Below are 57,493 nucleotides of genomic sequence, written 5' to 3'. Positions count from 1 at the left end.
CGTAGAAGAGGTCCACAGGTATATCAGGGTTGGTATGTCCATAAATGAAAAAGGAGATAGGCATTTGGCACTTTCACATTCAAGCTACAGTAAACTGGCCTGAGCAGGAAGGCAAGGTCAGTTCTTAAAAGATAGACAAATTTTTCTCTCTTCTGTGTGTTTACTTAAGTATCTGATTTTCAGTTGAAGTTCAAAATATTGTGGTTGTGAACCATTATCTCTTGGAAAAAGCTTACCTGTTTCATAGGTGAGTAAGAGTCCATAACCTACTATGCCATCATCTCTGTTGTTGGAAATAGTGAGAATCAGCTCTGGATGGAGACCTTTTTCTTTTTCTGTTTCTCTTATCAATTCACTTAAGACAAAATTATGAAAAATATTTTCATTTGAAAAGAATTTTTTTCCTAACTTTTCTCCTTTTCAGCACACTAATAATTTTTTTTATTGAATTTTAAAAACATTATTTACCTTTTCTTAAATTTTTAGTTGTCAATAGAATTTATTTATATGCAGTGCTGAGAATCAAACCCAGCTAGGCAAGCGCTCTACTACTGAGCCAAATCCCAGCCTTTTACCTTTTAAAACTCCCATTTTTTTAAAAAATATTTTTTAAGTTGTTGATGGACCTTTATTTTATTGATTTATATGTGGTGCTGAGAATGGAACTCAGTGCTTCACTCATAGGCAAGCATTCTACCACTGAGCTACAACCCTGTACCCTAAAGCTCCCAATTTTATATTTGTTATTCTAATATATGTGGGCCAGGAGAAATACTTTGAAATTTATTGACTGATGTTCTTGTAAATTCAAGACCGGCCTATCTCCTCAGCCATATAAACATCAGTCTGTGGCCACCTATGTCATTAAGTGCATTGTCCTTGTTAATGCAAGCTTCTAACATTTCTTATTTAGAGGTAACAATAAGTAATGATATTTGAAAAACAATGTTTTTTTTAAATGTTTTTGTTTTTTTTGCTACCAGGGATAGAACCCAGGGCACTTAACAACAGAGCCACATCCCCAACCCTTTTTTGATATTATTTAGACATAGGGACAGGGTCTTGCCAAGTTGCTGAGGCTGGCTTTGAACTCATGATCCCCCTGCCTCAGCTTCCCAAGCCTCTGGGATTACAGGAATCCATCACCAAGGCCAGCTGAAAAACAATACTTTTTAGAACAGTGGTGATAGGTGAAATAGAAGAAGACTTATCATGTAAAAATTTAAAACCTTAAAAATCATGAAATTTTTAAAAACTGATCAACAAAGTAGCAAGATTTAGAGCAAGGTTGAAATTGTTTATTTTATGGAGATCTTTGTGTGTGTTTTGTGCTGGGGATTGAATCTAGGGCCTTGTGAGGCAAGGCCTCTACCAACTGAGCTATATCCCCAACCCCTTATGGAGAGCTTTTAAAAATAAATTTAGGGGACAAAGTATATGGCCTAATGGTAAAACGGTTACCGGAGTTCCATCCCCAGCACCACAGAACTAGAATGTCCTTCCCCCACTTCTCCACTTGATAGATTTCTAGTACTTTTAGACTTTGCTCACCCACTCTGTCCTCATGAAAAGCCTCAACTCGTGCAGAGTAATTGCTAGGCTTTCCACCTATGTCTCTACTACATCGTACATCTGTCATTATTTGGGCAAACATATATGGAACACTTGTTTTTTAGATTTAATACTCATAACAAAAAGCTGAAAAAAATCTTACACCACTCACATTTCCCATGGACTTGGTAGGTTATAGCTTCTCGGCCTTTTGGTTAAGATCAAGTGTAGTATCTTGGTAGGGTTTTTTGTTAGTGATGTTGTTTTTGCAGAACTGGGGATTACGCTCAGAACCTCCCATAGGCTATGTACTCTAATACTGAGCTAACTACCCCAGACTTTTTTGCAATCCTCCTAAGTCTCCTGAGTCGTTGAGATTACAGGCACCCACCTTGCCAGGCAAAACTATCTTGACTTTTAAAAAACCAACTTTCTTTCTCCAACTTGTTCTCAGGCCCATGAGTTCATACACAAAGTTTCAGAAAGAAAAAATTCAAACTTTGAAGGAAACACAAATATTTCCCTTCAGAAAAATCATAGCTAAAATGTTTAGCTATCCATGTTCACTACTGGCCTCAAGCTGAGAGATTTCACTGCAGTGGTTCAGGAAGGCTCGTAATCTTTCCATTCGAATCAACCCTGGCCTGTTAAGTAGCAAGGGAGAGGTATGGAATGGATGCTCCCTAAAAGAAAAAAGACTTCAGAGAGTTCAGACCTTCAAGTCATATATATGAAAGATTACTTTTGCTGTACTGGGATAGAATCCAGGGACTTTCACATGTAGGTGAGCGCTCTACCATTGAGCTACATCCTTATCCCCCAGTTTCTCTTGAGACAAGGTCTTGGTACATTGCCAAGTGACTGGAAATACAAGTGTGTGTCACAGTGCCCAAATGAAGAAAAAATCTTAATTGGGTGACAAAATGAGTTCTGTGGGGCTGCTACAAATCCATGTTCTGCAACACCACCCAAAGAAAAATAGGCAAAATGCCTGTCTACCTCCATGCTAAAGGGCACAGTGATACTCAAGCAGGTGTAACTGCATCCCACGACATGCTTCCTTCCTGTTTCCTGGGTTATGTACAAGGATGCCAAGGCTCTCACAGTTATTAGCATTTCCTCTTTTTTTTTTTTTTAAACGGGGGTGGGGGGTGGGGGGTTGTACCAGGGATTGAGCTCAGGAGCCCTCAACCACTAAGCCACATCCCCAGCCCTATTTTGTATTTTATTTAGAGACAAGGTCTCACTGAGTTCCTTAGTGCCTCACCATTGCTGAGGCTGGCTTTGAACTTGCGATCCTTCTGGTGTGCACCACCACACCCAGCTTCTCTCACCCTTTCTTTAATAATTTGAAACGTTGACATTGGTCTGGCTTAATTCTTTCTTTTGCACCTAAGTAAGACTATTCTTTCCCTATAAAAGTTTTCTATGTTCTACTTTAGTCAAAAACTACAAACACTTTGAAATTAAAATATGAAATGTTATGAATAAAAAATACATGTGGGGTCCAAAATCCACAGTATGAGATAGTCAACAGCATGGCTTATATAATACCCCACCTCACCCTTCTCAGCAGCATGTTTAGGCAGTCACTGCAAGACTGCTCTAAAATTTTACGGTCATTATGGTCTAACAGTCACATTGGAAACAGCAACCTAAACCCACACCAAGATGGACTGTCTTCTTCAAGAATTCCAAATGTCTTTTGCAATAGCTTCTGCAAGGCAGGCCCAGCCCCAGCCCCTGAGAGGGTGGTGGTGTGCTGGGGACATGAGTCCCCCAAGAAGCTGAGTGAAATTTGGAGATTAATACTGGAAACTACGCTTTGTCTGGATATCATCAAGAATCTGCTGCAGTTCCTCATCTTCAAATCGCCCCTCCAGGCTGCAAGAGAAGGAAAAGATAATGAGTGCGTCAGCAATTAACAATTTCCCCACTCTTATTTTATTGTTTAAAATATTTTTAGTTGTAGATGGACACAATACCTTTATTTATTTATCTTTATGCAATACTTAAGAATAAACCCAGGGCCTCACACATGCTAGGCAAGCCCTCTACCACTGAGCCACAACCCCAGCCTTCCCACTGTTATTTGGGCATGTTCATCTCCCAAAATTGCTTACCCATATCTCCTGTACCTTTACCTTTCTATTGTATTTCTTTTTTGCTTTTTCTTGTACGAACATTACAAAATATTTCAAATCCATAAAAAGATATTTTTAAAAGCCTTAACAATTAGACATACTTGATTTACCTTTCATAACTATAATAGAAAAATTGAGGGCCCATCCCAATACTTCTCCCCTTCCTTCCCCAGAAAAAAAATCACGGTCCTAAATTTGGCATTTATCATTTCCACACATATTTTTTACTATACATATACTATATGTATCCCTAAGAGATATACAGCTTAGGTTTTCAAAGTTTATGTTTTTAAACTTTATTTTATTACCTAAAATTATTATTTTTTCTGGTCCTGGGAATTGAGCTCCTACTCTGCCAGTGAGCTACACAGTCTTGTTTTTAAACTTTGTAAGAAATGGCCCTGGGCCAGCATGGTGGTACATGCTGTAATCTAAGCAAGTTGGGAGGTTGAGGTAGGAGGATTGCAAATTCAGCAACTTAGTGAAACCCTAAGGATACTCAGCAAGAACCTGTCTGAAAGCATAAAAAAATGGGATATATTTTGTGTTTTGTTGCATTGTGCACTGCAACTAATAAGCCAGGATATCAACATATATTAGGTGTGTGTCCTGTTTCTAAAAACCACAAACTAAATATACTGAATTATCAATATAGTTTAGTATTTGCTAACTTTACTACATTCTTGTTATGTATTTTTAGGGGAGTCATAGGATTATAAATGCAATTTGAATAACGTTTAAAACCACATTTTATGACAAAGGGCCTTATATTAAAGTTAATAAAGAGGGCTGGGGTTGTGGCTAAGTGGTAGAAAACTCGCCCATAACAAGCAAGGCCCTGGGCTCAATCCTCAGCACCACATAAGAAAAATAAATAAAAAGGTATTGTGTCCAACTATAACTTAATGGCATTATACTATACATATTCTTTTGCAATTTCTTCTTCCAAATTCATTCTGGCATGTGTTGATGTTATTTCATGATGTTCTAGTTCATTTTTTTCATTGCTGCATAATAAACATTATATGACCACTAAAATGATTAATTTACCCACACTCTTGTTGATTGATCTGTTGTTGTCCAATCTGTGCTATCAGCAGCAATAAACACTGGAATACATGTCTCCTAAACGTGTATGGTATGTCTTTAGGACATGTACTCAGGAATGGCCTTTTGGGTCAGAAGATACAATCATCTTTAACTTTACTAGATGCAGTCAAATTGCTTTCCACAGTAATTTTACTAATTTGCAACACTAGTATTAATATATAAGAGTTTCAGCTATTCCATATTCTTACTAGCAACCTACAGAACCATCATTCTCTCATATACTGTTAAAAGGTACTCCTGTGCAATGGCACATGACTATAATCCCAGCAGCTCAAGAGGCTGAAGCAGGATAGGATGATTGTGAGTTCAAAGCCAGCCTCAGCAACTGTGAGGTGCTAAGCAACTCAGCGAACTCTGTTCTTAAATAAAATTACAAAATAGGAATAAGGATATGGTTGAGTGCCCCGGAGTTCAATCATACACCTTTTATTTTTTTTAAATTAATTTTTAGTTATAGGTGGACACAATGTCTTTATTTTATATTTATGTGGTGCTAAGGATCGAACCCAGTGCGTCACGCATGTTAGGCGAGCGCTCTACCTCTGAGCCACAATCCCAGCCCCAATCATACACCTTTTAGACACAGTAATTCTATTTGTGGGAATTTATCCAAAACACACATATTTTATCTCAACTAGTACTAACCTTGGAATCAGAGCCTTGGACTCCTCAGCAGTCTCTGGGCAAAGGTTGGCCAAACAAGCCAACTCAAACTTATGTAGCTTTTTCTGGAGCAGCAAACTAATCACAGGAAAGGAAATTAAAAAAAAAAAAAAAAAAAAAAAAAGAATGATCAACAGAAAAAAGGAAGATCATACATGGCTTTATGTGTGCAAAGCTCAACTACTGCCCTTTATCTCCAAACCCCATTTTTTTCTGTTTTAGAATATAAACAGTATTCTAGTAAGGCAAATATCGGTGGGCTCCATGGGACCCAAGGAGTCAACCATGTGATTAAAGGGTTAGAATTTTCAGGCCCTCCTACCCTCCTCACTGTTTAAGGGAGAGGGGCTGAAAGTTGAGCTGATCACCAATGCATAATGTTGTGACCAATCATGCCTACGTAATGAAGCCTCCATAAAAACCAGAAAGAACAGGGTTCAGAGTTTCCATGTTGGTGAATAAAAACATAGCCATGTGCCAGGAGGATATCACATCTCAACTCCAAGGAGATAGAAGATCCTGTGCTCAGAACCTTTCAGAACCTTGTCCTATGATTTTCTTCACCTGATTGTTGAAGCTGTCTGCCTGAGTTCAACAGGCTGTTTTTAACAAATAAATCTAATTTAAGGAAGGGGTCATTAGAACCACCAAGGAAAAGGAAGTGGGTAAGAAGTTCAAGTCACAATCTGAGATTTGTAATTTACATCTCAAATAGGGGGCAGTCTTGAGGCACCAAGTTCTTAACCTGTGAGGTCTGACACTCTCCAAGAAGAATGTCAGAATAGAACTGAATAACAGTTGGTATTGAACTGCTTGGTATGAGGGGGAAAACTCCTCATATATCAGGTGTCAGATGTGTTGTGCCAAGTGACTATGTCAATAGGAAAAAAGGATTTGTTTTTTTCTTTCTCAGAAACATCCTCAAATCATACTTCTTTGTGCATCTGATTGATTTCTGTGTGGGTATCCTTTTGTTCTTTGTTCTATTTATTTATTATTGGTACTGGAGATCCAACCCAATGGCACTTAACCACTGAAGTACATCTCTAGCTGAGGTTTGACTGGAATTTGCAATCCTCCTGCCTTAGTCTCCCAAACTGCTGGGATTATAGGCGTATGTCATATGCCCAATAAAATATACTACCAGTCCTTAGTGGTTTTTTGCAGTACTGGGAATTCAACCCACCTCACCTATGTTAGGCAAGCACTCTACCCCTAGGCCACACCCCAGCCCTCAAATTATGTCTTAAGTTTTTTCACCATTTTCTGTATACTGAACGTGTGAATGTTTGCTAGTTTCATTTTTAACTACATTTTTAATTATAAGCCTCTTCCAAATGGAATTACCACAGTATATTTAATTACTGCTGAATCTTTAGGTTGTTATCTTTGGTCATTAAAGATAGTTCTAAAGGGTCTGGGGTTCTGGCTCCATGGTAAGGCACCTGCCTAGCACGTGTGTAGCACTAGGTGGTTCAATCCTCAGCACCACATTGGAAAAAAAAAAAAAAACAAACAAACCTAAACAAAGTTCAAAAACATAGTTCTAAGGGTGGACAGTGTCGTTCAGTGGTAGACCTCAATGTTATACCATGTGTTTAACATGCTACAGGCCCTGGGTTCAACCCCCAGCATCCAAAACAAAGCAAAACAAAAGTGGCCAAAGGGACCAGGCACGGTGGGACATGCCTGTAATCCCAATGACAGGAAGCCGAGGAAGGTGTATCCCAAGTTTACAGCCAGCATCAGCAACTTAGGAAGGCCCTAAGCAACTTAGCGAGACCCTGTCTCAAAACACAAAATAAAAAAGGCTAGGGAGGTGGTTCCATGGTTAAACGCCCCTGGGTCCAATCCCTGGAACAAAAACAAGTAAATAAATAAATAAATAAAAAGTGGCCAAAGGGAATTTTGGTCTTATAAACAACTTAATTTTTTTTTTTTTTTTGTCTGGATGCAGTGGCTTGGGAACCTGAAGCAGGAGGATCACCAAGTTCGAGTGTAACCTCAGCAACTTAGTAAGACCTTATTTCAAAATGAAAAACAAAAAAGGGCTGGGTGCAGTGGCTCACACCTATAATCCAAGCAGATCAGGAGGCAAAGGCAGGAGGATTATGAGTTCAAAGCCAGCCTCAGAAAAAGTGAGGCACTAAGCAACTCAGTGAGATCCTATTTCTTAATAAAATACAAAATAGGGCTGGGGATGTGGCTCAGTGGCTGAGCATCCCTGAGTTCAATCCCTAGAATCAAATATAAAGAAAGAAAAAAGAAAAACTGCGGGGAGTGCTGTGGATCAAACCTAGGGCTCCAACATGCTAGTCAAATGCTCTGTCTCTGACCTAGATTCCCAGCTTAATTTATAATTTTTTTTTCAGACATTATTTTATTTACATTAAACTCACAAGTGTCTGGGAAAGGGAGGAAGAGGCCATGAGGTGGTATACAGCTGTAATCTCAGCAAGCCAGGAGGCTCAGACAGGAGGATCAAGTTGGAGGCCAACCTCAGCAATTTAGCAAGTCCCTAAGCAACTTAGAAAGATCCCTGTTTTAAAAAAATAAAAAGGGATGCAGATAGAGGAGGTAGAGCTCAGTGGTGAAGCATTCATGGGTTCAATCCCCAGTACCAATAAAAAGAGGTGGGGATGGCATTCTACCTGCAGATGTCCAGTAGTCTGAATTAACAAACTTTCTTTTAGCACTCACCTACGGACACTTGCAATGGTCTCTCTATTTTTGAAATGACTGAAACGGGAAGTGTAGTTTAAAGTTTTCATGAAGACTCCTGAGAGTTCCTGCTCATCCTCTGCACTCTCATTTTGTTGCTTTCGATGCTCCAGAAGCATATGAACTTCTGAATTTAGAAGAGTCTCTGCTGTTTCAAACTCTATTTGTGAAAAGCATAAATGTCAGCTGAAAATATTCCTTCAAAGCCAGCTTATAAATGTTCATTTTGCATTTGAACATTCCCCTGTCCTGCAGAAATCCAGGGGCTTTTCTACTCCACATCTTTATTTTCATTCACACTTATGTACCACAGGAACAGTAGAATTCATGTGATATCAAAATTTAGCTCATTTGGGGCTAAACATTTTCTGACACCAAAGAATCTGACCTGGACATGCTATTAAACAGCAATATATCCTTACTCTAACTGGGCAAGTTACTGATTTAAAATCAGGGATCATTAAGAATTATTTCTTGCTGGGCATGGTGTCTCATGCCTATATTCCCAGCAACTCAGGAGGCTGAGACAGGAGGATCACAAATTCAAGACCAGCCTCAGCAATTTAGTGAGAACCTGAGCAACTTAGCAAAACCCTGTCTCAAAATAAAACATTTAAAAAAATTATTTCTCTCTAGCCTGTAAAAAGTCATAGTCTTTTTTTTTATTTCTTTTTTTTTTTTTTGAGAGAGAGAGAGAGAGAGAGAGAGAGCGAATTTTTTAATATTTATTTTTTAGTTTTTTCGGCGGACACAACATCTTTGTTTGTGTGTAGTGCTGAGGATCGAACCCGGGCCGCACGCATGCCAGGCGAGCGCGCTACCGCTTGAGCCACATCCTAGCCCAAAAGTCATAGTCTTTACAGTTCTACAATGCTAACACTGTACTCTCAATTTTAAGAAATGTTACATGTTAAGAAATGACAAGGTGGGCTGGGCGCAGTGGCACACACCTGTAATTTCAGTGGCTTGAAAGGCAGAAGCAGATGGATCATGAGTTCAAAGCCAGCCTCAGCAAAAAGCTAGGCACTAGGCAACTCAGTGAGACCCTGTCTCTAAATGAAATACAAAATAGGACTGGGGATTTGACTCATTGGTCAAATACCCCTGAATTCAATCCCTGATACCTGCCCCCACCCCCCAAAAAAACAGGGCTGAAAAAGAAACCTATGACTACGTTCTATAATACATAGCAACCATGCGGGTCACAGTGGCACATGTCTGTAACACCAGCAACTCAGGAGGCTAAGGCAGTAGGCTAGTTTAAGGCTATTCTTGGCAACTTAAGATAGACCATTAGCAACTTAGCAAGACCCTGTCTCAAAAATAAAAATTGTGGTTGGGCACAGTTGCCCTTGCCTGTAATCCCAGCAGCTGGGGAGGCTGAAACAGGAGGATCTAGAGTTCAAAGTCAGCCTCAGCAATGGTGAGGCACTAAGCAACTCAGGGAGATCCTGTGACTAAATAAAATACAAAATAGGGATGGGGATGTAGCTCAGTGGTTGAGTGTCACTGAATTCAATCCCCAGTTCCAAAATAAATAAATAAATATTGTGCCTTGCATGCACAAGGCCCTGGGTTCAATCACCAGCACCATCCATTCATCCATACATACTGTGGATGTACTCAGTGGTAAAGCACCTCTGGGTTCAATCCCCAGTACCAAACACACACACACAGCAAGCTATATTTTTAGAATAACATGATTAAAAATGCTACTATCCCCTTGGGAAAATCATTTCTGTGACAATGTTCCTCATACTTATCTCAAAGTATTAGAGCTGGGTTTTGTCTGCCTTTCTTTCCCTTTCTAGTGATTTCTTCCAACGTAGGAACCATTTGCAAACATGAATTCATGTTTATAATCCTACACTAAGAGGATGCAACAGCAAGAAAAATCTATGGAATTTAAAGGTGATATGGGTGTGCTTACTAAGAGAGAAATCACTAATATCTCCATCAGAGTTAAGCCTTCCCATTTTTTGAGTCAGATGAAAAGGAGGAAACAACATTTTTATTAAAAAGGCACTTAGTGCTGCCAAATATAATAAGTAAAAAGATATTTCCCACCTGACGGCAGCAAAGTTTGGAAAAAAAAACAAAAAAAACTTCAGTACATCATAATTTTTTCCAGTCCCTTAGCCTATTACAGGAAATATCCCCACACTACCTATTATGAAAATTTACTTCTTAGCTTCAACCATCTGAGGTATAAGTTCAGATGAAGAAACTAATGCTTCAGGCAATTAGGGGAGAAGATATCAAATCAGGACTCTAAGACCTCAAAACTGAAGTGAGAGGGACAACTGACATAACACTGCCACAACCTGCTCCCCAAAAACAAGACAAGGCAGCATATTTTATTTTTTATTTTTAGTTGAAGATGGACACAATATCTTTATTTAGTTTTATGTGGTGCTGAGATTCAAATCCAGAGCCTCACACATGCAAGGCAAGTGATCTACTACTGAGCTACAAGCCAAGCCCCAGCAAATTTTATTTTTATTTTGAGACAGGGTCTCACTAGATTGTCGTAGCTTGGCCCCAAACTTCTGATTCTCCTGCCCAAGGATGGTCTTACGTGTGTGTGTGTGTGTGTGTGTGTGTGTGTGTGTGTGTGTCTCTCTCCAGGGATTGAACCCATTTTATATTTTATTTAGAGACAGGGTCTCACTGAGTCGCTTAGGGTCTCACTAAATTGCTGAGGCTGGCTTTGAACTTCTGATCCTCCTGCCTAAGCCTTCTGAGCCACTGTAATTACAGGCATATGTCACTGCACCCAGCCATAAATGGTCTTCTTATACTGCATATTTTTCACTCTGGTACAAAATGGTTTAGAGGATTTCTTTAGATGGGGGAGGGAGAGACTAGGGTCATATAATTCTTTTTTTTGAAAAAAAAAAAAAAGGCTAATTTCCTAATTTCAACACAGTTATTGCTAATTGTATACAGATAAAGGAAGATTTTATTTGGAGGCAAATATATTTGAAAGCTACTACTGACAGTATTCACCTTTGTGATCTTATCTACTCTTACAATCCCACAATAAAATATCACACACTTATTTACATTCTACAGTAAAGGTTTCCTTATCTTCTTTAGTACTTACTGTTATTCCTATTTCTCTATGTATATTCTAAAATACGTAGTAAACATTTTATATGCCTATATCAGCTGAGAAGATTAACAATTAGTGAGAACTCTGAAACTGTTAACTGGTGGAACTAAGATGTAATTATATCCAACTCAATAAATTATGTGTATCAGATGTTATTTAAGTTAATCAAAAACATATATCTTCAGGGGCTGGGGATGTGGCTCAAGAGGTAGTGCGATAGCCTGGCATGCGTGTGCCCCGGGTTCAATCCTCAGCACCACATACAAACAAAGATGTTGTGTCCGCCGAAAATTAAAAAAAATAAGAAAAAAAAAGTTGGGGCTGGGGATGTGGCTCAAGTGGTAGCGCGCTCGCCTGGCATGTGTGCAGCCCGGGTTCGATTCTCAGCACCACGTACAAACAACGATGTTGTGTCCGCCGATAACTAAAAAATAAATATTAAAAAAATTCTCTCTCTCTCTCCCCTCTCTCACTCTCTCTTTAAAAAAAAAAAAAAAAAAAGTTAAAAAAAATCTTCAGAATGTAAAAAAAAAAATTAAAAAACTAAGTTTATGTATATATATATACATATAAATTATATTAAAAAAAACTTTACCATAAAATTAGGAAAACCATCTTCTTTTTAGTTATTATACCTTAAAAACTAAGCATCTATTTCCACCTCACCAAAAATGTCTATGATTTTGTCCCATGGAAGAACTGAACCTCCATTCTATAAAATAGAAAACTGGAAGCAATCTGCAAGCCTAACTATTGAGAGATAGTATCCTGGTACTACCAGAAAGAACTGTTTGCCCTTTAAAATAAGTAGATAGATCTGGGTGTTATAGTACACACGTGTAATCCCAGCTACTCAGAAGGCTGAGGCAGGAGGACTTACATGTTTGAGGTCTTTGACCCTATCTCAAAATAAAAAATGATAAGGGAAGGGAATGTAACATAGTGGTAGAGCATCCCTGGATTCAATCCCAGGTACCACAAAAATAAATAAATTTAAAAAAATAAAATTTCTCTACAGTATATAGTCAAATTTTGTAGAACTTCTATAGCAATTTTTTTGCGGGGGGGGTTGCAATGCTTTGGATTGAACCCAGCAAGCACTCTGCAACTTAGCTACAACCTCATCCCATTTGTGTGTGGGCAAGTGGTATGTTTCTTTCTTTCTTTTCTTTTCTTGTGCAGTGTCAAAGATAAAATTTAGTGTCTCACATGTTAGACAAGTGCTCTAGTACTTGAGTTACACTTCTAGCCCCTATGTGTATGTTTCTGTAAGCACAGGTTTCATAATATGGAAGGATAAGCACTTAACTATTTACAGTAGCTTCCTCTGGGTCAAAAGCATATGGAGTTTCACTTTTTATTGTGCATATAATTTTTTTTTTTTAAAGGTACTGGGGATTGAGCCCAGGCCATGCACATGCTAGGCAGGTGCACTACTAGGAGACACATCCCCTGCCCTGGATACAATAACTTTTAAGACAAAGAGAATACTACTAAAGTTTCTCCCCTATTTACTTTGTGTTTTTCAGAACCTGCAAGATACAGTTTTTTAAAACTTTTAAACTTCCTGCAGATATAGGTTTCTAAATTAAAAATAAAATATATCCCACTGCACAGAGGAAGTAACCTAATAGCCATGTGATTTACTTGCTAGCATCTGATAATGTTTCTCTTCTCTTTTTTTTTTTTTTAAAGAGAGAGAGAGAGAGACAAAGAGAGTTTTTTAATATTTATTTTTTTAGTTTTTGGCAGACACAACATCTTTGTTTGTATGTGGTGCTGAGGATCCAACCTGGGCCCCACGCATGCCAGGTGAGCGTGCTACCGCTTGAGCCACATCCCCAGCCCTGTTTCTCTTCTAGACCAAGCTAGGTTCCTGAGCCTTATTCACCCACATCTCTCCTGGGCCTCTACCTATCTACTGTATCCCCAGCCCTTATTATTCTGAGGCAGGGTCTTGTTAAGTGGCCCAGACTGGCCTCTTACTTTTGATCCTCCTGCCTCAGCCTCCTGAGTCGCTGGGATTATAAGCATGCACCACCTCAACCAGTTTCTAAGCCTCAACCTTGGCTCATAAAAACGAACAAAATTCTTTTTTTTTTTTTTTTGAGAGAGAGAGATTTTTTTTTTTTAAAGATAGACTTTATTCAGAGAGAGAGAGAGAGAGAGAGAGAGAGAGAGAGAGAATTTATGTGGTGCTGAGGATCCAACCCAGGCCGCAGGCATGCCAGGCGAGCGCTACCGCTTGAGCCACATCCCCAGCCCCCAAAACGAACAAAATTCTAAAGTGGTTTTTTACAGCTCAAGACTGCATCCCTAGGATGACTCTCCCAGATCCCGTTTAAGTTCCTGCCTGAGAAAAATCAGAAATGACAAAAAAATTTTAGTTTGTTTCAGCGGACATCTGAAGATAAGATTATGTATGAGTCTCTAGGAGGGGTAGGAGCCAATGCCAGTTAACAAGCCCAGGAGGGTTTACACAAGGTACAACCTTCTCCTTCTCGTTTTGTGATGTTTCACTTCCCGGACTCTGCTCATCCCCTTTCCTATACCTTCACTATCCCTTTAAAAGGCCCAGAAGTCCTGTGCAATCTTCACAGGTTTCTCTACTGCAATATTACGGATTAAAACCCGTCCAGGGCTAACGATGAACGCACTTGGCCAGTATGCGAGAAATCCTGGGTTCAATTCCCAGCATCACAAAATAAATAAGTAAAAGAGGGCTGGAGATGTGGCTCAAGCGGTAGCGCGCTCGCCTGGCATGCGTGTGGACCCGGGTTCGATCCTCAGCACCACATACAAACAAAGATGTCGTGTCCGCCGGAAACTGAAAAATAAATATTGAAATTCATTCTCTCTCTCTCTCTCTCTCTCTCTAAAAGAAAAAGAAAGAAAAAAATCCGCCCTGACCACTTTGGTGTGCGGCTGTGTCTACAAGCACTTTGGAGGGACGTTCACAGATAAAACTACCATTTAATGCTCAGCGGCGGTTCGCGTCTGTAATTCCACAACTCGAGGCTGTGACAGAGGACCGCAAGTTCGAGGCCTCACTCAGCCACTCAGGGAGGCCCCAAAATCAAAATAAAGCATAAAAAGGGGGCCGGGATGTGGTTCAGTGGCTGAACGCTCCTGGGTTCAATACCTAGTACCAAAAAAAAAAAAAAAAAAGGTAACAAGAGGCCGCCAAGGAATCCAAGGATCGGGGAACGGCCCTCTCCAGAAGGCACAATGCAAAAGGCAGACCAGAATCATCCGTGCTCTGGGGGGCCCTCAAGGGTCGGAGTTGCCGTTCATCGCTCAACGTCGCCCAGGAGACCAGCCCCCACAATCCGCTGAGGCGTTTTGGGCGAGGCTGAGAACCCCAGACCTGTGGCGACCACGTGAAGTGGCAGGAAGAATCAAGCAGCCCCGTACCTCACCTTTGGGAAAGATAAGCTGTGAGGCGTCCTCTTCCACGTCACCAGCCCGAGGATCACTGCCGCCGGCCGCCATCGCCGCACCGCTTACTACCACAAACACCGCCGGAAGCGGAAGCGTGGAGCAGCCGGCTGCCGCCCCGGAAGGGGTGGGACGGAGGCGAGGCCTGGAATGGGCGGGACCGGAAGGGCAGAGGAAGGAGGCGGCGCGAAGAGGGAAGTAAGGGTTGGTTATTGGAGGTTCTCGGTTAGTGGCGGGTCGTCCTGTCCCGGCTGGCGTTCGGAGAAAACTGCCCTTTTTCTTCTCCAGTACTCCCTTGCTGCCCATCTTGGGATGGATCCCTAGGCTTCCTAGGATCAGGGAAGGATTAAGTGAGGTGCAAGAGTGCGCTAAGGGACTGACCTAAAGAACTGCCTTTGGTGGAATGCTAGATAGGTTACTCCGAAAGCGTGCAATGGAATTGCTCTGTGACTGAAGCATTGTAAAGATTTGATTGATTTCTTATAATCTGATATTTCTGAACCCATGGACAGTAATATCGAAACGCCTTTATCACATCTTTTGGAACATTTGGATGGTAAGTGGAAAATTAAACACATGAAAAACGATGCTGTTTTCAACTCCAGAGAAAATAGAAGATTGTACTATAAGGGGAAAAATCATAGCCCACTACTTAGCTCTTTAACGAAGAGTATTTGGATAGTCATAATGGAAACTCTGCTGATTTAATAAAAATTTAAGGTTTTATCAGACAAGAATGGGTATTCCTTTAACTTGTAAATATAATCATTCTTACAGAATTAATTACTGTGTATCTTTATTTCCAGAAGTATGTATAGAATAAGATACTATAGCAGGTTATATAGTATTGACAGGATTTGTTATTTCAAAGTGCTTTTCTGCACAGTTTATCACAGCTGCGGTACAGATGTCCTGGGAAGTAGTCCTTAGTTATGCTGCAGCTGATTGACAGAAGTGAAGCTGGAACTCCTTGGCAGACTTACTTTCCCTTTGCCACTCCCACAGACCTTTACAAAGCACCTACTAATTGTTGGACCTTGCACTGTACTGGCCCAAGGGATACCTGGGTACCCAACTCTTAATTTCTTTACACACTCACAGAGCAGGAGAGAAAAGTCAATAGTTGCAGAAAGAAGAAAGGAGAGTTACAAATTAACTTGGCAAATACAGTGATATGTCACAGGTTGGAATGTCCCCAACATTTTTATTCAGGAATTTGTTATGAATGACTTTGTACTAGGCCCTCCTGTTGAAAAGACCTGGCAAAGATCTGTCCCTCAAGGAACTCATTGAGATTAGTTGATTTGAGTTCTGGTAAATAATATGAAAGTCAAAGAAAGTGCCATGGAAAGATCAAGAGAAAGGCTGATGTGGTTTGGATATAGTTTAAGTGTGTTGTCCAAAGGCTCATGTGTTGGAAGCTTGATCCCCAGTCCAGTAGTGTAAGAGGCTGTGGGGCCTAGTAGGATGTCCTTAGGTCATGGAGAAGGTTGTCCTCAGAAGGGATTAACTAGTTTCCTGAGACCCTATCTCTCTGTGGCTTTCTGTCTTGCCATGTGATGTTTCCCTCTTTTTTTTTTTTTTTTTTTTAAAGAGAGAGTGATAGAGAGGGAGAGAGAGAGAGAGAGAGAGAGAGAGAGAGAATTTTAATATTTATTTTTTTTTTTTTTTTTAGTATTTGGCGGTCACAACATCTTTGTATGTATGTGGTGCTGAGGATCGAACCCGGGCCGCACGCATGCCAGGCGAGAGCGCTACCGCTTGAGCCACATCCCCAGCCCTGATGTTTCCCTCTTATACATGCTCTTGCCATGATGACATATGCTAATGCTGTGCTCTTGAACACCAGAACTATGAGCTAAATAAACCTCTTTTTTTCTTATAAAATTCCTAGCCCTGTTAGGGAAAAGATAGATGAGGACGGTGGGAACACAAGGTTAAGAGAATAATTTTATAAAATGGTCCCACTGTGCCAACCCCCACATGCTTTCTTTTCCAATAAGCAATTTACCTGCATCCTTGCCTGGCCTAAGTGGACAGGATGTATCACATTCCTCAGCAAACAACTACCTGTTCATTGCAAGCCCAAAATAATGAGGTTTTTTTGGAGAGGTGTTTTGTTTTTTGGGGACTGGGGATTGAACTCAGGGGAACTCAACAACTGAGCCACATCCCCTGCCCTTTTTTGTGTGTTTTATTTGGAGACAAGTTCTCACTGAGTTGCCTACTGCCTTGCTGTTGCTGAGGCTGACCATAAACCCGTGATCCTCCTGCCTCAGACACCTGAGCCACCCCATCCCAGCCAAAAATGTTGAAGGTGGAGAATTTTGTGGCCAGATCCTGAAACTCTAGGAGATAAGGAGTTCCTCCTAACCTTAAAATCTGTAAGAATGTATGATTAAGAATCCAATTAGGGGGCTGGGGTTATGGCTCAGCGGTAGAGCGCTCGCCTCACATGTGCAAGGTCCTGAGTTCGATCCTCAGCACCACATATAAATAAAATAAAGTTATTGTGTTCAACTACAACTAAAAAAAAAAAAATCCAATTATCCATAATGGTGGAATGTGATGATCATTATTATCCAAAGTACAGGTATGAAGACACGAATTGGTGTGAATATACTATGTATACAACCAGAGATATGAAAAATTGTGTTCAATATATGTAATAAGAATTGTAATGCATTCTGCTGTCATATATAAGTAAAAAAAATAAGAATTAAAAAATTAAAAAAAAAAAAAGAATCCATTTAGCCAGGTGTGGTAGCCCATTCCTGTAATCCCAGCAGTGGGGGAGGCTGAGGCAGGAAGATCTGCAGTTAAAAGCCAGCCTCAGCAAAAGCTAGGTGCTAAGTAACTCAGTGAGACCCTGTGTCTAAATAAAATACAAAATAGGGCTGGGGATGTGGCTCAGTGGTTGAGTGCCCCTGAGTTCAGTCCCTGGTACCAAAAGAAAAAAAGAATCCAATTAGAACCCATCACCATGAGCCAAGGTGACCTAGAGTTGCCATGACTGTGGGGACTTGAAAGTCTGATGTCACCCTGCTGTCAGTCAAAAGTCAGAGGTGGACCTCAGTGGGACTCTAAACTTCTCTGGGATCCCCAATAAAAGTGGAGTGCCGGAGAGGCAAATTGTCCCTCTCCTCTCTGAGAGGACCAACTCTCTCCTTTGAGAGTATTCCCTTTTCCCTATCTTTTTTTTTTTTTTAATATTTATTTATTTATTTTAGTTCTCGGTGGACACAACATCTTTGTTTGTATGTGGTGCTGAGGATCGAACCCGGGCCGCACGCACACCAGGCAAGCACGCTACCACTTGAGCCACATCCCCAGCCCCTTCCCTATCTTTTCAATAAACTCACTCCTATTATTCTCAGCAACATGTCTGAAATCTTTCTGACTTGATTACAAGAATCGAGGTTTCACCAGGCACAGTGGCACATGCTTGTAATTCCAGTGGCTTGGGAGGCTGAGACAGGAGTATCTTGAGTTCAAAGCCAACCTCAGCAAGAGCGCGGCACTAAGCAACTCAGTGAGACCCTGTCTCTAAATAAAATTCAAAATAAGGCTTGGGATGTGGCTTAGTGGTCAAGTGCCTCCGGGTTCAATCCCAGGTACCAAAAAAAAAAAAAAAAAGGAAGGAAGAAAAGAATTAGGGCTTGAAGGGGAGGTCTTCAATGTGCCTCAGTTTCTCAGAAGGCCTAGCTCTGTAACATTCTCAGGTATTTCATTTTAGTAATGAAAAACAGACTAGGGGTTGGGGCTGTGGCTCAGCGGTAGAGTGCTTTCCTAGCACTTGGGAGGTGCTGGGTTCGATTCTCAGTACCACATAAAAATAAATAAATAAAGATATTGGGTCCAACTACATCTAAAAAGTATTTTAAAAATTAAAAAAAAAGGGGCTGGGGATGTGGCTCAAGTGGTAGCGCGCTCGCCTGGCATGCGTGCGGCCTGGGTTCGATCCTCAGCACCACATACCAACAAAGATGTTGTGTCCGCCGAGAACTAAAAAATAAATATTAAAAAAATTTAAAAAAAAAAAAAAAAAAAAAAAAAATTAAAAAAAAAAAAAAGACTAATAAAGGGTTGCTTCTAGTTAGTGTAGGTGGGTGAAGGCCGGGATGATCTGGAGAGGAACCATGCTGGAGATGCTCTGTAACATCAAACAGAAAGCATCATATACATAACAGTTGTAATCAATAATTAAGGTAAAATGTTCCAGTGTCTTTGAATGTCATTTTTTTTTTTTTTTGAGAATTTTAATATTTATTTTTCGTTTTCGGCAGACACAACAACTTTGTGGTGCTGAGGATCAAACCCGGGACACACGCATGCCAGGCAAGCACACTGTCGCTTGAGCCACATCCCCAGCCCCTGAATGTCATTTTCATTATTTCATTCTTAGTGAAATAATGAGGCCTGGGGCAAAATTGAGGCCGTGTGGAAACTTGCCTCTTCACCCCGATTCTTGCAGTCATGACAGAAAGGTTTCAGACATGTCCTACTCTCTTAAGCTCACTTTTCTTGTCAGTGGATTTTATTGTCTGAATTCGCAAAACAAGAACCCAGAAAGAAGACACTGGCAGACAGCTGTGGTCTGCTGCACACTGCCGCAGCGGAGGCTGGAAATCCAGTTTTACCAGCATGCCCAGCTGAATTCTGAACTTTTTTTTTTTTAAGCGCATTAGAGTTATGCACAGTAGTTGGGTTCATCCTGATAAAATTACACATGCATGGAATTTAATTTCAATTCATGTTCCACCCCTTTTCCCTGCCCTCTTCCCTCCCTGAGTTCTGGACTCATAAGGTCTATATGGTCTATGGCAATGTGACTTGAAAAGGCTTGTCTTATCCACCCTGTCTACCTCAGAGAAGCCCTCCCTCCTCAAGGGCATACCCCATTTACTTCAGTACTCCCCTCATTTTGTTTGTTTGTTTGCAGTACTAGGGATTGAACCCAGCGTCTTGCACATGATAAGCAAGGGCAGTACCACTGAGCTACATCCCCTTTAAATTTTATTTTGAGTCAGGGTCTTCTTCAGTTGTCTAGACTGGAGTTGAACTTGTGATCCTCCCCACTTGACCTCCCAGTAGCTGAGATTACAGGCATGAGTCACTGCACCCTCCTAGCTGCACTCACCTCTTCCTTGAAGGCTGTACTGACTTGATGGGCTTCACATGCCTGAAGAAGATTCTGGAAGGTTTGACACTTACCCATTGGTCCCATCTACACACAGCACTGGATGATATTCATATGACCACAGTCATCCACCTATTGCAATGTGTGCCGGGGCCTGGGCTTTTCCAGAAGGCTACTGTCAAGATTCACAGCAGTTAAAAGTGGGAAATTAGGGGCTGGGGATGTGGCTCAATCCGTAACGTGATCGCCTGGCATTTGCGGGGCGCTGGGTTTGATCCTCAGCACCACATAAAATAAAAGATATTGTGTCCGCCGAAAACTGAAAAATAAATATTAAAAAATTTTTAGAAAAGTGGGAAATTAGAGTAGCAATACTTGTCTTTGTCTTATGTGGAAGGACCAAGATTTGAGTTTAGGCCATGCCCAGTTGCGAATGCCTATAATACCAGCAGCTCAGGAGGCTGAGGTAGGAGAATCAGCCTCAGCATCTTAGGCCCTAAGCAACTCAAGTGAGATCCTATATCTAAATAAAATATGTAAAATGGCTGGGGATGTGGTTTAGTGGTTGAGCACCCCAGGTTATTAAAAAAAAAAAAAAAAAAAAGATTTGAGTTTAGTTCTATCAGACTGCTATCAGATTCAAGTTGTCAGTGCCCTGATTATTTCTTTGGGAGCCAAGGAGGATCAATGAATAGTCAACCATACTGTGGGTGCAAGGCGGAGTGTCATTGGCAGTAAGGACTTGAATGATTGAACATTTGAGACCTCCCTCCTCCCTCCACACATAAATTCTGTGTTTGTTTGTTTGTTTGTTTTTGGTGGAGAATACTAGGAATTAAATCCAGGGCTTCTCACATACTAGGCAAGAGCTCTACCACTGAGCTAGACTCCCAGAACCCCCAGTAGTTAAACTTGAAATCAAGGGTCACTGTAGAAGTGAGAAACTGATGTGACTCCATTTTTGAAAACAGCTTCTACCTCAAAGCCTGCCCAAGGAAGTGGGTGTGACCCTTGTCCTTGGAAAAACCCACAGAGCACTCATAGGCACATACCCACCCTGCTGAGTTGTTTGTCTGCAAATAACAGGAGAGACAGGTGTCCCTGACTCTGTAAGGCTAGGTGAGGACCCATAGCAACCCCCTAGCAACATCAATCAGCATGAGACAGGGAAAATACCTGGGATGCCAGATGACCCCCCCCCCCAGTAGTTTATGGTGGTTGATAACATGTTGAGAAACCATGTAGATTAGCAGGTACACCCCTCGTGGCTTAAACCAATCAGCTCAAAGGAATCCCCCTCTTGTACTAACCAATCACCCTTACCCAACTTTTTCCCCTGCCAGTGAATGTGCTAATCAATGTTAAGAGTTGTTTGATTTTCCCATGGTATGGAATGATTTGCTGTGTGATGTTGTGACACATAGAGTATCCCCCAAAACCTATAAAATCTCACTGAACAAAGGACCGAGACTCACTCCTTGGGACCGCTACATTGGGAACAGTTGTGAGTCCAGGCTCAAGCTTGCCATAAAGACTCTTGTGTGATTGCATCGGATTTGTCTCCTGGAGGTCTATTGGGGTTCCACGAATATGGCATTACAGAAGCAGTATGTATAGTGAAGGGAGTTGTATTATGTTCTTCAGGACAGTTTTATTTGTTCAGTATTGGTTCAGAGTCAAATCTGTTTTTTGGTGGGCTGGGGGGCTGTTACCAGGAATCGAACTTAGGGGCACTCGACCACTGAGCCAACTCCCCAGCCCAATTTTATATTTTATTTAGAGGCAGGGTCTCACTGAGTTGCTTAGTGCCTTGTGAATGCTGAGGCTGACTTTGAACTTCCAATCTTCCTGCCTCAGCCTCCCAAGGCCTGGGATTACAGGCATGTGGCACGTGCCCAACTAGAGTCAAATCTTTCAACCAGTTCAGTAAATAGTATTTCAAAGCCAGCAAGGTCATAGGCCCTAAATTGATTTGGAAGCAGCTTTAAAGCACCTCGCCTTCCCTCACTCCTTTAAGAATCTCAGCCACTGACCTCTTCTTCAAAGTTTATTTAACATTTCAAAAGACAATCTCTAGCCTGGACTGTCTCAGGAGAGACAGTCCTGGACAGCTCTTGTGTACACAAGCATAAGTTTGCTTTAATTTGATTCAAAATTGGAGTCAGTGATCTTTTCTTTGCATTGTGGTTTAACAGTTTAACCAGCTTCTTGTTGTCTGTTTCCAAAATTATCATCTAACCCTGGCAGTATAAGCACAAATAACCAAGACAGGAGCAGACCTCAACAGATTCAGCCATGCCATTTATTAAGTCGCGGAGTCAATCAGTCAGGCATTGGAGGGACTCATTTTCGGGGTAGAAGGGGCTTGTGTTTTATAGATTACAATTCCTTATTGGAGACTTAAATAGAATGTGCCAGTTTGGGAAGTCAGGAAAAAGGTTGTAAAATTACAAAACTCATTGTTACTGGGAAGGGATGAAAACCCAGAACAGGGTGCTCATTGCTTATCTTTTTCCTCCAGGATCTACTGTTACCCAGAGCTTCCCTATTTGCCTTTCTCATTCTAGGACTCTTGGACAATGGGAAAGGGTGAAAGTCAAAGGCTCAGTGCTCAGTATTTGCCTTCTCCCCGCTGTATTGGATAGGATTAATTTTCCCTTCTCCTCTGCTTCCCTCCTCCCTGGTCACACTGTCCTCCTTTCTTCCTGTGTGTGTGGGGGCTATCTGTGGGGATGTTATCTTCCATATCCTTTAGGCAGCATTTTTTAATATCTATTTTTTTAGTTTTCGGTGGACACAACATCTTTGTATGTGGTGCTGAGGATCAAACCTGGGCCGCCCTCATGCCAGGCGAGCGCGCTACCGCTTGAGCCACATCCCCAGCCCTAGGCAGCATGTTTATCTGTGGCCATGTGTTTGAGTTTTGCCAAGAGTAAGGGCCTCAGAACTAGGTCTCAAAAAAAGAAAGAAAATGAAAAAAACAATTCACCTCTTTGTAAGGAACAATTTAAGTTGAAGACTGACAATTCCCAAATGTGAGTGCTTGTGTCTGATTAAATGACTCTACTATTTTCTCAAAACATTTGTTCTAGGTTGTCCAAGAACAGTAAACTTTTCAATAATGTTAGATCACACTAATACCTCCCAAGGGTCTTCACTTGAATTAATTAATATCATCAAATCTTTTTTTTTTTAAAGAGAGAGGGAGAGAGAATTTTATTATTTATTTATTTTTTTTAGTTATCGGCGGACACATCATCTTTGTTTGTATGTGGTGCTGAGGATGGAACCCGGGCCGCACGCATGCCAGGCGAGAGCGCTACCGCTTGAGCCACATCCCCAGCCCCATCAAATGTTTTAATGAATGGGCTTTTTTGTTGTTGTTATTATTTGTTTGTTTTTTGAGGAGTTTTTAGCTTTTCTGTCAAGGTCTGACCTCTTCTCCAAGGTTTATTTAACATTTCAAAAGACAATCTCTAGCCTGGGTTTGGGAGAGACAGTCCTGGACAACTCTTGTGTACAAAAGTATAAGTTTGCTTTAATTTGATTCAGAATTGGAGTCGGTGAACAATTGAAAAATTTAATGAAAGCAAAAAATCTTCTTTATGGAAAAACCAAATTTATTTATTTTTGGTACCAGGGATTGAACCCAGGGACACTTAATTACTGAGATACATGCAAGCTCTTTTTATTTTTTATTTTGAGACAGGGTCTCACTAAGTTTCTCAGGCTGGTTTTAACTCAAGATCCTCCTGTCTCAGCCTCCCAAGTCACTGGGATTACAGGTGTACACCTCTGCACCTGACTGAAAAACCCAAATTTAAAAGGTTCATGAATGATGGCTCAGGAAACTACAAAATTAGTGGCATTATTACCAATCACAAAAATAATAAAGTTCAAGGTAATTAGGGGTCATCTGCATTGGGGACACCGGGTGGCACAGGGCCTGGAGTTGTGGCTCAGTAGTAATGTGCTTGCCTAGCAGGTTCAATCCTGGGTTCAATCCTCAGCACTACATAAAAATAATTAAAGTTATAAAAAAAAAACACACAGGCTATTATCTGGCTGTCCAAAAATAAGATAACTCTACACTATTGAGATAATTCAAGTCATCTGGTATTATGATTGGATCTGCAATGTATCCCAAAGCCTTATGTGTTTAAAGTGCTTGTTCCCCAGTGTAACAATGTTAGGAGGTGGACCTTTTGAGAAGTGAGAGGGTCAGCAAAGCTTTAATTTCTTCAATGGATTCATTAATGGATTTATAGCTGAATGGCCTATTGGGAAGTGGTAGAAACTGTAGGTAGGACCTAGTTGAAGGGAGTGGGAGGAGGGTGCCCTTGGGGACTATATCGTGTCTGTGAAACTGGATTTTCAGCCTCTGCTGCTAGGGTATTGCTGCAAACCTCACTTGTCTGCCAGTGTCTTCTTTCCCAGTTCTTGTCTTGCGAATTCAAAGAATAAAATCTATGGACAAGAAAGAGTAAGTGTGTAGGGCTGGGGTTGTGGCTCAGCGGTAGAGCACTTACCTAGCACATTCAAGGTCCTGGGTTTGATCCTCAGCACCACATCAAAAAATAAATAAAATAAAGACATTGTGTCCAACTACAACTAAAAAATAAATATTTAAAAAAAAAAGGAGCTGGGGTTGTGGCTCAGCGGTAGGGTGCTCGCCTAGCATGCATGAGGCACTAGGTTCAATCCTCAGCACCACATAAATGTAAAATAAAGATATTGTGTCCACCTAAAACTTAAAAATAAATAAATATTAAAAAAAAAGAAAGAGTAAGTGTAAGAGTAGTATTGATTGATTGATTGGTTGGATGATTGATTTTGGTACAAGGATTGAACCCAGGGTCATTTTACCACTGAGCCATATCCTCTGCTCTTTTTATATTTTATTTAAGACAAATCTTGCCGAGTTGCTGAGGCTGACTTTGAACTCTGGATCCTCCTGCCTTAGCCTCCTGAGCCACTGTGATCACAGGTGTGCACTACCACACCAGGCAAAATTATTCAAGTGAGGATTTATTCAAGTGAGAAGAGACAGAGCTCCCACAGAGCTCCCGCAGAGCAAGAAGGGACCCAAAAGCGGTTGCCACTTAAGTGTAGAAGTCTTGGGGTTTATATGGCTACTGGGTAGGAGCACTGATCAATATCTATGCTAATTAAGTCCCAGAAAAGTGCTAAGGATATTGGTCAAAATCTATGCTAACCAGGTATTGGAAAAGTGCCAAGGCTATTTATTGGTCAAAGTTTATGCTAAACAGATATTGGAAAAATGTTAAGGATTTGGGTTAGCTCTTGAATTGGTAGCCTTTCCTCAGGTCTGTCCTGCCTCCCATTTTCTGCTGCCCTAGGACAAAGGAGTTGGTGGAATGTTGGAATCCTCTGCAGGTTAATTTCATGGAGTGTTCTTTACATTTAGAGAAGACTTCATGGGGTTCATTTCCTTAACTGTCTGCCTGTTTTACTATATATCTTATTCATCTGCTTCCTAGCTGCCATGGAGTAAAAGCGGCTTTCTTGAGCTGCACCCCTTTTCCATGTTTCTGCCTCCCCACAGACCTCAAAGCAATGAAGCCAATTGACCATGGTCTGAAACCTCTCAAAACCATGAGCCAAATTAATCTTAACTCCTTTAATTCATTCTGTTCCATCTGCCCAGATGTGGAACACCTATAAACACTTAAAATGAAGCTGGGCAAGTGGAGCATGCCTATATTCCCAGCAACTCAGGTGGCTGAAGCAGGATTACAGAACTGAAGCCAACCTCAGAATCTTAGGAAGCAACCCTGGGTTCAATCCCCAGTCAAAACAAAACAAAATCTTAAAATGAGCAAAGAATACAATCCTTATGGTAATGCTAAAACTATTTCTTTTAGCACTATTGTTTGGGGAAAATAGGTAATTGGCAGGGGGGTGGGGGGGCACTTAACCACTGAGCCAAGTCTCCAGCCATTTTTTGAGACAGGGGTCTCACTAGTTGCTTACAGCCTAGCTAAATTGCTATGGCTGGCTTTCAACTGGTTATCCTCCTGTCTCAGGCTCCCAAGCTACTGGGATTACAGGCATTTACTATCATGCCTGGAAAAATGTTAATTATTAGTGTTCGAGAGTATAAAATGGTACAAACTTTGCTGCATAAGTTACTTCTAAATGTTCAACTGAATAAAATATTATGTACATAACTGATATATTAAATATATAAGAAATGCATTCATGAAAATGTTTTCTAGAACTAGGCTGTCATTTTATTTCAAGGAATTCCAGTCCCTGTATTTCAGTTAACAGGTACTGTATTATCCCAGTACCCTATTTACAGGATGGTTTGTATTTGCTAATAATAAAGAATATATAAGCTCTCAATTATAATTTCCAACCTATTCTAATGCAATCTGTGTCAATTTTGTTTGAAAATCTGGGACTTGATTGATTATATCAGGCATTTTGTTACAGCTGAAAAACACACCTGGTTACAAAAACAGAGGCAAAGAACAATTTTTACCCATTATGATTTATTCTCTACAATACTTCATTAAAGAGTTCAATGATTTGCACTCAGAAGTTATATAGCCAAGAGGCAACCAAGTGTAATACAAAGAATTGGTCTGAAGTCTTTGCACTGAAGGCCATACAGTCTCTTGCTTTAGGGAAATAAGAACGAAAATAAACAAAAAGAACAGATAGCTCCCTAGGCTCCAGAAATCTTAATAGAAAATAACATTAACAGTTAGTGAAATTGTAGATGTTAACATATCATGGAAAACATATCTTGTGCAAAAATTAACACCCAAGACTTCATTTGTATAGATGATTTTTATTATAAACAGTAAAATATATATAACATTTCAACTACAAACCTTTCATGTGGAAAGGGTCTCTAACATGAGTTGTTTTAATATTATAAGCGAAAAAGTTTAAGAACCTCACAGTGGAAACAATCCAACACTGACAAACTCTAATGATCAGACGTCCTCTTTCAATGTAAAATAAGGACAATTCATAATTACAGAGAATGTCCTAGCTGTGGGTATTATGAGACAAGCCAACTTTGCAGACCAAAAGGCACTCACAGCTAGGGATGAAACAAACTCTGAACCAAGCCGGTGAAGTCCAGCTGGTTCCGTTAACAGTGGTTACCATGCTATTCAGCTCCAGCAGCCCAAAGACAAAGGAAACACTGGGCAGGAAACACTCCCTCTTCTCTACCACCCACGTACTTGCAGGTACTGGCCACCCTCTTCTCTGCTTTGGTCAAGCGTGTGGAAGGCAGTTCAGTTCATTTGGAGCTGTCCACCTCCCTATGCAAAGCTGCCATGTGGATGACCCAGACTAAGTCTATTTTCCTGAAAACCACCTGCCACAGATTTCCATGAGGCCATCCTGACCCATACACTTCCAGACCGCTTCCCGACTAGCTCCCCATCCAGATGGACACCAGCAGTGTCCATTCCTTACAGGACACTACAGTTTCCCTTGACAAGGCAAGAGGAACCTAACTTTCCCATTGCTGGACTTCTTTGGGTGCATGAGGGAATGTTCAGGGAGTAAGGCTTCTTCACTCCAGAAACCACTGAGCCCACTTCAGTGTGATGCTGGGCTTCACCAGCCCGATTCTTGTGCACTGATTTTTTCCCCCATTTCTTGGGTTTTTAAATTTTCTGTTCATTTTCTTAAATGGCAGGTATCCTATCCTACCCTCAATAAAATAAAATAAAATACATATTATACATTGGGGAAGACAAATAGGGCAACATTTCTACAAGAAAAAAAGGCTTGAGGAGCATGGCACTGTAAATGCTTGCATGACCAGTCTCAGGGGTTAAAGTTTAGCACCAATTTTTTTTTGCTTTTTTTAAATCTTTAGAAATTAAACACAACTTTTAACATAGAACACTTGAACAGTAATGAGTGTAGCCCTATGTATCAATACTGTTGTACAAATTGGAGGTGGGTGGCTTAGTCCAGAGCTGACCACCCTGACATCAATCCATGGCACCTAAGAGTAACTGTCATCACATCTGTTTGTAACAAGACATTTATTATCCTCAGCAGTAGGAAATCATAAACCAAACCCTTACCCTTCATTTACATTGCAGGGGGAATGTGATAGGCCACGGGAACCTAGCACAGCAGTGAGGGGAAAGCAGCTTGGGCACCCTGATGTCCCCCATGTCTTCCCCACATATTCCAGGTCCTTGCCAGCAGCACAAACCTGCTCCCTTACCTTTTCCTGCCCAGGAACTCGAGGGTGATGCCTTGAACAGCATCCCTTCTTAGATTGTGCCCCTGCTCCCCCTCCCCTATTCCTGGCAGAAGGACTTGAATAGTCACCTTTTTTGGAAAGCCACACCATCACCACATAAACTCTTAAAAAAATAAATTAAATCAAAACATGTGTTCACTGGGTTGACACCCAATCCATTTAAGAGTTCTCTAAGCATGTTGTTGAATACCAGTGTATAGTCCTCAGGATCCTTTTTTCCAGCTGGCCACCTCTTCCTGTAAATCACTTTAGCAGTGCCTTTGTGACAAGGCATTCAAAGAATCTCCCAAGTTCTATGAATTTTGCCACCAAATAAGTGAAAAGGCAAGGGGGAGGAAAACTTGCTGATGGCTATTTGGAAATCAGCAATAGGAAAGGGAAATGTCACATGGAAGTTTAAATGACCCAGAAAAAAATGAGTGGTTTGGAAATTTGCCCTCCTGGGTTGAAGATTCCCATAGTAGGCAAGATTAAAGATTCACCTTGTTTAATTACACAGCTTTGTTCTAGAATCCTATAAAGGACTGAAACACCAACAGTCTTCCCACTTCAGGCAAACTAGAAAAAGGAACTCCACTGCTTGAAAGTCCCTCGGGGTGTCTGCCTGAAAAGAAAACCACTCAGAGACCCTGGATTCTCTCCTATGACAATGTGCCCTCTGACAGCCCCAAACCCATTGCCTGTTTGCACATCTATGCTTCCAAGAACCTACATCCAGCTGTGTAGGCACTGCTACCAATAGAGGAGTGAGGTAGCCAGGTGGTGAGGAAGAGGTCTCTCCTTTCATGCCTGCACGCAGTGATGACACCGGGACCTCCAGGGACATCTCCACTCCATTCCTCAGCAGGCTACATCACAGAGCTCTGTTCAATACCAGCAGACTTGATGCAGGGAGAGTGCCAGAAAATCCAACTGAGTGTGGGATGAGAATTAAAACCTTCACGACTTATTGAGCAATGGGATCTGCAACGCCATCCAAAGGGCTTCCGATCTTGATATGGGTCTCTGTCCAGGAGCCTCAAAGGACTCGTGGTGCCCATGCTCAACCCTAATATGGCGTCCACTTACGAAGCATGGAGGTTGTGATCAACTCTTGGTATGCAATAAATTGGAAGTTTAAAAAAAGGAATTTAAAACAACCTAAAAATGTTTCTTGTTGGTCTCCGTTGCCCAGACTGCCAGGGGAATACACCTATTGATCTGGGGAGGCTGTAGGGGTGTGTGTGGGGTAAGCCTCCATGGATCATCAATTCCGACTTCCAGAGTGTGACCAATAACACATGCGGCAAATCACCAGACCAGGGTCTTCTGAACCCACACAGTAATTTTCACTAGTCATGGAGGAGCCCCAATCCAACGGAACCCCATATTGAGGAAAGGCTGAGATAAGGCTTGGGCCCCTCAAGTTCTGTTTCATTCAATTAACCCCACACCCCCTCAGTCAGCGGGGGGCAGACTTGGCAACGGAAGCTAGCATCATAAAATGGTGCAGTAATAGAAGTAACTGGACCAGGAAGAGGAGGCATCTGCTCCAATGATGTCATAGCCATTGGTGGCCACAGGGGGGTGGGACTGGTCATGCAGCCGTGTGTCAGGAGTAATGATTGTAGAGGGGCGGGGCATGAAGAGTGCCATTCTGGAAACAGTGCTGTCGAGAAGCAATATACTCTGCATAACTGATTGTCACCTTCTCACTTCGGTACCTGTATAAGGAAACAGGCAAGGGTATTAGGAACTCCAAACAACTCCTTTTGTAAAATCACTCAGCAGAGAAAACCAAAAGCTTATTCCACATTTCGAAAGAATAAAATGGAAGACCAAGAGCAATCTTACTTACAGAAAATGAAAGACGGCACAAGAAAACAATGTTGTTATTACAAATGAACAAGATGAAAAAGCACAATCACAATTCACCCCTGAGAATGTACTTCGGCACATCCCACCTTTAAACGCTACATAAGCTTATCATCAGGCTGCTTGTAAGCAATCTGCTGCTGGGGTCTGGATGAAGAATTTCAAGATCAAATTACATGGGTGGCAGATTGGAAGATGGCTGCACCAAAATCCAGTGTAAACTGCATATCTACTTTCATGTTAAAATGAGATCAATTGGACAGAAGTGCAACCTCAATTTGCAGAAGAACAACAAACAAGTTATAACTAAAAGGGGCACAATTACCTAATTCTGGGTCAAATTCTGGTGAAGCAGATTAAAGGATCCTTGGGCTATATGGGACAGGTCTCAATCCCCAGATGAATATGCCATATCACAGGGTTATCAGAACAGAATTCATAGCACTTTGGCTTTGCTCTGGAAAGAGCCATGAGTCAAGATGCGAAGCATGGGGTGTTACAAACCTATGGAGCCTACTACAGACCACAGGAGCTGGGTGTGACAATCCTTACCCAGAGCCATCTCTTTCCCACTGTAATCACTCCTCCACTGCAAGGTGATTATTCCTGAATTTTGACAGGGAAATGGCTGTTCAAATAAATTGTAATAATAATAGTAATAATGCTTTGTATTTGAAGAGTGTTTTTTTTTTAATTTATTTATTTTTATTTTTTGGTGCTGGGGATTGAACCCAGGGCCTTGCACATGCTAAGCATGTGCTCTACCACTGAGCTATGCCCCCAGCCCCTTAATTTTTGGAATCCAAGGCATTTTAAAAAACTCTGGGTTATCTTCCAAACCTGTGAGGCTAGCATGATTATTCAGCATTATACAAATTAGGGGCCCAACAGAGGCCCTTAGAAGCTAAACCTGTCAATGCTTCCAATTACAATAAGGACGGGAAGAGAACTGACATCTATTGATCACCTACAATGTTGCCTGACCCTGGGCTAGAAATTCTCCATACATTACCTTATCACATCCTAAAACAATCCTACAGAATTATCATTCACATCTTACAGACAGGAAACAGGCTGAGAGAGGTGGAATAACTGGCCCAGGTCACATAGCTAGTAAGTGGCTGAGCTGGGATTCAGACCCCAAGACGTGCATTCTAAACTAGGCAGCCTCCCCGCAGAAGTACATAGAAATACTGTTCCCAAAAAGGGCATCCTTTTAACTCTTTGTGAAAAGCGTTTCTGACTCTTTTGCATCCCCAGCCATCTGACTGCATGAGTGGATAAGAAGTAACCCCTCAACTGGCCTTGGACTACTATACACTGGGAGCCTTCTCTCCTAATTTCAGCCTTCCCCCTCAGCCTCCCAACCATGTGGGACCAAACGGACACCCTCAACTTGCTTGAGCCTAAACTATGCCCCAACCCCACAATCAGCTTAGCTACAGAGATACACAGAATGCTGGAGGAGTCTCTGTCTTTATTACTACTGCTTCCTGAGAGCATCAACCTCACTCATTCATCTTTGGTTAGGGATATTAGCAGAAAACACTTTTTTCTTCCCCTTTCCACCAAAAGTATCTTCTACCCGACCCCCACTCCATGAAAATGGCAAGGAAAATAAGATATTGGCTTACCTGGTGAGTTTGATCGTTTTTCTGAATTCACTGGTAATTGGAGCCTTAAAGCCACCTTTCCTGAGCAAGGAGTCTATTGTCTGAATCTGATCCCAGTCTGAGGAAAAGAGAGGCCACACTGAGGTCAGTATACAACCAAACAAGAGTGTGACATACTCAAATATGGCCAGTGCAGAAGACAAACATGTTCAAGAAGCAGCAAATCTGCTGGAGCAGAGGAAGCCCTGGGCACTAGCCCATATACTTAGAGCCCCATATGCTTCACTAATTGTCCAGTGGAAACTCTGATACAGGATGGCCATAATGTTGTTCCCACACACCCTGCTTCTGAGTCCTTCCTGTCAGGTTACCCCAGCATAACTATCAAGGAATAAACTCAGTCTCATGCTGTTGTCCTCATGCTTGCAACCAGGGCCTCTTTATTGAAAGAGGAGGACTTTTTGTTTTGAGACAGGGTCTCACTATGTTGCCCAAGCTGGCCTTGAACTCCCGGGTTCAAGTGATCTACCTGCCTCAGCTTCCTAAGCAGTTGGGACTACAGGTGGACATCACTATGCCCATTAGGAAAGGGGGATTTAAATTTTGCAGCTTATATTCCTATCAGAGTAGCCTTTCTTCAGTTTAACTATTTCTTTTGGTGGGGGGGCATACAAGGGATTTAACTTAGGGACACTCAACCACTGAGCCACATCTCCAGCCCTATTTTGTATTTTGTTTAGAGACAGAGTCTCACTGAGTTACTTAGTGCCTCGCTCTCACTGAGGCTGGCTTTGAACCTGCAATCCTCTTGTTTAAACCTCCCAAGCCACTGGGATTACAGGCGTGGGCTCCTGCGCCTGGCCAGTTTGATGATTTCTATGAGTCCTATTTTCTAAGAAAGAAAACTGGCAGCAGGAAGGAAAAGGTTCCCTTAGGAAGGATGGAAAAGTTGTTCACACATACATTGTTGAATTATTTTTGCAAAATTTTTAACAGACAAAAACCAAATACATCAAATTGAAAAACAAAACCCCCCTAAATTACTATATAAGATATCCCCAATTTTTTATTTTCTCAACTTTTAATTATTTACCTAATCATTCTAATCTTACTAAAAAACACTTCTGGTGTGCCTCCTTATACAGAGGGTATTAGACTTATGTCCTCACTTAGGTAGTTAAAAGGTTCCTTTTTAATGCCACATCCCCACTGCTTTCAAAAAAATTTTAAACACAACCACAATGGTAACCAACAAGGCAATTGCTTCCGTATAATTAGTTCATTAATATACTTAACTGGATATTTTTCTCTATTCCAGGTTCACACCCAACCAATACCGTGTTTCACATTTTATTTTCAAAAACAGACTAATTCCAAGAAAGAAAGAAAACTGGGTTACATATCACAGAAAGCACAAGCAACAATTAAAGGCATTCTTCTAGATATTCTTTTAAAGAGAAAACCTGCCCAACCTACTTCCTACCTTTGATGTTCCCATTTTAAGAACTCATTAACTACTGAGTTCTTTAAAAACAATAAGGAGTATGTATGTTTTGCCCTTTGCCAAGTTAACAAATAAATAATGACTCATGATCAAAAGTTCAATACCCACTGATACAGGCAACTTCCCTTTATAACGAACTCTATAACGTGATTAGGGTGACTTCAAAGGAAGTGTTTAAACAAGCAGGTAAGTGAGGGAAGCATCTCCCCTTTTCTTTTTCCCAGCTCCTGCACATTTTTTGGGAGTATGCTTCTATCCAATAGGAATCTGACAGGCATCAAGAAGAAGAAAGGCATTCATTCTTAGTGGCAGTTGGGCTGAAAAGACGACCCACTTCACTTTCCTGCCTTTGAGCTGGCACAGCTGTGAATGGTGCTAACTGCTTAATGCCCATTCGTCCAACTCACCTTGTTCCTTAGCAACCTCAGGTAAATATGTGGCTGTGCGTTTGACACCTTTTTCATTGATGAATTCAATTCGAATCCCATGGACCCCTACCTATAGAAAAACACAATCAAGTAAATGGCATTTACTTATGCTAATGGAACTTTAGTCACCCATATATAAATCAACACATTCCTGATCTGCTTGACTCTTCTTCCCAGAGAATTTCTTGATTTCCATGACTAACTCTTTCAGATATACAGGCCACATCAAAATAAAAGCTACATTTCAAGAGCTGCCAAGAGGAATCTGGAATATTTTCTATTGGGTTATCCCATTCATTCATTCTTTCTTTTTTTAAAGATTGAACTGAGGGCTTTTTTTTGCCACCTTTTTTCATTTTGCCATTGAACTTGTGATTCTCTTGCCTTGGGCTCCCAAGTGGCTGGGATTACAGGTATGCACCACTGTGCCTGGCTATTATTTCTTATTAGATGTGAAAGAAGGAGGTAGAACAGAGTGGGAAAAGTCAGTCTTTCTTTCCTTATTTACTTATTCATATCTCAGTTGTACTGGGGACAATTCAGGAGCCTTCTACCACTGAGCTTCACCTCTAGCCAATTTTTATTTTTTGAGATAGGGTCTTGCTAAATTGCCCAGATTGGACTCAAACTTTAGATCCTCTGCCTCAGCCTCCCAAATCACCGGGACTACAGGTATGTGCCACTGTGTCCAGCAAAAGGAAGCCTTTACATTTACATTTCCTCTTACTCCTAATTGAGCAGCACTTTTCTGTCACCTATGTTGCCCATATTTGGTTCCACACTCAGTTTTCACATTCTTAGACCCTCTCAATAAAGGAGATACATTACCATGTACTAACCCGAACCCAAATGCAACGAGAGATGCAGAGTTCCAAATGCGGCTGTTCTCACCTCCCAGTCCAGGTAATCACTGGCATCCTCAAAGTTAGTAAGGAGGGAGACAGAGCAGAAAAGTTTAGGCAGCTCCTCTCGGGTCAGGGGGGGAAATCGGCTGTCCTTAAGTGCACTGGAGGGGGACAGAAAACATAAGTGAGGTTGCTCTGGAGTTGAGAGACATTACATGCCACAGAGCTCACATAGTCATGAATCCTGACACCTACAGACAGCATCTACCATCCATCAATATTAATATGTTAATATTAGCTGTCTATATAGGAACTGACAGTGACTCACCAGATAATGTTCCTTACATTTCCTGTTTACCAAAAAAGGAATGCTTAAAATGTATCACTTAGAAGAATGGAAGTCAGGCAATTTGTTTCCAATTCTAGACAATTTGTATACAGTTCTTAATGCCCAGTGTCATTACCTGGTTAACGTATATTCCCTGAGTCCTGAATGAAGATTCATGGCTGAGAAAGTCCCGATGCAGCCACGAAGACGCTTGTCCCGCCCTGTCTTCCACGTCACAAAGAGGGGACTAAAAAAAGAAAAAGAAAAAACATTGTCCAGCCCCAAATTAATCATGGATAATATTTCTTTCTGTTACTGCCCAAAAGAATTTTCTGAATTGCCAGTTACCTGGAGAACTCTGGCTTTCTGTAAGCTGTTCAGTTCTGGCTAGAAACAGAAAACTTTCCTGAAGAAAGGCTCTCTGAACAACCTTTCCTATACTCCAGAGTTTCCACTCCTCTGACAAATTTATGGGCTATTTTCCTCTTCTTTGCCCAGAATTCAACTTTTCCTTCTAATTCTCCATATTCTTTCCTCATGTACTCTCTTTTTATGGGTAGCCACATCACCCAGCCCCGTCTTTCATAATGATACACCTTTCTCTGCATCCTCTTGGCCTCCTTTATTACAAGAATTCTCTGCAAGCCCATGTTGTTCCCATAATTATAACTGCCCATGGCAACTACAAATTTTTCCTGTTCATAAATTTTCGGAAAAGAAAATGCCTTCACAAGAAAGCTTTTTATTAACAGAAGTTGCCTTTTTGTTCCTAGGCCAAAGCTTTTATCAGATTGATTGTGAAGATTTTTTTTTTGTGTGTGTGTGTGTGATCCTTTCACATTCTGAAGGCTATTACCTCTTTAGACTGTTGAGTTAATCGCTTCTCAAAGGCAACCTGAATGTTTAGTTATCTACTTCTTTGATCATTGTTACAAAGGATCCCAGCAGATTTTCCACCATTTCCTTCCAATAAAGCACCTGCACAGTATCAGACAAAGCTACTATCCTCAATTCTACTCAAAACCTTCTCAATACCTCTACTACCCACAGGGTAAAAATACAGAACCCAAAGTTCTGAACTAAATCCTACACTTGAGGCTACCATCTTCTATTCCAATCCCAAATTCCTTTCCTATACAGGACACCTATATCTTAACCAGGATTAGGATCTGCACCTGCTCAGATTGGTTTTCTTTTTTTGGTACTGGGGATTGAGCTCAGGGGCACTCAACCACTGAGCCACATTCCAGCCCTATTTGGTATTTTATTTAGAGACAGGGTCTCGCTGAGTTGCTTAGCACCTCACTGTTGCTGAGACTGGCGTTGAACTTGCGATCCTCTTGCCTCAGTCTCCCAAGCCACTAGGATTACAGGAATGAATACACCACTGCACCCTGGCTCCCTTGGGAGTTTCCTGATCATAGTACCTTATGGCAAGACATCCCTAAAAGTCAGCACATTTTTTTCTCCACATTTCCTCACTCTGATTCATATACAGGAGTAACTACTATTTCTCTCTGTGTGATTCACCAACTCAATGACCAGCCTCCTGAGGGCAAGAACCTTTTCTTTATACCCCCCAACTTGCTGCCCAGAGCTCTGTACAGCCTCAGCATGGCATTAAAAGTTGAGACATGATCTTATATTAATAAATGCTCCAAAAGCACTCCCTAAAAACAAAAATCCAAAAGCACCGGTGCTTTTCAAAGTTAGCTCAGAACTGCTTTGTTGTTCATTCATTCATTCTTTTTTTTTTCTTTGTGGTCTTGGGAATCAAACCCAGGACCTCATGCATGCTAGGCACGTACTCTATCACTGAGCTATACCTCAGCTCAGCTGCTTCCAGTTTTGAGAGAGAAGACAGCAGCATGAGTTTATTCCTGTTTATTTGTACTTTAGAAATACTGCTCATTAACCAGGCATAGTGGTGCAAGCCTGTAATCCCAGCAACTCAGGAGGCCAAGGCAGGAGGATTCCAAATTTGAAACCAGGCTCAGAAACTTACTGAGGCTCTAAGCAACTTAGTAAGATCCTGTCTCAAAAAATAAAAAGATTGGGGATATGGCTCAGTGGTTAAACATCCCTGGGTTCAATACCTGGTACCCGCGCCCCCAAATAATAAAGTAAGTAAGTAAGTAAATGCACACAACACACTCATAGCTCATCGATATCATGGACACCTTTAGAGGTCTTAAAACAAACAAGAGCCTGAAATAAAATCCAGTAAAACTGATTCTGAGTTTCCCTGATGGGATGTTAGTGGCCCTATAGGATACTGTGATATTGTAGATGATACAGTGGAGGTGTCCCTTATTAAGAACATTAGCTTTCAATGAATGAGAGCTCCTAGTCTCCTGCCTGGCCCACAGACAGTCCCAATTCACTTGGACTTTAACACGATGGTATGATGATGTCACTTTTCTATGCAAAAGGTTAAATGATTACCCATTGCCACATGAACAGAAAAGCCAAGAATGAAATGCCCCTGATTTCCAGAACATTACTGTAACAATAAACTTAAACCTACTTCAAATACAACATAGCCTCCTTCCATTACTGAATCCACTAATTGTTCTAAATATTATCTAGACATTTCTCATTACTCCCCTTTACTCAAATGGTGTTACAGTTTTTTTAAGCAGCAGACACTCTATAAAGAAAATGACCTCAGAAGATCCCATCATGCCCTCCTTAGTGTCCCCTCCATCTAATTTACTCACTAGGGGTCATTGGTGAATCTAGGAAGTCGTGGCTGTGGGAAGCCATAGAGGTGACAGTAGAGTACGTCAAAGCAATAGCAGCACATCTCTGCAGTCACCACCAGATTCTTAGTGGTGTTGGCAGTTCCATTGGGCCGGGGAAGAGGGCTCAGCGCTCCCGATGCGGGATTCATTCGTGTGATGGGAGAGTTTCCAGGTCCCAGAGTTAAGTCCGACACATTCTCCCGTCCACTGCTGCTGTCCACATGCTGGTGGTTTTGGAGAGGTCCTGAACTAGAGCCGGGGACAGTTGTGGACTGGTTCCCGTGACTATGAGTTCCACTTCCAGATAATTTGGGCTTCTTGACCCCACAACAGCCAGCTGCCAACTTGGGCTCAAGTGGAGGAACACAGCGTCTTTTTCCCATCCTGATTTGGTGCTCGTGGTCTGGAATACTGCAGAATCCTAACCCAAAAGAAAACAGTTAAATACAAATTTGAATGGTTAAAAGAAGAGAACAAAAAAGAGTCCACATGGGCCAGGTAAGAGTTATCAAATTCTCTTTTCCACCTGAACCTCCAGGACGTATGGTCAATAAGGTTTATAGACCAAGAGGGCTAGAAGATAGAAGAGACCTTGAGTTCTAGATCACAGACCTCTAAATTTTTCCTAAAGTAGTTCTATTAAGTTTATGGCCACCATGGACAGCAGCAGGAAATAAGCTGCTCCCTCTTTCTAAGGACACCCCAGGGCAGAAGAGCAGAGCCAGCATGCACATGCTGAGGATGAGAACATTTCAACAACAACTGCAAGACCGTCCCTAACCATCAGGCTTAGGTTGCTTTCTCTACCTTTTTCAGAGGCTCCAAATTGAACCATCCTAATTTTAAAGAACTTCAGAGGAACTTTCAGGCTTTTCCTTGTTAACCACATCCCTTTAGCATTTTTCTCATCACTAACTTAAATCTGTGTAATTTCAGTCTCAGACAAGAGTGAAGATGAAAAGCTATTAGCTGTCATTCTGAAAAATGCACACCCTCTAACACAAGGCTCCCACCTGTTTGTCTACACAGCTTTCCCTTATTAACCCCTCCCTCATTTTCTTTGGTTCCCCTCTGAACTCTCTCCAATTTCTATACATCTCTATCCTTTCAAGACCATATTCAAAAAAAACCAAAAATCAAAAAACAAACAAAAAACCCCCCTTGCAACCTACTGGAAACCTTTATTTACACAAATGACCCAAGCTTCACAGTCCTTTTGTGAGGTAGCCATTTCTGCCCTGTCATAGCCAGGCAAAGAGATACGAAGCCACCCAGTTTAACAAAATGCAGCATCACATAGACTGGGGGACCAGGGCATCCCATCTGATGATGTGAGGGGAGGAAGAAATGTATTTCTACTAAAATTTTTTTCCCTTAAAAAGCAAAAGGTCCTTTTTCTGTTGTCTGAAAAGTAACAACCTTCAGCAGAATCAGAAAAATAAATCCTAGGTATTTCAATATTGATAACAACGGAGTTTGTAAAATTCTGAGGACTTCAGAAAATTATAGTTTCTTCTCAAGTCATTTTATTTGTTTTTGCTTTAGCCATACACATTTGTATTTTCTCTGAAATTTGGACATGTATCACATAACTTTTTTTATTTTAAGTTGTAGATTACAGACACAAAACCTTTATCTATTTTTATGTGGTGCTAAGGATCAAACCCAGTGCCTCACATGTGTTAAGCAAGTGTTGTACTGAACCACTGAGTACAACCCCAGCCCATGTTTTTGAGACAGTGATCTCTTGTTGCTCAGGCTAACCTTGAACTCCTGGGCTTGAAAAACCCTCCTGCCTCAACCTCCAGAGTAATTGGAACTCCCTGGCCGTAACTGTCTCTTCTTTCATTTTTATTTATTTACTTATTATTTTGTGGTCTCGGAGTGGAACCTAAGGCTTTACACATACTAGGCAAGGCTCTACCAATGAGTACACCTCCAGTCGCAATGGCTTATCTTTTTTTTTTAAATACTGGGAGTTGAATCCAGCACTTTACCACTAAGCTACAACCTGTCATTTTTAGTTTTTATTTTGAGACAGGATCTCACTAAGATGCCAAGGCTGGCCTCAAACTTGTGATCCTCTTGCCTCAGCCTCCCAAATTACTGGGATTACAGGCATGAGTCACCATACCCCGCCCACAACTGTCTTTTTAGGCACTGCTCTACAACATACAATTTTGGTTATGAATTCTACAACCTTTTAAATTAGATAGCTACATATCCTTTTGCAATGACATTGTTTCTACACAAGCAATTTGTCACTTTAGGCTAAGGGAATATAAAAATTTTATAATTATTCATGACAAAATACACAGCTAGGGCAACTCTGAGATGAGAGCTGTCTGTAGCTAAGGAATAACGACTTGTATACTTCAATGTCTGGCTTGAAACAGGTGCTGCTGCTGCTGCTGCTTCTTTTTTTTTGGTACTGGGATTGAACCTAGAGGTGCTTTTACCAAAAACTAGATTCCCACTCTGTTTTATTTTGAGACAGGGTCTTGCTAAATTGCTGAGGCTGGCCTCAATCTTTCAATTCTCTTGCCTCAACCTCCCAGGTCCCTGGGATTATAGGTATGTACCAGTGCAACTGGCTCAGGTTTGAGAAATTCCTATGTACTTAATATTCTGAGCATGAATGTCATTGTCTTATATAGCCGAAAGGGAGCAGAATGTCTTGGTTTAAAATGCTGCCTCCAAACTAAGTGAGGTGGCACACCTCTCCATTTTTTTTGTACTAGGAATTCAACCCAGGTGTGCTTTACCATTAAGCTGCATCCACAGCCTTTTAAATTTGAGACAGGGTCTTATTAAGTCGCTGAAGGCCTTGCTGAGTTGCTGGGGCTAGCCATGAACTTTTAATCCTCCTGCCAAATTGCTGGGATCACAGGTGCATACCACTCTGCACTGGGCTGTAGGGGGTACCTATAATCCCAGTGACTCAAGAGCCTGAGGCAGGAGGAATACAGGTCAAGGCCAGCCTAGGCAACTCACTAAGATTTTATCTCAAAATAATAAGGGTCAGGGATGTAGCTCAGGCTACATCAGTGGAAGACTGCTTGCTAGCATAAGTAAGGCCCTGGATTCAATCCCTAATACCTCAAGGGAAAAAAAGCTGCCTCCTCCAGAGCCAGATAGCCTGAATTTAAATCCTACTTCCTCTACAACTAATTTTTCTCAGAATCAGTTTTCTCAAAATAGGAATAACAATAATAATTGCTGCCTGGAGTTGACAGAATTAAATGTGATGTGTGGATGTGTGTGTGTGTGTATGCCATGAAGTAGTACCTGGCTCATGTTAAAAATTTAATCATTCCATTATTTCCTAGGAGAGCAACTCCTAAGACAGCAAGGACTTGGCTATGCACTCAAGGCTTACAACAGTGTTTGCAAGAAACACAGGATTCAGCTAGGATATCAGACTCCTCTAACCTTTCAGGAAGGTAGACAATTCTGCCTCATTTTATAGAGGCAGAATCTCAGGATCAGTAAGCAAGAAAACCCAGTCACACTGCTACTAAGAGACTTGGACTTCAAGGCCTAGGTCTTCTCACCAAGACACACGGAAGAATGAAACCGCCAATTAATATTCATTCGATTAAAAAAAAGTAGATTCTAGGGTATATTAAAAACTAATCTAATGGTTTATAGCAACTTGTCAACAAAAAGGGATCAGGGGAAAAAAAAAAAAAAAACATTAACACCTCAACCCCGAAGACAACACCTCGGACATAACCCAGAATACTCTTAAGTACCCACACAGGACCCCTGTCATTTGAGTCCATAATGGATGTCACTGGTCTGAATTCTCACTACCTTATGTGTAATTGTGGGCTGAGAGTTTAGGAAACATGTTAGATGAAGGACTACCCACAGAAAGCTAGCATTCATTAAGGTAAACAGGGCCCCAACGCTCTGCCTCTAGAGCCCCAGAATGCTAAGAATCAAGGAAAAGGGATGAAAACAGTCTCATTACACCAAATCACAGGAGGGAAAAGTCAAATGTCACTAGATGATGGCAATAATTCAGGTATTCCTTAACTGGTGATAACAGCTCCCCCACTGAACAATACAGGAGACTTTCAAAACATTCTGGTGCAGATGAGTTAACATCTGCCTACAACTCACATGCAATCAATAACATGCAGCAAGCATGGTTACAACTGATACCCAGTGTTTACATTTACCAATTTCCCCACACCCTTTCAAAATATAATTAAAAATTTTTTTTTTATTGTAGATGGGCACAATACCTTTATTTATTTTTTTGTGGTGCTGACGATTGAACTCAGTGCCTCATACGTGCAAGACAAGCATTCCACCACTGAGCCACAACCCCAATCCCCCCAAATATAATTTGACATGGACAGAACCAACCAAAATCTTGTGGCTCTTTAGGCCAAGGCATTTCTCTGGTAGTGGCTGAGCAAACAAATTGACAATCTCATATGAGGCCCTGGGTTTGATCCTCAGCACCACATAAAGATAAATAAATAAAAAATAAAGGTATTTTGTCAAGCTACAACTACAAAAATAAAATATTAGAGGCCAGGCACAGTGGTGCATACTTATAATCCCAACAGCTTGGGAGGCTGAGGCAGAAGGATCTCGAATCCAAAGCCAGCCTCAGCAAAAGCAAGGCATTAAGCAACTCAGTGAGACCGTGTCTCTAAACAAAATACAAAACAGGGCTGGGGATGGGGCGCAGTTCAATCCCTGGTACCTGCCCCCCTGCCAAAAACCAACAACAAAAACATTAGAAAGCCAGTGTGGCGACACACCCCTGTAATTCCAGCAGATGGTAAAGCATAAATGGGAAGATCAAATTCAAAGTGAGCCTCAACAACTTAGTGAGACCTTATCTCAAAATAAAAATAAAAAGGGCTGGCAATGTGGCTCAGTAGTAAAGCAACCCTGAGTTCAATCCCTAGCGCGAATAAAGAAAGAAAGAGAGATAGAGAGCATTTCTTGGTCTAGGAGTGTAGCTCAGCAATACAGCACTTGCCCAGAATATGAAAAGCCCTGGATTTACACCCCAGCATTGGGGGTGGGGGCGGTGGCGGCGACATTTCTTTAAAAATGTATTTTATATATTTAAACCTAAAGAAAATATGACCAATCCATCTATTTCATTTATGCTCAATATATATTATCCACTCTCTTCACCTTTGCGCCTACTACTAGCTAATATTGAAGGCAGCCTCTTTTTTTTTTTTGAATCGAGAATTAAATCCGGGGTGCTTAATCACTGAGCCACATCCCCAGCACCCTGTCACCTTTTAAAAATATTTTATTTACAGACAGGGCCTTGCTAAGTTGCTGAGGCTGGCTTTGAACTTGTGATCCTCCTGCCTCAGCCTCCCAAGCCGCTGGGATTACAGGTATTCTCCAGTGCCTGATATCAACAACTGATATTTTACTTATCAACCATTATAAGCAAATATCAACTAAAGTACACATAAAGAATATACATTGAACTAGGTGCTGATGATAAATAACACCATCTGTTAACTACCAATTTTATCAAAATGTTCTCTTTAGGTTTGAAACTCTTCTAATCCAACAAAGTAGACATCTCATTCCAACAAAGTTCTGGACTCAGCTCCAGGTACTAATAAGGATCAACAGATACTCTGATCACGAGGTGCTGTGAATTTTAGCAGCTTAGCTGTAAGTTTCTGAGAATACAGCTTCTGACACTGCAGAGCAATACCATTTTAATAGCACAGGCTAACCATCTGTCTGACCAGCTAAAAACAAACTCTACTGAATGGCATAACCTATCTCTTCCAAAACTGACATGTGAAACTGCTCTTACCCTTCTCCAAATTTCATAAAAACTACCAATGATGGTACTTTGATCATAGTATGAGTTACTGTAGAGTTGATTCCTCTGCAATAAGTGGTCTCAGGCATAATAATTTTTGTTTGGTTAAAACATACATCAAATTCTTAACTAAAATGGCATTATGTAAAAATGTGGATGTGTAACCGATGTGATTCTGCAATCTGTATTTAGGGTAAAAATGGGAGTTCATAACCCACTTGAATCTAATATATGAAATATGATATGTCAAGAGCTCTGTAATGTTTTGAACAACCAATTAAAAAAAAAAAAATTCTTAATTAAAGCACACACTATGGCAACTCATCCAAGGTCTTTGGGCTGGGTCACTTGCAATGCTAAGTTCCAGGGTCACTTACTTCAAAAGCCAGAGCAGTCATCTCCTTTTTCTGCTGTACATTCACTTTAGAATTATCAGTGAGAACATATGAGTTAAAACTGGTTTTCTACCACATGGAAGCAATACCCTTATTTCAACAAAAAGCAGGGGTAAATAATATAATCCACTGTTTTATCTCTTAACCTTGCAAATGCCACTTTGTGATTCTTTCTTTGGTTCTGTGAATAACTGAGCAGTTCTCTGCTGGTCAGCTTACAATGCTACTTAGAAATTCCAACTAGACTTTGTCTCCCTGAGCATGAGAGGCCAGTGGCATCTGTGTTTTCTCTTTCACAACACCTAACACTGTTGCCTATATATAGTACAGACAATAACAAATTGCTGATTATCACTAACAATCTTCTAGTAATTTAATAATCATTTAAGTTTGCATTAAAAAAACACAAACTGCTGTACTCAGTGGTGCATGCCTATAATCCCAGCAGCTAGGAGGCTGAGGCAGGAATATAATGAGTTCAAAGTCAGCCTCAGCAACAGTGAAGCACTAAGCAACTCAGTGAAACCGTGTCTAAATAAAATACAGAATAGGACTGGGGATGTGGCTCAGTGGTCAAGTGGCCCTGAGTACAGTCCTGGTACAAAAAAACAAAAACAAACAAAAAAAAACCTTACACTTGTTTTGATTCCACTGTGAACTGACTATGGAGTGACTCTGTGTATGTGATTGAATCACACCCTCAGATTCAAGGAGGCACTTTTAAAAGCATCAATTCTCTTTTCTTCCATGTTTTTATTAGTGTATTAAATATAATAATGGGTTTCATTTTATGTAAGTAGCTATTCTTATCAACGATGTCAGCTCTATTCAGTCCAAACCAAGGGACAGTTTAATAATTAATTATTCACAGCAAAATGGATAGACAATGTGGATAATTCATTCTAAAAATTAGGTCAGCCACCACCTAAATGCACTTCTTGGTTCAATTTATATCAGCAACTGTCATCTTTGCTAAAACGCACCAGTTAAAAAAAAATTAATTAATTAAAAAAATAAATAAATAAATAAAACGCACGAGTAACTGGTGAGTTCTGTACCTGGCCTCAGGTGTCACTTATGTCAGGTTTGACAGATTGTAAAATGTAAACTGCATTTGAGAAGAATTCTTTTTCCTTTTAGAATAAAGAGGTACTTCAAAAGTGACCCAATGGAGTGTTTATTTGCCTGGGTGGCAATTTATGAATTCAAGGATTAACAGTGATCACTTCTCATAAATTGTTAATGTTATCAAAGAAGGCATCGAGACCAGTACTGAGACATCATGTAGGGATGCCCTGATTGACAGGGTTGGCTGGGCAGAGAGGCCTCTTTCCCTCCATGTGGATCCCTTATAAGGCTATTAAGCCCACTGAAAAAGACAAACTATTGTCCTTCCAGAGCAGCTCCCATCTTCAGAGAACAGAGCCAAAGCTTTATGGTGACAATATAATTGCCAACTCTGCCAAATTCTGATGTGTAAAATCTGAGTGCAAACTCAGGCAAGCTGTCAAATCTCTGTGAACCTGCCATGGCAAAGGGCTATTTGTGAGCTTTCAGAGAGTAAGACATGGAAAGAACCTGGCAATCTTTTGGCACATCACTACAATTTGTTAAGCTTCTGCTAGTTCTAATACTATTACTATCCCTACAAATAAAAGTAGAATTAGTTGGGCACGGTGGCTCACACCTGCAATGCCAGTGGCCCGGGAGGTTGAGGCAGGAGGATCATGAGTTCAAAGCCAGCCTCAGAAAAAGCGAGGCGCCAGGCAACTCCGTGAGACCCTGTTTCTAAATAAAACAAAAATAAGGCTGGGGATGTGGCTCAGTGGCTGAGTGCTTCTTGAGTTCAATCCTTGGTACCTAAAAAAAGTAGAATTATAAAAATAACAGAGGTCTGAGAGGTCGAAGTTCTTACCATTTCTAGAAAAATAAATACTCTCATAATATGGTTTTATTAACTACCTTTTAGTCTAAAAGAGTATATTATTATTATTATTATTATTATTATTATTATTTTTGGTACTGGGGATTGAACTCAGACACCAAGCTGGCAAGAAACAGTATATCTTTAACATGGGATCATTATTTAAATGTCCTTGATGTTTCTACTCTTTGAAAGGCAATGACTTATTATGTATCATCCACTATTCTAGCTGGGCATGGTGGTACACGCCTGCCTGTGATCCCATTAATTCAAGAGGTTAAGGCAAGAGGATCACAAACTCAAGGTGGAACCTGGCAATTTAGGGAGACACTATCTTAAAAAAAAAAAAAAAAAAAAAAAAAAATTCTAATAGTGTCCTTATTTAAGGCTATACACTAAAAAGAAATTATACCTGATAAATGCACTCCACCAACTGAGCCACATCCCCAGCCCTGCTTTAGGTCTCACTAAATTGCTGAGGCTGGTCTCAAACTTGCCATCCTCCTGCTTCAGCCTCTCAAACTGCTGAGAATTACAGGGATGTGCCACCACACCCGGCTACATTCACCTTTTAAAGGCAACCCTCAAAACACGACCTCATAAAGATTTGAGAGTGAGGAAAAGGCAAAGAAAAAAAGGGTCTTTGCATTTTATTATTTAGAATCAAAACATCTGCTAAAATCAAGCCTTTCTCAGACAGAACAGGCTGTAGTTTCCTTTGTGACAGAGAGTCAAGTTGAAATTCAATTTAATAATTATATGATAGGCACTGATATAGCACCTAAGCTATAATTCTGGCCTTACTTATGGAACTATTCCAGAAAATAGTCAGATGAAAAACCCACATACATTCTGGTAACCATTCCAACTAATTTCTGTAAAATTTTGTCATACACATACATACACTGGTGCATGAATATTTTTCACCACAAAAGACAGATCTACCTAAATAATTACTTTTAAAAATTTATATATATATTAAAAATACACCAGGCTGGGGATATAGTTCAGTTGGTTGAGTGCTTGCCTTGCATGCACAAGGCCCTGGGTTCAATTCCCAGCTCCACAAAAAAAAAAAAAAAAAAAAAAAAAAAGCACAAAACTACACATTTCACATCAACCTCGCTTAAAGAAAAAAACCTGAAATACAGTAGTTAAAACTTTTGTTTTTAGCCTACTTTCTCCTTTCTATGTGAGCTATAATAAAATGCCAGATCTTTCTGGGCCTCAGTTCTTTCATTTGTAAAATGAAAACATTTGTCCCGGCCTTCCTCACAGAGGGGCTGGCAGGCTCTGATGAGATGCAAAGCACTCTGAAAAACTCTCTTCCAAGTGTTAGTGTACTGTCATTAGTAGAAAAAAATGATTCTCATTGTGCTGATTATACAACCCAAACTCTCACAAGTGCTAGGCAAAGTTCTCACAGCTACATCTCCAGTCCCCACAATACTGCCAGCAGTAATATATTTTTTCCCAGAACTTTATTTAAAGTTCACAAAGAATTAAAATTATTTTCCAATCTGTGATGGGACTTTCAAGAAAAAACTATCACCATAGCAAATTTAGAACAAATGTTCCAAAAATTTATAAAGATTAAAAGTGTTATGAACAAGAACCAAAAATTGATCAGGAACTTCATCAACCTCTGAGCCCATTAATCCAAGAATTAATACAACCTCTTTTGTCTTTAAAAGTGAATAATTAAGGGAACTGGGCATGGCGGTGCACATCTGTAATCCCAGTGACTCAGGAAGCTGAGGCAGGATGCCAGTCTCCGCAATTTAATGAGGCCCTAAGCATCTTAAATAAAAAGGGCTGTCTCAAATAAAAAGGGCTGGGGATGTGGCTTAGTGGTGAAGACCCCTGGGTTCAATCCCCTGTATTAATAAATGAGTATTAAGTAAATTTGGGAAGGGATTAAACTAGAAATGAAAATATAATGCTCCACTACCATCTAGGTCACTCTAGTGGGTTTATGAAAAACAAACTTGTCTTTGCACATTTAAGTTACTTTTAAAAAGATTAAATAGAAGAACTTCATGGAATAGAGAAATACAAGAAAACAAAATACACCTACACCAAAATTCAAACACAGGCTTAAAACCAAAACCAGCAATAAAATTCCGCTTTAAATATGTCCAAGGTAATACTCACTGAAAACAGAAAGTCTGTATTGTCAGAGGAACAGCTACAACAAAGGAGGGGAGCTACTCTGTCTCTGGAATGAATTTTCTTCCTTCCAATTCCATTCCTTCTTCCTGTACCTAAGATGGAAATACAAGTGGAATGAATACACAAAATCCAGGTTGTACAGAGTCAGTTTTTTTTGAGAAATTACAACACAACAGAGCAATTTCTGGAAAAAGAAAACAGCAGGAGAACAGGCTCTCCTTACTTTTAAACATTTCAAACACTAAATACTATGCAGCAACAACAGTCCTATATCTTCAATCACCTCATCCTGAGCGTCATCACCACGGGAGGACACTGAGGATCAAAGGTTGCACTGCACTTCAACATGAGACACACATTAAAACTTCCCCCACCACCAATTTAGGTCAAAACTTGCTCTCAGGTCAGGAAATACCATTTCGAGATTCTGCAATGGTTTCTGAATATAAATATACTCTCAAATCCTCTGCAAAAAGTACCGAATAATTACTGAACAACGACATATCAGGGCCAGAGACCTAAGGGCAGACCATCTTGTTACAGTAGAACAATATGGTAAGTGTTGGTAAGAGTCATTCATCCTTACTCTTAGTCTTGCATAGATCTGTTCATAACCTCTTCACCAACTCTCCCCATTCTCCAGCAACAGAGAATTTAGCTATTCCCAAAGATGTAAACAGAAGGATCCAGGCCCCACCCACTCTATCCTAGGAGAGGGCAGTGAAAAAGGATAGGCCCAGAGGGATAAGGGTGAAGGAACATGGCAAAGAGAGGAAGGAGTTCAGATCAGGACAGGGAATGGAGGAGGGCAAGGAATGAAGGGCAAAATCCACAGCCCGAGAAGGAGAGACAGAAAACCCAAAGTGTGTAAGGTAGAGGGATAGTGGAAAAGGGGATGACGGGATGAATGTGGAAGGAGGGACTTCGGGTGGGGTTGGAAAAAAAGGAGAAGAGGAAGAGAAAAGCGCGCGTGAAGAGAGTTAAGCAAGAAAAGAACGAAGACAGTGTGGGGAAAGGAGAGGCCGGAGCGGGGAGGGGCAAAGCAGGCCAGGGGGAAAGGTGAAAAGGTAAGGCAAAAGGATGTGGGGCAGAGGACTGCCGGGCGCTGGGGGAGTTGGGGAGACCAAAGAGTGACGGGTAGAGCAGCTTGGGCCGAGCCGCGGGGGTGGAATCCAGACGCCGGGCGGGGGAGGGGGCGGCGGGCCCGTGGGTGGGGGCCGCCAGGCGGCGCCGGAGACCACCAAACTTTACACAGACCCGACACTGTTTCCTGGAGGGAGTGCAGAAACAGCTGCGGCTAGAGCTTTGCCTCGCGGCACGGGCAGGGGCGACCGCCCACCCGCTCCCTGACACTGACTCACGACCCCCTGCCCTCGGCGGGGACTCGCGGCCCGAGGCTCCGCCTGCCTCCCAGCTCCGCGCCTGGGAGCCCCTCCCCCACGCTGCCCCGGGATCCTCGCTCCAGACCCCGGGGACCCACTCGCGGTCCTTCCGCCCGCCCCAACAGAAGCAGGCCCGGGGAATCCGGCGACGACGGCCGAGGGAAGGCCTGGACCGGCAGCGAGGGAGGAGGAGAGCGCGGCGCAGTCCGACTTTCCCACCTTTTCTCCTGGCCCAGACGCGGCCGGGGCGGACGGGACCTCTCGCGCTCTGCCTTCTCCTCCTCCTGCTTCATGGAGCCATGCGCCTGGGTGGGGGCTCCCGAGAGAAGCGGGCCGGCGGGCTGGCCGGACGCGAGGCGCAGACCGGGCGGGGCGAAGGAGGCCGGCGAGCGGGCGGAGAAAGAAACGGCGGGGCGGCGGCGGCGGCGGCCGGGAAGAATTGGAGGTATTTCCCGGGCGGCTGGAGGACTGAGTCGAGCCGGGACCCAAGTCCTCCGGTATCCCAGCAGCCACCGGAGGCAGTGAGGTAATGGAGGAAGAATGTAGGGAGTCCTCCACTGGACCGCCCGCCCTCTAGCGAACCGTGAAGAACCAGAGAGACCAGAGCTCCGCCTCACTCCTGTCACGTGACCGTGATCCGCTCAGGGTATTGGCTGGCGTGGACTACAGTATTCAATTTGGGAAGCTGCTTTCCATTTGTGGAGCTGAGTCCTAGGTAGTTGGGATTAAGAGGAACACCCGGGAAGACGAGAGAAGGCCGACGTCCCCGGCGGGGCGCGAAGCTGGCGGAGCTGGGTGCCCGGCTGTCGGGCTTGCCCGCGCGGTGCACGCCGGGCTGCCCGGCCAGGCCAGAGGAAGCGGAGCACGCCGGGAACCGTAGTCCGGGCCGGGCGAGCGACGTTGTCCGAGGCGCTGCCAGCCCAGGTGCTGGGCTCGTGCGGCTGACCCAGGTGCTACAGCCTGGCTGCTCGGCCCTCTCCCAGTTTGTCACTCTCTTTAGTGACAAAAAACTGAGCTGCCAACGACTTTTGTCCTCAAACGCCCAAGCTCACGTCACCTCACCTGACCCGACCGCAACCTTCTAAAGCAGCCCTGAAGAAGCAGCTCAGACCAGTCTCAAATCAAGCCGATGACACCAGGGCAGGCTCTCAGGATGCCAGCCACTCGCACCTGGCCTACCTAGCCTCCTGATGCGCTGGATTAGGGCAGGCTTTCCCTGCAGCGCTCACTCCCATCACGAGACCATCTCTTCCATCCCCTGAAACCCCAGCTAGAGATGACCTCAGTGGGATACCCACTGTACTGGATTATTCAGTTGGCAAACTAAGCACATTCTTCAGCACTAGCAGTGCAAGGCCCTCAAAAAGAACAGCATGCAAAAGAAAACAATTGAATTTGCAGTAAATAATTTTAATTCCAGATGTTTTCTGTTTATTCATTTGTGTATGTGTGCCGAGGGTTGACTCCAGGGCCTGGTACATGCTAAGCATGTGTTTATTGCTGAGCTACATTCCCAGCCACAGCATTTTATATTTTAAATTACAGATGGGATAACACAAAAAGTTTCACATCTGCCCTATTTCCTCACCCTAACAGTTCCAAATAGATTGGGTCCTGTAGCAAAGACAAACCCTGTTTTAAAGCAATGTCTGCCTTGTTAAAAAGTACTCAAGCACACAGACTGTTTTGTGGGTTTTTTTTTTTTTTTTTTTTTGCTTTACTGTTGAGGTATAAAGGCATCTTAACATGTTTGTCTTCAAAGACCAAAGAAAAGTATCTAGTAAAATATGTAAATCATAACTAACAGTGAAGCTTTCCAGCAAAACCTTCTGCTCTAGAATGCATAATGTATGTAAGGATAATAATATCTACTACTATAACCTTTTAGCATAATTACCTGTAGGCAACAAAACCCAAGGCAACTCTGTGTCTGGTGCCTCTTAGACACAGAACTTTCAAAGAGAACCTGACTAAGAGTGAGGAAGCAAGAGACACCTATGCTTATGAAATGGGAGGTGACTTTTTTCTCTCCCCACATTTTTTAATTATTGCATGATAGTTATACATACTGATGGAATTTGTTGTTACATGTTCATACATGCCCACAATACACAATATAACAATCTAATTCCCAGCACCTTCTCCCTCCCTCCCCACCTATGGGAGGTGACTTCTAAAAAATTGTTTTCTATAGCAGTATTCATAATTCCAGTTACATACTTGTTGTGCTTATTGATATTGAGGCTACATTGGTCAGTTTTTCACCTTCTGTCTGCCTGAAAAAGTACAAATTAGATGATCATATGGCCCAGAGCCAGAAGCACAGGAGGCAGAAAGCCAGAAGCCCATATTTTGTTCCTTGAATAAGAAGGCCAAAACCTGATTTAAAATAATCAAAATAAATTTCACATAGTGAAGGTCTTTCCAGCTGAAAGTCTTAAAACATGGCATCTGGAAAGAGGCCTTACTCTATTGCTCCCAGAGTGGTACTATATAGTTATTAAACAGCCTACAGATAAGGGAGTTATTGCTCCCTGGTTATGAAGCTGCCAGGAGGTAAATAAAAGAACTAAGTTGGACTTGAAACCCTCCCAAATTAAAACAAAAACAAACCTTGCTTTGAGCTGTTGGAAGGCATTTTATTGAGACTAGGATCCAGATGCTGCTGCTTTTTTTAACTTATGCTGAAAGGCAAAGCATTAGGACTTAGAAAAAGGTTACCCGAGGTCACCTAATGTCAGCAAGCAATAGTCTGAACTGATAAAAAAAAAAAAAAAAGATGAAATTATGAACGGGGGAAGAAACTAGGGGCAGTACATGCCAGAAATATGGAAGAGGCTGTGAATTTTTTTCTCATTTCCTGTACATAATATAAAAACCTAACACATAGTAGGAGTACATTATTTGAGGCTTGAATGAATAAATGAAGAAGTAAGTCCACACATAGCATGTAGGTAATATTTAGTTGGGAAGCGGGGATTTCAGAAAAGCCAAGTGGCTCAAGCTCTCTGCATGATCCTGAAATGTCACCCCAATCCACTGTGAAACAGCTATAATACTTGTCATCAAAATAACCCAAAACAAATGATCTGCCTTCCTGATGTAAAAAATGCTCAGTAGCTGAAAATTTTTGTATTAGGGTGTTCAGATTAGCATGAAGTGAGCCTGTACATGAACCTTACACATTCCTTTAGATTTGCACCTTGTATGAGCAATGAATTGATGGACTAAAGAATTGCCAACCAGTAATAATGAAGTCAAATTTCACAGGGAATATTGATGAGTGATGTAGATTTTATCTGTCCCACTTTCTAAATTGACTAGTCTGGCCTTGGCCTCCATTTGTGTTCTAGCTTCCACAAACAGCAGACCAAGAGACTGATTTCCTCTGAAGGTAGCACCTGTCTCCTGTGTGTCCTCTACCATGTCCACTTGGGCACTTGAAAGGGGTGATCAGTATTTATCTGAGTAAAGTAAATCTTTGAATATATAGATTTATAAATAGATAGATGTATACATGGAATGAATGTTTCAGAAATATGAAATAGTTTAAATACACTGACATGGTATACAGTGTTTTGTTTCTAATAGATCTAAATAAACTACATTAGTCTAAGTAGATGTGCTTTAAAACTTTGTCACTTGGACACATGGTTTAACATCAAAAAGTTTCTAAACTTCTGTTAGTATTACCAAAGAAATAAATGAAACAAAATTGGAGAACTGAAGTCCCCTATTCATGTGTTCTATAAATATTCTCTTAATGGCTACTCTGTACCAAGCATTTTGTATTGCTTTTTTCTTCTTCTTTTTAAATATAAAAACTCAGGTGGAATTCACAAATTTAAGTGTACAGCTTGACAAATTTTTACATTTACATGTAACCAGCATCTGATTTAATGTATTTCCAGCTCTTAATGTATTCCCTTATCTTCTCTCCCAGTTACCAATCCCCCGCTAAAAGTACAATCTTTTTTTTCCCCCCAGTATTAAGAATTGGAGCTGGGGTCGGGATTGTAGCTCAGTGGTAGAGCTCTTGCCTCACACGCACATGAGGCCCTGGATTCGATCCTCAGCACCACATAAAAATAAAGAAAGAAAAAAAAAGAATTGGACCTAGAGACACTCTACCACTGAACTATATCCCCAGTCTTTTTTATTTTTTGAGACAGAGTCTCACTAATGTGCCCAGACTGGCTTTGAACTGGTGATGGTCCTGCCTTCCCCTCCTACCTCCGCCCCCACCCCAGTTGCTGGGATTACAGACATGTGCCACCGCAGCACCTGGCAATAACCTTATTCTCTCATGGTATTTTGCAAGCTCAGTGAGGAGACTGGGACAGAAAGTAGGACAGATACGCTTCCTTCATACACAATAAGTGTAGATCTGACCTAACTTTTCTATTACATACATGAACATACCACAGTCAATCCCACCATCGTGTATATCCACAAGATGCTAAATAAAATAAATAACTAAAAGTAAATAGTAGAAAGCTCTGTAGAGTAGAGGGAAGGGAATGGCGGAGAGAGAGGAAGGAAAAGGGGAAATGCTGGGGACTGAAGGGGAGCAGTATATAAATTATATAAATATAAATTATATCCATAGATTATATAAAATAAATTTTATTTAGTTCATCCTGATATTACTGTGGTTAATGATGGCTGTTTTATCCATGAGGTCCAGTCAGGAAAAAAGGCATTTTCAAGATAGCAATGTACCTTTACTTGTCTAGCCCCGGGGCTGTGGCACCTATTCATCTCTCTGCCATAATCTTACTTGCAGATAATTTAATCCTCCTGGCCTTCTAGAGAACATCACTCTGATCTATTACACTGGTACTTCTTGCCCAATGAACCTTATATACATTAGAAAATCTCATGTAACTTGGGGAAGAATTAGAGAATGAAGTCTACCAAATTCTGCTATATCCATGTACAAATATACCACAGTGGATCCTTCATATACATAATGATAGTGCACTAATTTTAATCATAATAATAATAACAGAAGAGAGATCATTAGAGTAGAGTAAATGAAGTGGGAGAGAGGAGAGGAAAAGTGAAGGTACTAGGGAAGGAGATTGATCATATTATGTACATTGGTGAATATGGCATGATGAATCCCACTATTATATATAATTATAATGCACCAAAATTTTTAAAAAATAATGTTAATAGGGCTGGAGTTGAAGCTCAGCAGTAGAGCCCTTGCCTCACACGTGTAAAGCTCTGGGTTTGATTCTCAGCACCACATATAAATGAGTAAATAAAATAAAGGTCTATCAACAACTAAAAATATTTTTTAAAAATAAAATATCAAATGTAGCCACTTGGGAGGCTAAGGCAGAAGGATTGCAAGTTTGAGGCTGGCCTGGCAATCTGTCTCAAAATAGAAAATAAAAAGGACTGGGAGGTAAAGTGTCCCTGAAAAAAAAAAAAAAAACCAACTAAAATAATGAAGTAGGGATAACCCCCAAATGACCAAGCCTAGGAAGAACTCCTACAGGGCTGATGCTGTGACCTCGTGGAGAGGGTGATTGGAGAGTAGTGAGAGGTGAAGTGCTTGTCTTCTCCCATCTTCTGATCTTCCCCCAGCACCTCCCATTGGCCAAACAGAAGAGAAACTCAGGGGTTGGGGCATTTGAGAGAGAAGATACAGCTGCATATTCACAGGCTGAGCAACCCAGCACCAAACTAAGAAGGAAGGGGTTGGCCTGAACAAGAACAGGTAAACAGGGCATAGCCATCACTTCAAGGTTACCCGAGGTGAGACTGCCTCTGGTCCTTCTGGGAATGTGCCAGGAGCAGCTCCTGGACTTGGTTGAAACCTTAGAAGTTCTGGGCCTTTTCCCAATAATACTGAAAGCTGTCGCTGTCCCTGGACTATCTGGCAGCTTGGGGATTGCTGAGCTCCTGGATTTCTGGCTTTTAAAGCTGCAGCAATGGTGACATGCCAGTGTGCAGAGCAGAGTTGTGTTATGCTCCCCCTGCCTTCTCTCTCAGTACTGGGAATTCAACCCCGGGGTGCTGTACTGCTGAGTTAAATCCCCAACCTACCCCAGTTTTTTGTTTTTGTTTTTTTAATTCTGTGATAGGGCCTAAGTTATGGAGGCTGGCCTCAAAGTTGCAATCCTCCTAATTCAGCCTCCCAAGTCCCCAGTCGCTGGGACTACAGGCATGTACCACTGTGCCACACTTATGCTTTCTGTTCTTAGCCCTCTCTGAGGTTAGCGGACCACACTCCAATAGCTGATGCCTGAGAGCTGTTGCGAGGACTTTGTTAGGATAGTGAGTTTCTCAGAGATAGAAAATAGCAAAAGAGTGGGGTGTGTTTTTTGTTTGTTTGTTTGTTTTGTTTTTTGTTTTTTGGGACCAGGATTGAACTCAGGGACACTTAACCACTGAGCCACATCCCCAGCCCTATTTTGTATTTTATTTAGAGACAGGGTCTCACTGAGTTGCTTAGCACCTTACTTTTGCTGAGGCTGGATTTGAACTTTCGATCCTCCTATCTCAGCCTCCCGAGCTGTTGGGATTACAGGCAAAAGAGTGCTTTTTTCCCTCCCTGTTCTAATAGGAGACATTGATGTGCAGACATGATAGGGTAACCATGAGACTGAACAAGACAACTGACATCTAACCTCGAAAGGAAAGGCAGAGACTGGTAGGGTGTGGCTCAGAGGGAGAGTGCTTGCCTAGCATGTTTGAGGCACTGGGTTCCATGCTCAGCACCACTACAACTACAAGCACTGATGCGTACAGAGGCAGATTTCGGTATGTTTGGGGGCTGCTCAGGGATGACAAAATAACAATTTTAATAGATATCACTGAACAGACATAGAGCAATAGAAACTATGGAATACTGAGAGTGACATCAAGGCAAAGGAAAAGGGACTATTTGTCTGACAGTATCAGGACTCCTTGTTCAATAACCCCCTAAATTTCCCCCACGCTTGCCAGGATTTACGATGATGTTCCTGTCAATGAAATGCAGCTGGCTTCCTGAAGGGGTCGGAGTATGAAAGTCCTCAGACCTACAGCATGGGCACACAGGTGTTTGACTGGAAGAGTAAATGAGTGAGTCCCAAGTGCTAAACATGTCATGAAGATCTCACTCTGAGGTAGGTCCTGTGGTTCCACCTACTTGGGAAGCTGAGGAGGGAAGTTCATTTGAGCCCAGGAGTTTAAGGCCAGCCTGGGGAACATAGTAAAGCCCATCTCAAACAAACTGACAAAACATGTCATGAATATTCCCTCGTTTCTCAGGGCACGAATTCTTTTTTTTTTTTTTTTTTAATTAGTTTATTTATTTTTTAGTTATCTGCAGACACAACATCTTTGTATGTGGTGCTGAGGATGGAACCCGGGCCACACGCATGCCAGGCGAGCTTGAGCCACATCCCCAGCCCTCGAATTCTTATTTTATATTTTGAGATGGGGGTCTTGCTATGTTGCCCAAGCTGACTGTGAACACCTAGGTTCAAGTGATTCTCTTGCTCAGCCTGCTGGGATTACAGATGTGTGCTGCCATGCGCATCAAGGTTTTGTTTGTTTGTTTGTTTGTTTTTTGGATCTAGAAAACCTATTCTGTTGCGGAGGGTGCAGCTCCATTGCACAGCACTTGCCTGGTATGTATGCCACTCTGGGTGTGATTCTCAGCACCCCTACCCACACCCCAAAATCTCATAATTAGTTTAAACAGTGGAAAGAGCCCCTCCTTCCAAAACAGAGTCTGTCAGCTGACACAGGCAGGTGCTGGTGCCGCCTTGAGAGGACACAGAGGAACACACCCCTGCCCCTCTCCCTCCCTGTACTTGAGGTTGGCCCATCCCTCTCTCCACTGCAAGGCTAGTCCTGAGCCTCAGGCCTGACATCTCATCCTCCTAGTCCCAGTGACCGGCTCTGGCATAACCCTATGACCCAAATTCAGGCCAAAGAAAGTTGCTGAGCAAGTCATGTCTGGCTTTTCCCCTGGCACTGCTGGCCGGTGACTTGCCACCACATGGCACATGACCCAGGAGGAGCTGGGGAGAAACCAGGTTGATTATGTTGTTGGAGCCTCTGAAACAGTCTATTCCTGCAGGTAGAATTCCCAGACTCATGACTTACTTGGGTCAATAGATTCTATCATTTAGGGTCAGGCATGGAGATATGCATCTGCAGCCCTGGAAACCTGGGAAAGTGAGGTAGAAAGATCTCTTGAGCTCCAGGAGTTTGACACCAGCCTGGGCATTATAGTGAGATTACCATCTCAAACGAAGCAAAACATCAACAACAACAACAACAACAAAACAGATCATGCTGGGCATGGTGGCACACACCC

The 57,493-nt window shown here is 41.7% G+C and overlaps 2 protein-coding genes and 1 pseudogene across 3 annotated transcripts in view; 1 reads left to right on the top strand and 2 right to left on the bottom strand.

The window, feature by feature from the left end:
• Polr2d (RNA polymerase II subunit D) overlaps positions 1 to 14,820 on the bottom strand; it is a 21,978-nt gene extending 7,158 nt beyond the window's left edge. Inside the window, exons 1-4 of the mRNA XM_076866039.2 lie at positions 14,724 to 14,820; positions 8,169 to 8,349; positions 5,451 to 5,546; positions 1 to 3,435 (exon numbers count right to left, since the gene is read on the bottom strand). The exon at positions 1 to 3,435 is cut by the window's left edge and continues 3,184 nt beyond it. Coding sequence (XP_076722154.1) covers positions 3,357 to 3,435; positions 5,451 to 5,546; positions 8,169 to 8,349; positions 14,724 to 14,796 — 429 coding nt within the window. The 5' untranslated portion in view covers positions 14,797 to 14,820 and the 3' untranslated portion in view covers positions 1 to 3,356. The remainder of the gene's footprint in view (positions 3,436 to 5,450; positions 5,547 to 8,168; positions 8,350 to 14,723) is intronic.
• On the top strand, positions 1,747 to 1,893 carry LOC143407696 (U2 spliceosomal RNA; annotated as a pseudogene).
• Positions 14,821 to 26,686: 11,866 nt separating the features above from the next.
• On the bottom strand, positions 26,687 to 49,729 carry Ammecr1l (AMMECR1 like). Of its 2 annotated transcripts, none has more exons than XM_076865506.2 (8): positions 49,387 to 49,729; positions 47,768 to 47,877; positions 37,444 to 37,888; positions 34,860 to 34,970; positions 34,442 to 34,556; positions 33,530 to 33,620; positions 31,640 to 31,736; positions 26,687 to 29,854 (listed from the first exon to the last, which is right to left on the bottom strand). In XM_076865506.2, the coding sequence occupies exons 3-8, from the start codon at positions 37,848 to 37,850 to the stop codon at positions 29,743 to 29,745; spliced, it is 933 nt and encodes a 310-aa protein (XP_076721621.1). In that variant the 5' UTR covers positions 37,851 to 37,888; positions 47,768 to 47,877; positions 49,387 to 49,729; the 3' UTR covers positions 26,687 to 29,742. The 2 variants fall into 2 exon arrangements, with proteins under 2 accessions (XP_076721621.1, XP_076721624.1); XM_076865509.2 differs by lacking the exon at positions 49,387 to 49,729 and adding an exon at positions 48,372 to 48,470.
• Positions 49,730 to 57,493: the final 7,764 nt, after the last annotated feature.

The sequence above is a fragment of the Callospermophilus lateralis genome, chromosome 9 (genome assembly GCF_048772815.1).
Source record: "Callospermophilus lateralis isolate mCalLat2 chromosome 9, mCalLat2.hap1, whole genome shotgun sequence".
Lineage (NCBI taxonomy): Eukaryota > Metazoa > Chordata > Mammalia > Rodentia > Sciuridae > Callospermophilus > Callospermophilus lateralis.
Note: the sequence above shows the minus strand (reverse complement) of the source record. Positions and strands in the feature narration are given on the sequence as shown.

Coding starts and splice junctions, on each gene's coding strand:
- Ammecr1l (XM_076865506.2), bottom strand. CDS start 37,850: ATGGGAAAAAGACGCTGTGTTCCTCCACTTGAGCCCAAGTTGGCAGCT. Junction 33,621..34,441: donor GTGATTACCTGGACTGGGAG/GTGAGAACAGCC, acceptor GTTTTTCTATAG/GTAGGGGTCCATGGGATTCG. Junction 29,855..31,639: donor AAAACGATCAAACTCACCAG/GTAAGCCAATAT, acceptor TTCCTTATACAG/GTACCGAAGTGAGAAGGTGA.